A 72,089-nucleotide genomic window follows, 5' to 3' on the forward strand; every position below is an offset into this window, starting at 1 on the left:
CCCCTGCAATTCAAGCACGCTCCTCCCCACCACTCTCTATGTCTCTCGTCCCGTGACACACAACCTCTCTCTCCTCTTCTCACCAAGCACTGTCCTCCATCCACGCTTTCGCTCTCCTCCCTGCGACTATCCCATCCACTGCTATTCTCTCCATCTTTCCTTCCCTGCTACGCATACTCTTTCTCCTCCCTTGTCATTCTCTCTCTCTTGCTTTTCCTGCGACACTGTCTCTCTCCATCATCGCCAGCCAGAGCCCCTCTCTCCTCCCCTGCCACCTTTTCTCTCTCCTTCCCTGCCTCTCTGTCTGTCGTCCTCTGTGCCTTCTCTCTCCTCCACTGCCGCAAGCACTTTATCTCTCCTCCCCGTCACCTTATCTCTCTCCCTCTTGAAAGTCTCTCTGTCTCTCCTCCACTGCCATTCCCTCTGCATTCCCTGCCACGCTGTGTCATCATCTGCGAGTCTCTCCATCCGTCCTTCCCTGCTACACAAACTCTCTCCTCGACACCAAATACTACCTTCTCCTCGTCTGCCATTCTCTATCTTTTCGTCTGCTACTCTCTCTCTTCACGCCTACCACTTTCGCTCCTCCCCTTACTCCCTCTTTCTCTTTCTACCTTGCCAGCCTCTCTCTCTTTTCCCGTGCCACTCTGTCTCTCCTCCCCTACCACATACCTCGCCTCTCATTGTCTGCCACAGTCTTTCTCCTTCCATGCTATCTCAATCTCTCGTCCCCGCGACACAATCTCTCTTCTTCACTAACACTCACTCTCTCTGCTCCCCTGCTACTCTCTCTCTCTTCCCCTTGTACTCTCTCCATATCTTGTCTCGTGCCACACAGTCTCTCTCTCTCTCTCTCCTCCCTGCCACACTCTGTCCTCACCTGCCACTCATTCTCAAACCACCCGCTGCGCACTCTCTCTCTCCTGAGATGCCATTCTGTCCACCACACCTTCGCTGCAGCACACACTCTTTCTTTCCGCTGCAACTCATTATCTCTCGTTTTGCCTACCACACTGAATCTCTCTTCTCCCCATTACTGTCTCTCCTTTCCTGCCACTCTCCCTTTCCTCCCCTACCACAGGCGGTTTCCTTCACCTCCCCTGCCACCTGCTCTCTCTCCACTGCTGCTAAACACACTCTCTTACCTCCCCTACCAAACACTTCCCTCTCCTTGTCTGCCACTCTCTCTCTTCACCCCTGCCACTCTCTCTCTCCTCCTCTTACTCACTCTGCCTCTTTACTAACCTGTCAGTCCCTCTCCCACTTCCCTTGCCACATTGTCTCTTTCTTCCCCGCCAAACACACTCTCTCTCCTCTGAATTGCACATTCTCCTTCTCCTCATCTGCTACTTTTGCTCTCTCCTCCCCTGCCACTCTCTGTGTCTCTCTTCCACTGCCAATTTCTCTCATCCCCGCAATTCTCTCTGCATCTCCTTCCCTGTCACTCTCACATTCCTCCAAGCCACACTCTGTCATTCCCGCCATTTGATCTCTCCTCCATTCTATTCTCTCTCTTCCGCTGCCATACTCTCTCCTCTCCTGCCACATACTTTCTTTCCTTCCCTACTACTCTCTCTCGTCCCCACCATTCTTTCCATCTCTCGCTTCACCATACATACTAGCTCTTTCTCCTCCCTGCCACATTCTCTCACCTGACTCACTATCTCCTCCTTTGCCACTCACTCTCTCCTCACCTTCCTCTCTCTCTTTCTCCTCTTCTGCCAGTCTTTCCATTTCTCCACGCCTGCCACATGCTGTGTCTCTCTGCCCCTCGCCACACACTTTCTCTCCTCACCTGTCGAACACTCCCTGTCCACTTCTGCCACTCTCTGTCCTTCGCTGCCTCCATCTCTCCTCCCCTACCACACACACTCTCTCTCTTCCCCGCCACTCTCTCTCCTTCCCTGCAACTCTCTCGATCCCACATTGCCTCTATCTCTCCTCCCATGCAACCACCTGTCTCTCCTCCTCTGGCACTCTCCCTCTCTCTTCCCCTGCCAATTCCTTCTCTCCTTCCCTGCACCTACCACTCTCCTCTCCGCCACACACTCTCTCTCCTCGTCAGCCACATCTCTTTCTCTCCACTCCCCTTCATACAACCTCTATCTTCGCCTGTCATTCTTTCTCTTATCCCTGCCGTACTGTCCCTCTCCTCCGTGCCACACTGGCTCGCATTGTCTCCTCTCCCCTGTCAGACTCTCTCAGTCTCTCTGTCTCTCGCCCTCCCCGCCGCAGTCTCTCTCTCTCTTCTCCTCCCGCGCTCTTTCTTTCTCTTTCTCTCTTCCACGACCACTCGCTCTGTTTCCTCACCTGCCACGCTCTCTTCCTAACCCATCACACTCTCCCGTCATCAGCCACACTCTGTCTCTCGACTTCCCTACCAACCCCTCTCCATCCTCAACTGCCAATCACTGTCTCCTCCCCTGCCACAGAGATACTCTCTCTCATCCCACCTGCCACATTCCCTCTCTTTCCTGTTTGTGGCAGGCGAGGAGAGATGGAATTTGTGGAAGAGGAGTAGAGACAGTACGGCGGAGAGGAGAGAATGTGGCTGGGAAGGAGAGAGAGACAGTTTGACAGACGAGGAGGGAGGGTGAGTGGCAGAGGTGGAGAGAGCGAATATGTGTGGCAGGTGACGAGAGAGAGAATGTGTGGCAGGTGAGGAGAGAGAGTATGTACCGGGGAGGAGAGATAGAGAGAGTCGAAGGCATGGAGAGAGAGAGTGGCAGAGGAGGACATAGTGTGTTCGGAGAGGAGAGAGGAAGTTTGTGTGAGGAGTTTCAGGAAGAGCAACAGAGTTCCCATACAACATTACCTACAGATTGTTGAGGTAGCAACCATGTTAAGTAAGCCAGCATCGCTAGCTATTATAAAGTGCTAGACACACAAAAAGGCAGTTATATGGTGGTTAAGGGTAATCAGACAGGAGATGAAGCGACCAGAATGGCCTCTGTGTGCACTTGAGTTTTCATTGCGCCCCAGATGTGTTTAGATCCAGAACCAACAATACCAGACGTCATTGCGATTCAAAGTAATAGCTTAACAAATACTGTGAGACAAATGGGAGCCAGGCGAAACTCAGAAGGCCTGTGGAGCACAGAGGAAGTTTGTGGTGACACCGACCCCTGTGTTGACCATTCTCAAATCTGAGGCCCATGGGTTGTATCACCGTGCTCGAGGTGAAATACAGAGGAAGGTAAGAAAGGACGGGTTCGGGTCACCTCACTTGCAAGCCTCAGTGGATTACATATTGTCACAATGTAATGTCTGTGCTGAAAGTAATAAAAGAAAGGGGATAGATACCTCTATAGGACACATACCAAAAGCTGAGTGATCATTGAAGCATTTGATGATCGACTATGTGCACCTCCATCTAAAGATTCACGGGGATGCATGGTAGTGCAATTCTTCACAAATGAAGTTTTTCCGAGTATTAGTGTACTGTCAGAGATCAGTTCAGACAATGGGTCTGCCTTTATCCAAATAATTTTTCAGGTAGTGCTGTAGACTGTGAGGATCAGTCAGAGATTTGAATGCCTGTATCATCCCCAGTCACAAGGTACTTTGGAACTGATAAATGAAATTTCAGAGGCCAAGTTAAATAAAATGTGTGCAAGTACCAATCTTAATTGGTTCGAAACGCAGGCTCTGATTCTGATTAACTACAGTGTGCAGACTAACAGCATGGCTAACTTGCAAACACATGAAATGCTTACTGGTAGGCCCATGCCATGCCCAGGTGGAGGAGTCCACATGAACTACCTATGTGGGAACAATTGCAACTTGAAATTAAGCACTACAAGCAACATCTAACTATGATACATGAGTCTATCCACCTTCTCTCTATTCTCACCGGTCAATCTCTCACTCTTTCTCTGCTAACCTCCCTCTGCCTCTCCTTCATGCCACATTTTGTCCTCCCCTCCACAATCTCTCCTCCTCTGCCACACTCTGTCCTCCATTGCGACTCTCTCTCCTCCCTTGCCACTCTCTCTCTTCCTCTGCCACACGCTCTCTCTCCTACCTCCACTCTTTCTGTCTCTCTTCCTCTGCCACTTTCTCTGTCTCTCATCCCCTGCCACTCCATCACTCTACTCCACTGCAACTCTCTCAATCTATCCATAACTCCCACAAACACACTGCTTCCCCTCCTCAGACTCAAACACTTTTTCCTCCACTGCCACACCCTCTATCTCTTGGCTATCCAGCCACTCAAACTCTCTCCTGAACCGCCACTCTCTCAATCTCTAGTCCATTGCCACACAATCTCCGTCTCTCCTCCCCTGATACATTTTGTACTCCAATGGCACCTTCTCTCTCTCCACCCCTGCCACTCTTTCCATGCCTCCTCCTCTAGCACACTCTCCCTCCTCTCCTGCCACAAATTCTGTCTCACAACTCACCAGCCACACACTGACTCTGTCCTCCCCTGGTGATCACCCTCTCTCTTCTCGACTGCCACACTGTTTCTATGTCCTCGCCTGATATATTCGTTCTCTCTACCCCTGCCACTCTTCCTCCTGCCCTGCCACTCTTGCACTCCTCCCCTGCCACATGTGCTCTTTCTTTCTCCTTCCCGCCACATGCACTTTGCTTTATCTCCCCGTCACCTTCTCTCTCCCCTCGACTGTAACACTCTCCTGGCTGTCATCCCACCTCACTGCATCTCTCCTCCCTTGCCTCTCTCTCTGTCTTCCCCTGCAACCCCTCTCTCTCCTCCACTGCCACAAACACATTCTCTCTCCTCCCCTGCCACCACCTCTCTCTCCCTCCTGCAATTCTTTCTATCTGCCTTCCCCTGCAACTCCCTCTCCATTCCCTGCCGCACTATGTCCTCCCCTGCCAGTCCCTTCATCCCTCATTCCCTGCTACACACACTCTCTCATCCCCTACCAAACAATACACACTCCTCGTCTGCCACCCTCTCCCTCCTCCCCGCCACTCTCTCTTCACCCCTGCCACTCTCTCTTCGACCCTCTCTCCCTCTCACTTTCCTATCCTGCCAGCCTCTCTCCCTTTTTCCATGCCACTCTGTCGTTGTCCTCCCCTGCCACTCTGACTGTCTCTCATCACCTGCTACTCTCTTTCTCTTCGCCATTCTCTGAAACTCTCGTCCCCGCCACAATCACTCTCTCCTCCGTTGCCACACACTCGATCTCTCTCCTCCACTGCCACTCACCTCTCTGCACCCTACCACTCTCTCTCCCCTCCCCTCCTACTGTCCTCATCTTTCGTCCCATGCCACACAATCTCTCTCTCTGGTCCCCGCCACACTCTCTCCTCACCTGCCGCTTTTACTCTCTTCCCCACGCGCACTCTCTCTCTTCTCCGCTGCCATTCACTCCATCACTCCTTCCCTGCGACACACACTCTTTCATCTCCCGTGCCACTCACTATCTCTCGTCTTGCCTGTCACAATGACTCTCCCTCCTCGACTGCCACACTCTCTCTCTCTCCTCCCCTGCCACTGTCTTAATCCTCCCCTGCCAAACACACTCTCCGTCTCCTCCCTGTCTGCACACTCTCCATCTCCTCCCCACCACTCTGTCTCTCGTCCAATGCCACTCTCTCTCCTCCCGTGCCACTCTCTCTTCCCTCCCTGCCACACTCTGTCTCCGCCACCACTTCATCACTCCTCCATTGAACTGTCTCTCTTCCGCTGACCCTCTCTCTCCTCCCCTGCCGCACCCGTTCTTTCCTTCCTTACCACACATTCTCTTTCCATTTTTACCACACACTCTCTTACCTCCCCTTTCACTCTCTCCATCCCTTGCTTCATCATACACCATCCCTCTCTCCCCTCCCCAGCTACTCTCTCCTCACGTTCCACTCTCTATCCTCTCCTGCCACACTCACTATCTCTCCACCCCTGCCACACGCTCCCACTCCTCCCCACCACACTCTGTCTCTCCGCACTTGCCACTCACTCTCTCTCCTGTCCTGCCACTCTCTCTCATTCGCTGCCACTCTCTCCATCTCTCTCACCCCTGCCACACTCTAACTTCCCCTGCCACTGACTATCACTTCCACTGTCACTGTCTCTCCTCCCTTGCAACTCTTTGTCTCTTCTCCGCTCCTACTCTCTCTGCCTCCTTCTCGCCATTCACTCTCTCTCCTGTCCTGCCACTTCTCCTTCGCTGTCACTCTCTCCATCTCTCGTCCCCGAGCACATACACTCTCTATCTTCCCCTGCTACACTCTGACCTCCCCTGCCTCTCTCTATCTCTACCACTGCCACTCTTTCTCCTCCCCTGCAAATCTGTCTCTCCTCCCCTGCCACTCTCCCTCTCCCCTCCCCTGTCTCTACCTTTCTCCTCCACGCCACACACACTCTCTCCTCCTCAGCTACATCTCTTTCTCTCCCCTCTCCTGTCACACAACCTCTATCTTCGCCTGTCATTCTCTCTCATCCCTGCCGTACTGTCCCTCTCGTATCTGCCACACTCCCTATCCTCACCTGCCAGACTGTCTTTATCTGTCTCTCTCTCTCTGCTCTCCAGCCGCACTTTCTCTCATGGTCTTCTCCCCTGCCAGAGTCTCTCTAATTCTCCTCGCCCGCTGCCTTTCATTCTCTTTCTCTCTTCCGCAGCCACTCTCTATGCGTCCTCACCAGCCACCCTCTCCTCCTAACCCACCACACTCTCTCCTCGTCTACCACACTCTCTGACTCTCCACTCCCCTGCCAAACTCTCTCTATCCTCACCTGCCAAACACTTTCTCCTCCCTTTCACACTCTCTCACACCTCCCCTGCCACACAAACATTCTTTCCCTCACGTCACCTAAGCACTCATTCCGTCTCCTGTTTGTGGCAGGGGAGGGGAGATAGAGAGAGTGGCAGGGGAGGAGAGAGAGTGGCAGGAGAGGAGACAAGGAGTGACAGGGGAGGACAAAGTATGGCGGGCAGAAGAATGTGTGTGTAGTCGGGCGGAGACTTGTGTGGCAGGGAAGGAGTGGTGGAGATAGTGGGAGGCGAGGAGCGACAGAGTGGCAAGAGAGGAGAGAGTGCGGCGGGGAGAAGACAGATTGTGTGGCAAGTGTCGAGAGATGGAGAGTGTGGCAGGGGAGGAGAGACGGAGTGGCAGGGGAGGATAGAAAGGGAATGTGACAGGCGAGGACAGAGAGAGAAAGTGTTACAGGCGAGAAGAGAGAGGGTGAGTGGCAGGGGTGGAGAGAAAGAATGGCAGGGGAGGACAGGGTGTGGCAGGGGAGGACAGAGGAAGATTGTATGGCCGGTGTGTAGAGATGGAGAGAGTAGTGGGGAAGGAGAGGATGTGAGTGGCAGGGGATAAAAGAGATTGAGTGTGTGGCAGCTAAGGAGAGAGAGGGATTTTTGGGCAAGTGAGGAGAGATTGCGTGTGTATGCCAGGGGAGGAGAGATTGACAGTGTGGCAGGGAGGAGAGAGTGGCCGGCGAAGAGAGGGAAAAAGTGGTTGGGGTGGAGAGAGAATTGCGTGTGGTGGGGCAGAGAGAGAGAGAGAGAGAGAGAGAGCGTGTGGCAGGGAAGGAGAGTGAAAGAGCGCCTGTTGTAACGGAGGAGTGAGAGTTTCGCATGGGAGAAGAGACAGTGTCAGGGGAGGAGAAAGAGAATGTGGCAGGCAAGGACAGAGTCAGTGTGGCAGGTGAGAAGAGAGAGGGTGATTTTCAGGGGAGGAGAGATATAGCGTGCGGCAAGTGAAGAGAGAGACAGAATGTGTGGTAGGGAAGGAGAGAGGGTGTGTGTCGGGGAGGACAAATGGAGAGAGTGTCAGGGGTGGAGAGAAAGAGTGGCAGGGGAAGAGAGAGAGGTAAATTTTGTGGCGGGGATTAGAGATGGGTAGAGTGTCGGGGAAGGAGAGAGAGTGACTGCAGGGGAGCCAAGAGATAGTGTTTGACAGCGGAGGAGAAAGAGAGAGAGTTTCTGGGCGAGAAGGAGAGCGTGTGCGTGTGTTTGTGGACGGGGAGGGGAAATTGAAAGACTGGCAGTGGAGGGGAGAGAGAGAGAAAGTGGTCAGCGAGAAGAGCGAGAATGTGGCAGGGGACGAGAAAGAAATCTCATGTGGAAGGGGAGGAGTGAGGGAGAGCGCATGTGGCAGGGAGGGAGAGTGAAAGAGCGACTGTGGCAAGTGAGGAGTCAGAGATTGACATGGGAGGAGAGAGAGTGTCAGGGGAAAAGAGAGAGAGAATGTTTCAGGCAAGGACAGAGAGGCGGTGTGGCAGGCTAGAAGAGAGAGGGTGCTTGGCAGGGGAGCAGAGTGACAGTATGTGGCAGGTGAGGAGAGAGATTGTGTTTCGAGAAAGAATGATGGAGTGATCGGCATGGGTGGAGAGAGAGTGTGGCGGGGGAGGACAGAGTGTGGCAGGGGAGGAGAGAGGGAGATTGTGTGGCAGGGGAGTAGAGATGGAAATAGTGGCGAGGAAGGAGATAGAGTGAGTGGTAGGGGAGCCGAGAGATAAAATGTGTGGCGGTGGAGAAGAGAGAGAGTTTGTTGCGGGGAGGAAAGAGAGTGAGTGTTTGTGTGTGGGGGGGAGGGGCTGGCAGGAGATGAGAGACAGTGTGTGTGTTATGGGGAGGAGAGATTGAAAGCGGGGCAGGGGAGGAGAGAGAGAGTGGACGGCGAAGACAGAGAGAACGTGGCGGGGGACATGGAAATCGTGTGGCGGGGAGGAGGCAGAGAGTCTATGTGGCAGGGAAGGAGGGCGAAAGAGCAGAGGAGGATTGTAGGTTCAGCTTCGGAGGAAAGAGGGTGGCAGAGGAGGAGAGAGACAGTATGGCAGGCAAGTAGAGAGAGGGTGAGTAACAAGGGAGGAGAGAGTTTTTGTGTGGCATTGGAAGAGAGAGAATGTGTGGCAGCGAGGAGAGAGTGTGGGTGTTGGGGGGGACAGATGGATAGAGTGGCAGCGGTGGAGAGAAATAGTGACAGGAGAGGACAGAGTGTCGCTGGGGAGGAGAGAGGCAGATTGTGTGACAGGGGAGTAGGGATGGATAGTGTGGCAGGGAAGGAGAAAGTGAGTGGCATTGGAGCCGAGTGATAGAGTGTGTGGCAGCGGAGGAGAGAGAGAGTTTGCAGCAGGGGAGGAGAGACAGTGTGTGTGTGTTGGTGGCAGGGGAGGAGAGACTGAGAGTATGGCAGGGGAGGAGAGAGAGAGAGTGCATGTGGCAGGGAATGAGAGCGATAGAGCGCCTGTGACAGGACAGGAGTGAGAGTTTGGCATTGGAGGATTGAGAGTGTTAGGGCAGAAGAGAGAGACACAATGTGGCAGGCGAGGACATAGAGACAGTGTGGCAAGGGAGAAGAAAGAGATTGAGTGGCAAGGGAGTTGAGCGACAGTGAGTGGCAGTTGAGGAGAGAGAGAAAACATGTGGCTGGGAGGCTAGAGCGTGGCAAGGGAGCAAGGGAGAGGAATTGGCTAGCAAATGAGTAGAGATGGATAGAGTGGCGAGGAGGGAGAGAGTCAGCGGCAGAGGAGCCGAGAGGTACAGTGTGTGTCTAAGGAGGAGAAAAAGAGAGAGAGATTGTGCCGTGGAGGAGAGAGTGAGTGCGTGGCAGGGGAGGAGAGATTTAGAGAGTGGCAGGGGAGAAGAGAGAGCGAGAGTGGCCGTCGAGGAGAGAGAGAGGGTGGCAGGGGAGGAGAGAAAAATCACGTGTCGCAGGGGAGGAGATCGAGAGCGCATGTGGCAGGGAAAGAGAGCAAAAGTGAGCGTGTGGCAGTGGATTAGTGGACGTTTGGCATGGGAGTTGAGAGAGAGAATGTGGCAGGCCAGCACAGAGAGACAGTACAGGAGGCGATAAGAGCGAGGTTGAGCGTCAGGGGAGGAGAGAGTCAGTGTGTGGCAGGGGAGGAGTGAGAGCGTGACAGAGGAGAAGAGAAAGAATATGGCAGGTGAGGACAGAGAGACAGTGTGGCAGGCGAGAAGAAAGAGAGAATGTGTTGCAGGTGCGGAGAGGGAATGTGTGTCAGGGGAGGAGAGATAGAGCGATTGCCAGGGGTGTAGAGAGAGAGACTGGCAGGAGTGGACCGAGTGTGGCCGGGGAGGAAAGATGAAAATTGTGTGGCACGGTATTAGAGACGGAGTGGCAGGGGAGGAGACTGAGAGAGTGGCAGTGGAGGAGGGAGAGATTGGAAGGGGAGGAGTGATAAAGAGAGATTTGCAGGCAGGAGAGAGAGAGTGCATTGGAGGAGTGACAAAGAGTTTCGCAGGGGACGGGAGTGAGAGATTGGCAGGGAAGGAGAGGCAGAAAAAATGGGTTGGTAGGAAAGAGTCAGCTGACAGGCCAGGAGATCAAGAGTGTGGGAGGAGAGGAGAGCGAGAGGAAGGGGAGGAGAGAGGGAATCACAGTGAAGCAGAGAGATTGGTAGGGGAGGAGAGAGAGTGACTGGGAGGACAAAGTGTGGCCGGGGAGAAGGGAGAGTTTGTGGGGTAGGGGGCACCTATGGAGAGAGTGGCAAGGAAGGAGAGAGAGTGTATGGTAGGGTGTGGAAAGTGAGTGTCAAGCGAGATCAGACAATGCGAGTGGCATGGGAAGGGAGAGAGAGAATGTGTGTCTGGCGAGGAGGCAGGGAGAGTTTGTGGCAGGGGAGGAAAGATGTGGAGAGTAGTAGGGAAGGGGATAGTTAGAGTAGCAGGGGAGAAGAGAGAGCGGTAGGTGAGGACAGAGTATGCCATGCTAGGGGAGAGAGAGTGTCAGGGATTAGAGACAGAGAGTGGGGTTGCAGGGGAGGCGGGATAATGGCAAGGGAGGAGAGAGAGTGTCGGGGAGAACAGAGAGAGTGGCGGATATGACAAAGTGTGGCAGGTTAGGGGAACGAGAGTGGCAGGGGACGAAACACAGAGAGAGTTGCATGGAAGGAGAGACAGAGAGAGTTGCAGGAGAGGAGAGAGAGTGGCAGCGGAGGACAGATGGAGAGAGTGGCAGGGGAGGAGACACAGAAAGAGTGGCCGGAGGTTAGACGGAGAGGGAGGGGAGCAGAGAGCGTGAGAGGAGAGGAGAGAGAAAGTAGCAGACAAGGAGAGAAGGAAAATGTGGCAAAGGAGAATTGAGAGTGAGTGTGGTCGGGGAGGAGAGATGGACACAGTGGCAGGGGAGGAGATACAGAGTGACAGGGGAGGAGAGAGAGAGAATTGCACGGGAAGAGAGAGAGAGTGTGTGGCAGGAGAGGAGAGGAAGAGAGTGTGTGCCAGGAAATGAGATACGGAGAGACTGGCGGGGAAAAGAGATTTAAGTGGCAGCGGAGGAGAGAGAGTGGCAGTGGAGGAACAAGTGAGTGGCGGGGAGGCAAGACAGTGAGAGTTACAGGTGAGGAGAGGGAGAGTGTGTGGCAAGGGAGGTGACAGAGACCGTGCTTGTCACAGGAAGAGAGAGTGTACATGGCAAGAGAGGACAAAGAAATAGTCTGGCGGGGGAGACAGAGAGTGTATGTGGCAGGTGAGGAGAGAGTGTGAGAGTCTGTGGCAGTGGAGGAGAGACAGAGAGAGAATGTTTAGCGGGGAGCAGAGAGAAAGTATTGCAGGGGGAACAGAAGGAGAGTGTATGGCAGGAGAGAAGAGAGAGATAGTGTGAGAGACTGACGAGGAGGCAATACCGAGAATGAGAGTGTGAGGTATGGGAGGATACTGGCAGTGAGAAAGTGGGGCAGTTGAGGAGAGGGATAGAAATTATTTTGCAGAAGAGGAGGAGAGAGAATGTATATGGCAGGAGAAGAGAGAAAGGGCGAGAAAGAGAGAGAGAGTGGTGTGGTGGAGAGTGACTGTCAGGGGAGGGGAGTGAAGGGTATGGCATTTGATGACACAGCGAGGGGAATATGTCAGGGCCTGGTAAAGAGGGTGCGTGGAAAGGCAGTGGAGGAGAGAGAGAGGGTGGCAGTGGAGGAGAGAGAGTGTGAAAGAGTGTGCCAGGTAATGAGAGAGGGACCAGGGTGAAGGGACAGAGGAGTGTGTGTGTCAGGGGAGGAGAGAGAGGGAAAGATGATGCTTGTGGCGGCGGAGGAGGGAGAGAGAGTACGTGGCAGGTGAGGAGAGATGGAGAGAGCGGCAGGGGAGCAGAGAGTGATGGGAGATGAGAGAGACAGTGGCAGTGGTGGAGAGGGTGAAGCAGGACGGAGGTAGACAGAGTGTGTGGACATGGAGGAGAGATGGCGGTGAAGACAGAATTTTCCAGGGAAGGAGAGAAAGACAGTGGCATGGAGGAGAGGCAGGCTGATTTTCAGGGTAAGGGAGGGAGAGAGAGTGTCAGTAGAGGAAAGAGAGTGTGTGGCAGGTGGAGGAGAAAGTGATAATGAGAGAGATTGGCAGGGAAAGGGAGTGTGGGATATGGGGAAGAGAGAGGGCGTGTTATGGGAGGAGACAGATAGTGAGGCAGTGTGGTGTGGAGGAGAGAGATAGTGCGAGTATGTGTGGCAGGAGAAGGGAGAAAGCTGGATAGAGAGCGCGTATGCCAGGGAGGAGAGAGAGAGGGTGGCGGGGAGGAGATAAGGAGGGAGGGTGGCAAAGGAGGAGAGAGAGAGTAGCAGAGGAGGAGAGAGGGAGTGAACGTTTGTGCCAGGCGAGGAGAGAGTGGCTGGGATAAACAGAGATAGAGAAAGGGAGTATGGCAGTGGAGGAGAACCAGATTGAGAGGATGTGGCAGGCAAGAAAAGAGAGAGGCAATGGAGGAGAGGGAAAGAGAGAGAGAGACAAGCAGTGAACCGAGAGAGCGTGGGTGGGGATTAAAACAAGAGAGAGGCAGAGGTAGAGAGAGAGTGTGAGACACTGGCAAGGAAAGAGAGAAAAGCAGTGTGGCCAGGGAGGAGAACGAGAGCGTGAAAGAATGCGGCAGGGGAGGGGCAAGTGTATGAGTTACAAGGGAGGAGAGAGGAAGGTAATATGAGAGCGTGGCGGGGAAGGGGACAGAAAGGTCGGGACGGAAACTGAGAGAGAGTAGCAGTGGAGCAGAGAGTATGAGTAGCATGGGAGGAGAGAAGGAGTGTGGCAGGGGAGGTGAGAGAGAGAGATTGTCGCAGAGGAGGAGAGAGCATGAGGCAGGGGCTGATGGAGAGACAGAGTGTGGGGAGGGCAGAGAGAGAGTGTGGCAAGGTAGGAGGCATTTAGAGGATGTGCAATGGGAGAAGAGAGGGACAGATTGTGGGAGGGAGAGAGAGAAACTGTGTGGTGGGGAGAGAGAGAGTGGAGGGGCGGGGAGGAGAGTGACAGAGAGAAAGTGTGGCAGTGGAGTATGGAGCAAGAGAGAGCGAGTGTGGCAGGAGTGAGAGAGTGAGTGTGGCACCAGAGGGGAGTGATAGAGAGATGGAGAAAGAGAGAGGGAGTGTGGCAAGGGAGGAGAGAGAGAGTGGCAGGGGAGGAGACAGACAGTGAATATATTGCAGGGGAGGAGAGAGTGTGTGTTTATGATGGGGAGGAGTGAGAGAAAGCGAGGAACAGTGGCTGGGAGGAGAGAGGGAGTGTAGCCGGGAAGGAGAGACAAACAGACAGCGTAGCTGGGGAGGACAGCGAGAAAGAGTGGCAGTTCATAGAACGTGGAACATACAACATTACAGCGCAGTACAGGCCCTTTGGCCCTCGATGTTGCGCCGATCCAAGCCCACCTAACCTACACTAGCCCACTATCATCCATATGCCTATCCAATGCCTGTTTAAATGCCCATAAAGAAGGAGAGGCCACCACTGCTATTGGCAGGGCATTCCATAAACTCACGACTCGCTGAGTAAAGAATCTACCGCTAACATCTCTCCTAATCCTACCTCCCGTTAATTTAAAGCTATGCCCCCTCGTAATAGTTGACTCCATAAGTGGAAAAAGGGTCTCATGGTCAACCCTATGTAAACACCTAATCATCTTGTACACCTCTATCAAGTCACCCCAAACCTTCTTTTCTACAATGAAAACAGCCCCAAGTGCCTCAGCCTTTCCTCATACGATCTTCCTACCATACCAGGCAACATCCTGGTAAACCTCCTCTGCAACCGTTCCAGTGCCTTCACATCCTTCCTATAGTATGGCGACCAAAACTGCACACAATACTCCACATGCAGCCACACCAGAGTCTTATACAACTGCAACATGACCTCCAGGCTCCAGAACTCAATTCCTCTACCAATAAAAGCCAGTACGCCATATGCCTTCTTCACCGCACTATTTACCTGGGTGGCAACTTTCAGAGATCTGTGTACATGGACACCAAGATCCCTCTGCTCATCCACACTACCAAGTATCCGACCATTAGCCCAGTACCCCATCTTTTTGTAACTCTTACCAAAGTGAATCACCTCACACTTACTACATTGAACTCAATTTGCCATCTTTCTGCACAGCTCTGTAACTTATCTATATCGCTGTAATCTGACACATCCTTCCTCACAGTCAACAACTCCACCGACTTTCGTATCATCCGCAAATTTGCTCACCAAAACTTCTAGCCCCTCCTCTAGGTCATTCATAAAAATGACAAAGAGCAAGGGTCCCAAGACAGATATTGAAGGAACACCGCTCGTAACTGCACTCCAAGATGAACCTTTACCATCAACTACTACCCTCTGTCTTCTTCCAGCCAGCCAATTCCTAATCCAAACCTCCACCTCACCCTCAATGCCATAATTCAGTATTTTTTGAAGTAGCCGACCATGGGGGACCTTATCAACGGCCTTACGAAAATCCATATACACCACATCTACCGCTTTACCCTCGTCTACCTCCTTAGTCACCTTCTCAAAGAATTCAATAAGGTTTGTGAGGCACGACCAGCCCTTCACAAAGCAATGCTGACTATCCTTGATCACATTATTCCTATCCAGATGTTCATAAATCCTATCCCACACAATTCTCTCTAAGACTTTGCACATAACAGAAGTGGGACTCACCAGCCGAAAGTTACTAGGGTTATCCCTACTCCCCTTCTTGAACAAGGGAACCACATTTGCTATCCTCCAGACTTCTGGCACTATTCCTGTAGACAACGAGGACATAAAAATCAAGGCCAATGGCTCTGCAATCTCCTCCCTTGCTTCCCAGAGAATCCTAGGATAAATGCCATCAGGCCCAGGGGACTTATCTATTTTCACCCTTTCCAGAATTTCCAACACATCTTCCCTACATACCACAAAGCCGTCCATTCTAATTAATTGTGACTTAGTATTCACATCGCCAACAATGTCCTGTTCCTGAGTGAATACTGACGAAAAGTATTCATTCAGTGTCTCCCCAATCTCTTCAGCCTCCACATGCAACTTCCCACTACTATCCTTGACTGGACCTATTCCTACCATAGTCATTTTTTTATCCCTGACATACCTGTACAAATCCTTAGGGTTTTCCCTAATCCTACCAACTAAGGACGTTTCATGTCCCCTCCTTGCTGCCCTTAGCTTTCTCTTCAGATACTTCCCGGCTACCTTATAACTCTCAATCGCCCCAATTGAACCATCACGCCTCATCTTTACATAGGCCACCCTCTTCCATTTAACAAGGGATTCCAATTTCTTTTTAAACTACGGCTCCCTCACACGACCCTTTCCTCCCTACCTGACAGGTACATACTTATGAAGGACATTCAATAGTTGCTCCTTGAACAAGCTCCACATCAATTGTGCCCATGCCTTGAAGCCTACTTTTCCAAGCCACGCAATCTAAGTCGTGCCTCACTGCATCATAAATTCCCTGCCCCCAGCTATAACTCTTGCCCTGCAGTGCAAACTTATCCCTCTCCATCACTAGAGTAAAAGTCACTGAATTGTGGTCACTGTCCCCAAAGTGCTCACCTACCTCCAATTCTAACACCTGGCCTGGTTCGTTACCCAGAAACAAATCCAGTATGGCCTCACCTCTTGTTGGCCTGTCGACATATTGTGTCAGGAAACCCTCCTGCACACATTAGACAAACAACGACCCATCGAACGAACTCGAGCTATAGCTTTCCCAGTCAATACCTGGAAAGTTAAAGTCCGCCATAACAACCACCCTATTACTTTCACTCTTCTCCTGAATCATCCACGCAATCCTTTCTTCTACGTCTCTAGGATTATTAGGTGGCCTGTAGAAAACCCCTAACAGGGCGACCTCACCTTTCCTATTCCAAATCTCAGCCCAAACTACCTCAGATGGCGAGTCTTCATCCATCGTCCTTTCCACCGCTGTAATACTATCTTTGACAAGCAATGCCACACATCCCCCTCTTTTACCCCCACCTCTGACCCTCCTAAAATATTTAAGCCCTGGAACTTGCAACAGCCAATCCTGTCCCTGTTCTACCCATGTCTCCATAATAGCCACAACATCGAAATCCCAGGTACCAACCCACGCTGCAAGTTCACCTACCTTATTTCGTATACTTCTTGCATTGAAGTATACACACATCAAGACACTTTCCAGTTTACAGGCACCCTCCTTTGAGATTGATGCCATGTTCCTAACCTCCCTGCACTCCAGGTCCTGCAAATTAAAGCTACAGTCTGGGTTCCCATGCCCCTGCAGAGTTAGTTTAACCACCCCCCACCCCCCCAAAGCACGAGCAAACCTCCCGCCAAGGATACTGGTGCCCCTCAGTTTCAGGTGTAGACCATCCTTTTTATAGAGGTCTCACCTTCCCCAGAAAGAACCCCAGTTATCCATATACCAGAATCCCTCCCTCCTGCACCATTCCTGTAGCCACGCATTTAACTGTTCTCTCTCCCTATTCCTCGACTCTCTATCACGTGGCACGGGCAACAAACTAGAGACAACAACTCTGTTTGTTCTAACTCTGAGCTTCCAACCTAGCTCCCTGAAAGCCTGCCGAACATCGTCAGCCCTCCTCCTACCTATGTCGTTGGTGCAAATGTGGACCACGACTTCGGGCTGCTCCTCCTCCCCCTTAAGGACCCTGAAAACACGATCAGTGACGTCACATACCCTTGCATCTGGGAGGCAACATACCAAACGTGAGTCTCTCTCGCCCCCACAGAACCGCCGATCTGTGCCCCGAACTATCGAGTCCCCAATAACTATTGCTCTGTTATTCTCCACCCTTCCCTTCTGAGCAACGGGGACAGGCTCCGTGCCAGAGGCCTGAACCCCATTGCTTACCCCTGGTAAGTCGACCCCCCCCCGACAAATATCCAAAACGGTGTACTTGTTCTTGAGGGGAACGGCTGCAGGGGGTCCCTGAACTGACTGCTTCTTCCCAGTCCCCCTCATTGTCATCCATCTGTCTGCAATCTTTGGAGTTACTCCTTCCGTAAAGCTCCGATCTATGACCCCCTGTGCCTCCCGAATTATCCTAAGTTCATCCAACTCCAGCTCCAGTTCCCTAACACGGTCTTGGAGGAGCTGGAGATAGGTGCACTTCCTGCAAGTGTAATCAGCAGGGACGACCATGGCATCCCTCACCTCAAACATGTTGCAAGAGGAACATTGCCCTGCCTTCACTGCCATCCCTCTAAAAGTAACTTTTTAAAAAGAAACTAGGTCTAAAGAATAGAACAAGCAAAATGCAGCACTTACCTACTTACCACAACGGGTCTTATTATTAAGTTAGAGGAGGAGGGCGGGTGCGAGGCACTACCTCTGTAGTGCCTCGGGTTCCTCTTCTGCGCGCTTTTGTAGGAAAAAAACCACCCAGGTAAGCTTGCACTACACCAGCTTCCGGCTGCCCCTCTGGTCGTCGTCACTTCCCCCTGCTGCTCCCGCTCTTTCTGTGAAGAGAAAAAAAGACACCTCTGCCCGCTACCGGTAAATAATTTTAAAACAAACTGTCTCACCTTAGCTGTAGCCTTCCGGGTTCGTTTAAACTCAGCTGCTGCTCGCACTCAAAATGGTTAAACTCAGCTGCTGCTCGCACTCAAATTTCGTCCCTATGCCGATCCAATGACCATTTGAACGTACTTAATGTTGGCGAGTCTGCTATTGTGCAGGCAGTGCATTTCATGCCCTTATTATTCTGTATAAAGAAACTGTCTCTGACAATTGTCCTCTGTCTGTTAGACTTCTATTTAAAGTTATGCCCCTTCGTGCTAACCACTGCCATCCGAAAAAAGGGTCTTACTGTCCAACCTATCAAACCATTTGATTTTATTATCTCTCACAATTAAGTCGTATGTCAATCTTCTTCTTTCTAACTAAAACAGCCTCAGGTTCCTCAGTCTTACCTCGTAAGATTTTCCCACCATACCAAGCAACACCTCGTTAAATCTCTGTCAAAGCTTCCATATCCTTCAAAAGGCCACGACCGACCCTTCACAAAACTGTGTTGATAATCCCTACTCATATCTCTTATCACTCTTCCTAACACTTTATGCACAAACGAAGGATGGTTCACACGTCAACTAATTCCAGGCTTATCTCTACTACCTTTCTTGAAAAACGAAACATTTGCTATCCTGCAGTATTCTGGAACTATTCCTGTCGACATCAATGATATAAAGATCAAAGCTAAACTCTTGGCAATCTCTTCCATGGCTTCCCAGAGAATCCTAGGATAAGTCCCATCCGGTTCACTGGACGTATCTATTTTAACACTTTCCACAACTGCAAACAACTCCTCCTTATGCACGCTAATCCCATAAAGTTTTATAGCCTGTATCTCAGTATTCTCCTCGACAACATTGTCTTTTTGTAATGTTAATTCTGATGAAAAGTTTTCATTCGCACTTTCTCTATCTTCTCTGACTCCACGCACGACTTCCCACTAATATGCTTGATTGGCCCTAATCTTACACTCGTCATTCCTTTATTGTTATTATACCTTCAGAAAGGCTTTGGACTTTCCTTGATCCTATTCGCCAATGACTTCTCATGACCACTCCTGGCTCTTCTTAGCTCACTTTTTAGATCTTTCCTGGCTATCTTGCATCTCGCAAGCCACCCAAATGAGGCATCACGCCTCATTTTAACACAAGCCTTCTTTTGCCTCTTGAAAAGAGATTCAACGTCCTTAGTAAACCACGGCTCAAGAGCTCAACAACTGCCTCCCTGCCTGACAGATACATACTTATCAAGGACATGCAGTAGCTTGTCCTGGAATAAGCTGCACATTTCAACAATGCCAATTCCCGACAGTTTCCTTTTGCATCCTAAATCTTGCCTACTCGCATCGTAATTGCCTTAAGCCTACATATAACTTTTGCCCTCCAGTATATACATAGCTCTTTACATCATGAAATAAACATAACCGCATTTTTGTGGTCACCATCACAAAAGTGCTCACCTGGCTCCAAATCTTAAAACAGGCGGGTTCATTCCCCAGTACCAAGTTTAATGTGGCCTCGCCCCTTGCTGGCCTGTCTGCACACTTTGGACAAAAACCGATTCATGTAAAGTACTTGAACTATTGTATTCCCAGTCACTATTTAGAAAAGACCCCATAACAACTGGACTGTCACTCTCGATCCTATTTAGGATCATCTTTGCTATTATATCCTCTACATCTCTGGAACTATTTAGATGCCTACAGAAAAATCCCAACACGGTAACCTCTTCTTTCCAGTTTCCAATCTCAGCCCATGCTAACTCAATAAACGAGTCCTCAAACGTCCTTTCTGCAACCGTGATATGGTTCATGACTAACAGTGCTTCACCACCCCCTGTTTTACCATTCTCTCTGTGCTTACTGAAACAGCTAAATCGCAGAACAGACAACAACCAATTCTGGCGCTGCTCTACCCACGTCTCTGAAATGGTCACAACAACGAAATCGCAGGTGCCATAAGACCATCAGACCATAAGACATAGGAGCGGAAGTAAGGCCATTCGGCCCATAGAGTCCACTCCGCCATTCAATCATGCCTGATTAGCATTTCAACTCCACTTACCCGCATTCTCCCCGTAGCCCTTAATTTTTTGTGACATTAAGAATTTATCAATTTCTGCCTTGAAGACATTTAGCGTCCCAGCCTCCACTGCACTCTGTGGCAATGAATTCCATAGGCCCACCACTCTCTGGCTGAAGAAATGTCTCCGCATTTCTGTTGTGAATTTACCCCCTCTAATTCTCAGGCTGTATCGACGGGTCCTAGTCTCCTCGCCTAACGGAAACAATTTCTTAGCGTCCACTCTGTCCAGGCAAGGTATTATTTTGTAAGTTTCTATTAGATCTCCCCTTAATCTTCTAAACTCCAATGAATACAATCCCAGGATCCTCAGCCATTCCTCATATGTTAGACCTACCATTCCAGGGATCATCCGTGTGAATCTCCGCTAGACACGCTCCAGTGCCAGTACGTGCTTCCTGAGGTGTGGGGGCCAAAACTGGACACAGTAGTCCAAATGGGGCCTAACCAGAGCTTTATAAAGTCTCAGTAGCACAACAGTGCTATTATATTCCAACCCTCTTGAGATAATTGACAACATTGCATTCGCTTTCTCAATCACGGACTCAATCTGCATGTTTACCTTAAGAGAATCCTCAACTAGCACTCCCAGATCTCCCTGTACTTTGGCTTTACGAATTTTCTCACCATTTAGAAAGTAATCCATGCTTCTATTCTTTTTCCCAAAGTGCAAGACATCGCATTTGCTCACATTGAATTCCATCAACCATTTCCTGGACCACTCCTCCAAACTGTCTAGAACCTTCTGCAGCCTCCCCACTTCCTCGGTACGACCTGCCTGTACACCTAACTTTGTATCATCGGCAAACTTCGCTAGAATGCCCCCAGTCCCTTCATCCAGATCATTAATATATAATGTGAACCGCTGCGGCCCCAACACTGAACCCTGTGGGACACCGCTTGTCACCAACTGCCATTCCGAAAACGAACCATTTATCCCAACACTCTGCCTCCTGTCAGACAGCCAATCCTGAATCCATACCAGTAGCTCACTTCGAACACCATGGGCCCTCACCTTGCTCAGCAGCCTCCCGTGTGGCACCTTATCAAAGGCCTTTTGGAAGTCTCGGTAGACCACCTCCACTGGGTTTCCCCGGTCTAACCTACTTCTCACCTCTTCAACGAACTCCAACAGCTTTGTCAGGCACGACCTCCATTTACTAAATCCATGTTGACTTGTTCTAATCCAACCCTGCTCTTCCAAGAATTTAGAAACCTCATACTCTTCATGATTTTGTAAACCTCCATCAGGTCCCTCCTCAATCTCTATTTTTCTAGTGAAAATAAATCTAACCTACTCAAGCTCTCTTCACAGCGAGCATAATGCATACCAGGCAACCTTCTCGGAAACCTTATCTGCTCGCTCTCCAAAGCGTCCACATCCTTTTGGTAATGTGGCGACCAGAACCTGACGCAGTATTCTAAATGCGGCCGAACTGCTATTATGTACAATTTTAACATGACTTGCCAGCTCTTATGCTCAATACCCCGTCCAATGAAGGCAAGCATACTATACGTCTTCTTCACCACTCTATCCACCTGTGCAGCAACCTTCAGTGTACAATGGACCTGCACTCCCAGATCTCTCTGCACATCAACATTTCCCAAGGCTTTTCCGATCATTGCATAATTCGCTCTCGAATTAGATTTGTCTAAATGCATCACCTCACATTTGTCTGGATTGAAAGCCTCTGCCACTTTTCCCCCCAACTCTCCAGTCGATCTATATCCTCCTGTATTCTCTGACAGTCCCTTATGCTTTCTGCCACTCCTCCAATCGTTGCGTAATATGTAAAATTGCTGATCATACCAACAGTGCCCTCTTCTAGATCATTTATGACAATTACAAAAAAAACTGACCTCAATACTGACGCCTGTGCAACACCACTGGTTACCTTTCTTCTTTTCGAGAAACTCCCTTCAACTACTAATCTTTGTCTCCTGTTGCACAACCAGTTCTTTATCCACATAGCTAGAACGCCCTGCACGCCATGTGACTTCACTTTCTCCATTAGTCTACAATGGGGAACCTTATCAAATGCTTTACTAAAGTCCATGTATATTACATCAACAACCCTTCCTTCATCTACCAACTTGCTCACCTCCTCGAAGAACTCTATTAAGTTGGTAAGGCACGATTTCCCCCGCGCAAAACCATGTTGTCGATGACTGATAAACTCATTCTTTTCTAAATATAAATAGATCATATCTCTCAGTACCCTCTCCAACAACTTCCCGACCACTGATGCCAGGCTCACTGGTCTGTAGTTATACGGAATATCCCTACTACTCAAAGTTTATGAGAAGATTTGTAGCTCGGGTGCTCGACAAGGGAATGAGGACATGCCACAACCCAAAGGACTAGCCACGTTACCAAACATCAAGAACATTTCTGAACTGACAGTCAGACTACTACGACCACTAGGACTCATAACAGCACACACACACACACACACCAACAGCCACTCTCAGACAACAATTCACCAGGACAAAGGACCCGATACCCAGAATGAGCAAAATCAACGCAGTGTACAAAATCTCATGCAAGGACTGCACAAAACACTGCATAGGACAAAAAGGAAGAGAGCTAACCATCCGTATCCATAAACACCAACTAGCCACGAAACGACGAGACCAGCTATCCTTAGTAGCCACACATGCGGAAGACAAGCAGCATGAGTTCGACTGTGACAACACTACTATTATAGGACAAGCCAAACAGAGAACAGCCAGGGATTTCCGAGAGGCATGGCATTCATCCACAGATTCTATCAACAAGCACATCGACCTGGACCCAATATACCGGCCACTGCAGCAGACAGCTGGAACTGACAACCGGAAGCGGCTATCAATGCCAGAGGAAACATCACAGAAGTGCTTCACAGGAGGCTCCCAAGCACTGAGGATGTCACCTAGACAGGGGACGAAACGTCTGCAACACAAATTCCCAGCTCGTCGAACAGAACTGCAACATATCCCTACTACCCTTCTTGCACAGGGGGCCAATATGAGCAAACATCCGGTCCTCCGGCACCTCACCTGTATTTAAGGATGCCAAAAAGATGTCTGTCAGGGCCAAAGTTATTTCCTCTCTTGCCTCCCTCAGCAGTCTGGGATAGATCCCATTCGGTCCTGGCGATTTGTCCAATTTAATAACCTGTAGCACACCCAGCACATCTTCCCTTCTTATACCAACGTGATCCAGAAGAATCTAACTTCTATCTCCAATCTCAAGTTTCATCATGTTCCTCTCCTCAGTGAACAATGATGCAAAGTCATCATTCAGAATCTCACTCATTCTCTCAGGTTCCACACATCCTTGCTTCATTATCTTTCAAAGGATCAATCCTTGGTCTAGTTACCCGTTTGCTTCATATGTAAGAATAAAATGATTTGGGATTTTCCTTAATTCTGTTTGCTAAAGCGATTTGATGACCCCTTTAGCCCGCTTGATTCTTTGTTTAAGAATTGTCCTACTCTTCCGATTTTCCTCCAGAGCCCGTTCTGATCTTAACTGCCTGGACCTTATGTATGCTTTCCTTTTCCTCTTGGCTAGTCATGCAATTTGTCCAGTCATTCACGGTTCACAATCTTCCTAACGTTTGCCTTCAACAGGTTATGCCTCTCCTGCACTACCATTTACCTATCTTTGAATGTCTCTCACATCTCAAAGGTAAACCTCCCTTCAACTAGCTGAGACCAATCCACATTTTCCAGCTCCTGTCTAATTTTGATGAAATTGGCCTTGGCCCAGTTTAGTAGTCTTCCTTTAGGACCACTCTCTTCTTTATCTATGATTATTCTAAAACTTACAGAATTGTGGTCTCTGTTCCCAATGAAATTCCCCAACCCAAACTTCTATCACTTGTCCTGACTCGTTCCCCATTACCAGAACCAATATGTCCCCTTCCATCGGCTGACTATTGGCGTACTGCTCTAGAAAACTCGCCTGGACGCTTCGTACAAATTCAACTCCATCGAGACCACTGACGCAAAGTGTATCCCAGTGAATGTTGGGAAAATTAAAATCTCCCATCACCACTACCTTATTGACTCTACATGTATTCATAATCCGTTTACATATTTGTTATTTTACCTCACGCTCACTGTTGGGATGTCTATAATACAGCCACAACAATGCAACTGCCTCTTTCTTATTTCTCAGCTCCACCCATAATGCCTCACTACACAAGACCGCCATAGTGTCCTCCTTTTGCACAGCCGTGATATCATCCATGACCACCAATGCAACTCCAGCCCCTATTTTACTTCCCTCCCTGTCCTGTCTGAGGCGTCTATATCCTTTACTATTTAGTTGCCAATCATCATGCTCTACCTTCAACCAAGTCACTGTGATAGCAATAATGTCGTACTCCCAGGTACCGATCCAAGCCCTAAGTTCTTCTGCCTTACAAACTATACTCCTGGCATTAAAGTGGATGCATTTCAGGTCACCAGTTCTTTTGTGCTCAACTGCTGTCTGCCTACTCTTCACTTTATTAATTTTATCTTCCTAATTCTTGCAATCTCTTATCTCCACCTCGCTGGTTACTTGTTTTCTCTTCTGGTTCCCAGTCTCCTGCCACATTAGTTTAAAACCGCCCCAACAGCAGAAGCAAAAAAAAAAACCCCAACGACATTGGTTTCGGTCTGATACGGATGTTGTCCATCTGTTTTGTAATAGTCCCACCTTCCCCAGAACAGGTTCCAATGTACAACAAATCTGAAACCCTCCCTCTTGTACCATCTCTCAAGCCACGTGCTCGTCCTGCCTTTTTTTTAATTTATCCGCTGGCTAGCACGTGGCCCTGGCGGTAATCCCGTGATCACTACTTTTGAGGCCCTTCCCTTTAACTTATCTCCTGGCTCCCTGAATTATTCTTTCAAGACCTCATCTCGCTTTACACTTATATCGTTGGTGCCTATATGCGCCAAGACAACTGGCTGTTCACCATCCCATTTTAGAATGCTCTGCAGCCGATCAGTGACATCCCTGACCCGAGCACCTGGGTGGCAACGTACCATCAAGGAGACCCGTTTGGCCACAGAACCGCCTGTCTCCGCCACTCACAATAGAATCCCCAATGACTATGACCCTACGAGTCTTTTTTCTTGCCCTTCGGAACAGCAGTGCCCACCACGGTGCCATGATCTTGACAACTGCTGGTGAGCCATCTCCCCCAACATTATCCAAAACGGTATACCTATTTTGGAGGGAGATGACGGCAGGGGATACCTGCATGGTCTTCCTACACTTTTTCTGTATTTTGGTCACCATTCACTCTCTCCCTCAGCTACTGCCCAAATATAAGTTAAGCCCTTACTTTCCTGGCAGACCTCGCTTCACTCCTCTTTCTCTCCTCGATGCTCTGGCAAAATGGAGGCCAGACTTCCGAGGTAAGAAACTTTTTATGCGGGAAAACGTACCCTTTCTAGCAGTCCGTGCTTCACTCCACTTTCTCTCCTAGCATCTCCGGCAACATGGAGGCCCGACTCCCGAGGTTAGTCCCTTTTTATGCGGGAAAGCCTTCGCTTCACTCCTCCTTCTCTCCTCGCCGTTCTGGCAAAATGGAGGCCAAATCTCAGTTACATCTCGATTCGGTTTCGATGTTACAACTTTTCTCTTTGGATTTGTAAAGTACAATTCCCTGCATTTCCCTGTCACAAAAATACCGATACATTTAGCCTGGAGACTGTTCCAAACTAGGTTTCATTTGGGCCGAGAGCAAAGGATTTTTAAACTTCACGAAGCAGATGATTCTGGCTGGCCAGTATTTCTTTCCAACCTCTTGGACTCAGTCGCTTGCTGGACTATTTCACTGGGCAGTTGAAAGGCTGCTGTCGGTGTTGAGTCATACAATGACGTTCAACCCATGTGAGGATGGCAGTTGTACTGAAATAAATACATGAATGCCTCGGATGGATTTTTTCTTAACATCAGCAATAATTCAATCTTCATTTATTGGTTGTGAATTGCAAATTGTTTCTGAAGTATTGAATTCAAATGCAGTCATTTGCCTCTGGTAGAATTAAACTTGTGGCCCCCGGTGTTTTCTGCAGCCTCTGGTCCATTTGTTGTTCATGTTACAGACCCCGATGTTGTAAATACAGTCCCCATGCTCCATCCAGAGTTGGTCACCAAATCCTCAGGATTCCCTGAATGTCTGAGGCAGCTCACAGCACAACCTCCAACAAACCATCCCCAGCATCACCATTAACTTTTCAATAACAGGAGTCAGTCACAAACCCCTCAGCTTCAAGTTAGATGCCTGGTTCTTTACAATTATACTCAAGGGTCTTCCTCGTGTTACTGACCGCGCAATCAACTGAGAGAGACAAACAGAGGCAGGCGCATACCAAGTTTCAAACACGTGAGTTAAAGCTCCTGGAACACCTGTCCATGGAGCACCACATGGGACATATCGAGAAGTGAACAACAGCCTGACACACACCATTTCATTGTTTCTGAGGTTTACCATGCCAGCACTCGATACGCGAGGGAGTCAAAAGCCAAAGCCAGGGAAAGATACAGAAAAAAAGACAAATAACTAATTAACTGATAACTTGGTGAAAATGTGGATAAGGAGATGGGGGGATTGGAATAACTGTATAAGTGAGACAACAGTGGGCCCAATCACAAGAATGCACACATTGAAAGACATTGCCAGATCAGCTGGAATGGTCCATTGCCTCAAATTTTGAAACTGCATCACAGAACCAACCCAGACACCATAAACTGGGGTAAGGTAGCGGCTAAGATGGAGAGCTATGCACACTGTGCTGGTGGACTACTCCATAAATTGGACTATCTGCACAGCATGGAGAAAGTGAGGCCTGCAGATGCATAAGCCCTTCTTATTCCTGAAGAAGGGCTTATGCCCGCAACGTCGGTTCTCCTGTTCCCTGGATGCTGCCTGACCTGCTGCGCTTTTCCAGCAACACATTATCTGCACAGCATGGGGAGCATTGCAAACCTTTGCCAGGATATTGCAACCCTCTACCACCACCCTCTGTCTCCGACCTTTGATCCAATTTTGTATCCAAATGGCTCGTTCTCCTGGTATTTCATATGGACCAGAGCTGAAAATGTGTTGCTGGAAAAGCACAGCATGTCAGGCAGCATCCCAGGAGCAGGAGAATCGACGTTTCGGGCATAAGCCCTTCTTCAGGAATGTTATGCCCGAAACATCGATTCTCCTGCTCCTGGGATGCTGCCTGACTTGCTGTGCTTTCCGGCAACACATTTTCAGCTCTGATCTCCAGCATCTGCAGTCCTCACTTTCTCCTTTCATTGAAACCAACCTTGTTAAACAGATGACCTTGCACAATATTGTTCAACGCCTTACTGATGCCCATATCGACAATGTACACCTCTTTACCTGAATTAATCTTCTTAGTCGCTTCTTCAAAAATAAATCTCAGTCAAGTCAGTGAGATACAATCTTGTTTGCACAAAGCCATGTTGACGATCTCCAATCAGTCATTACATTTCAAAATACGTGAAAATCCAATGCCTTGTAATCCCCTCCAACAACTTACCCACCACTGAGGTCAGGCTCACTGGCTTTTCCTTATTACCCTTCTTAAATCCTTAAAGCAGTGGCACCACGTTAGCCAACCTCCAGTCTTCTGGCACTTTACCTGTGGCTATTGATGATAGCAAGGGACCCAGCAATGACTTCCTTGGCTTCCCACAGAGTATAGCGTACATCTAATAAAAGCCAAGACATGCTCCTTCCTTTGTATGTTTTAACACCTCCAGCAGCTCCTCTGTAACACAGACATTTTCCAACATGTCACTACCTATTTCCCAAGTTCTCGAGCTTCCATATCCTCCTGCACTGATACTGATACAAAATATTCGTTCAGTACCTCCCCCATTTCCTGTGTACAGCTGATCTTTAAGATATCTTATTCTCTCCACAGTTACTCTTCCTCCTTGACGTACTTGTAGAATTCCTTTGGCTTCTCCTCAACTCTATTTGCCAAAGCTATCACATGCCCTCCTTTTATGCTCCCAATTTCCCTCTTAAGTATTTTCTTGCTGCCTTCAGAATCTTCTAGTGATTCACTTTAAATCAGGAATTAAGAGCCTAATGATGACCATTCCGATTGTCAGAAACATGCGTCTGGTTCACTGACACCCTTTAAGGAAACCAACTGCCATCCTTGTCTGGTCTCGCCTACATGAGACTCCAGACCCACAGCAATGTGGTTGACTGTCAACTGCCCTCTGGGCAATTAGGGATGAGTAACTGATGCTTGCCGAGCCAGCGACACCCTCATACCGTGATGGAATGAAGAAACAAAATCTCAATTCCTGCTGTCAATACCTGACATATCCTTCCCTCTTATCCGTGACCAGAACCTCAATTTCTACAATCCTTCAGCATTCCTTCCATGTATCAGCCTTACCCTTCACCATAACAGGGACATAATGTCTCTGTCCTCCAGACATCTCGTTTTCGAAGGCTTCCCACTTCTCAACTGAACCGCTTCTCGGCGAATATCTACCCCAATCGACTTTAGAAAAGCCTATATTAATATCATCAAAACTGGCTTTTCAACAATTTAGAACTTTAAGTTTTAGATAGACCTGTTTCATCCTTTTCCATCTCTATTTAGAAACTGATAGAATTATGATGACTTGTCATAATGTGCACCCCACAGATACCTCAACCACCCCATCCACAGTGCCTTTTTCCCAAGTGTAAGGTGCCGTTTAGCATTGAGTGTTTTCATTGAGTGTTCCAGAGTGATCGTCTGCACGAGGTTGAGCTAGTTTCCTGATGCTATCTTATCGAACTCAAATCATTAACTACCCTCCCCAACCCATGGCTGTCGTTGAATAACAGCCCGATTCTCCCACCCATCATGGCTGGAGGGACTCGTCATTGCCCGAATGCCCCAGGATATTCCGTGATCCCTGACAGGGGTGCCATCTCAAAAAGGCCAATGGGCACCCGGTTGAGCTTTCTCAGCTTGGAGCTGCCCTGCACAGTTTGCCCTCAGCATGGCAGATAAGGAGAAATTACACCACGGTTTGTCGACAGGGGCACGGAGGTCCTGGTGGATTGACTTGTACAGCAGAGGATTATTCTCTTCTCAGAGGGGGCCATACCACCAGACCCACCGAGCATGGTCTGAGCGCACCGTCCAGTTCAGTGCAGTATCTGGGGTTTTAAGAAATGTCCTGCAATACAGAACAAGCATCAAGAACCTTCCCCGCTCCGTCAGGATAAGTGTTATCGTGTTATCCCTGTTCCCTCACCCTTACTGTATATCTGATATACCACCTTCCCCTGAACAAGGCTCATGCTCCACCACTCTCACTGCCGCAAGCCGCACCTTACTTCTCTCTCTCTTTCCCCTCCACTATATCTCTGTCACTAATAACATTGTTTGGATACAACACTATGGACTGACTCCCTCTGGACACATCACCATCTCCACCAGCCCACACACACCAGCACGAATAGGAGGGATTCCCACTTCCATATTCACTCCCTCCCTCCATTTCTCGCATTCCAAGAGAAACAGCCTGGAGTAGGACGGAAAGGGACAAGCCGGGTGGTTGAGTGCCCGATATCCATCTCTCCACCACCACCCTTACCTGTGTGTCTGTATGTGACTCTGTGAGTACCGATATGTATGTGCAGGTCTGACCGTCTCTCTAGTGCTGAAAATTAAACAATCTCTCCCTCAGCTGGCCTCCCCACCCTACTGCAGTGACAACGGCAGAGAGTGACATCACTTGAGGATTCAGACTGAGAGGGAGAGAGAGTGAGAGAGCTTATTGCACGATCCAAACTGACAGTACCATGAATACACACACACACGCACAGGCTCATACACACAATGCTGGTAGATGGAGGGTTGAAAATATACTTGGACCTGTCAGAGTGGAAATGCTCACCTCCGAGTGAACCATTTTGTTAGGAGGTGACATGAATTGATTTCTCATTCAGTGACTTGCAATGCTTAAAACTTATTTGAGAAAGTGTTGAAAGTCCTGAAAAAGGTCCAGTAGGTTAGGGGCATTAGTCATGAGTAAACGTAGTATAGTATTTGAACAGGTCTGGGTGGGTTACTCTTCGAAGGGTCAGTGTGGATGTGTTGGGTCGAAGGTCCTGTTTCCACACTGTAGGAATTCTGTGAACTCTGCGAACAACAGGGACAGACAGAAACAGAGGAGGAGGGAGGCATTGATTCCAATTTCAATCTATTTACTTCAAAAGCAACTTTGCACAGAGATGCAGACAGAGGTACACACAAACTGAGATACTGACACTAACACACATAACACATGCACACAGAGATACGCACACAGATATGGGCGTTTAACCACAAACACACGAATATAACCCCACATACAGGCGCACACTGTCTTTATATACGTTTTTATTAATAAGTTATCAATGGTCAGTTGGAGAAGGCAGGGGAATGGTGTTGAGAAATATTTTAGCCGCGATCAAATGTCATTGCAGACAAGATGGGCTGAATGGTCTAATTCTGCTCCAGGGTTCATTACTCGCATGATCTTGTGGTGCCTCGAATTGTCTTTCCACAACGTCAGTGGAGGCTGAATTTGGTAAGTATTTGATTGAGGAAAGTTAATGGGAATGTGGACAGGCTTTAGGTGTTGAGTGGGCGATATCTGTTTCTAATTGTCTACTCCCCATATGTCAAAAGAGTGGGGATTGGTTTGAGGGGAACACATTTTGAAAATAAGGGCCTTCCCATTTCTGACTGAGACAGGGATGTTCCTTTCTCTTTCGGGTTGTATGATCTGTAATGTTCTCATGCCGAAGTAGAAAGATTCTGTTTCATAGATCATTGATGAACAAGAGAATCCATATTTATTAGGAACTGAGAGGAAGCGGATGTTTAGTCACAATCACATTCTGAATGGTGCAGCAAGTGCGAGGGGCTGAATGGCCAACTGTTGCGCCTATAACCCATATAATGTTCTCTTAACCACTCAATAAAGTTTTAGAGGTAAAGAATAATCCCATTCAGACAGTCAACATCGTTGTAATGAGACAGGCGGAGACCATTCTGCCCTATATGGATTTACACAGAAATAGATTGAAGTTATTCAGTCCGCTAAGTACATTACACAGTGTAGGATGAGGCCATCTTACCTTTCTAGCTTGCTACCCAGCAACAGGGGAAACCAGGTAAACTATCAGGGAATAAACATTCAGGATAAATGTTTATATTCAGGTTGTAAAGTTGTAACTTGGTGGAATGCCTCAGGGATCAGTGTGACATTAGCAACAATTTACAATCTATACCAATGACTTTGATGAGGTGACTGATTGGATTGTAGCTCAATTACTTCATTTACCAAGATAGTTATTTAACAGCATATGGAGACTCTGCAATGCATAACGACAGGGGAAGTTAGTGAGTAAAGCTTTGGCAGAAAACAGTATAACAAGGGCTAAGGGAAGTCAGTGCTCAGAACAGATAAAATAACAATAGCCTACTTAAATAGAGAGAACATCGCAGAACGCATTGGTACAGAGGGATGTGTGTGTCTCGGTACATGAGCCATATAAACCCAGTCAGCAGATTCAGCAAGTGATTCGGGAAGTGTATTGAATGGTGCTGTTTCATGCAAAAGCTATCGGGTATAATCATCGGGATGTTTTGCTGCATCTGTACATGACAATGCTGAGACTACATCGAATGTATTGTATGCAGTAATGAACCCTGAAATTGAAAGAAAAAATATGCAATTGTTTTAGAAGCTTTTCACAGATGCTTCACTTTACTCCTTGCTAGAGTGAATGCCTGATAGAAACATAGTGTCATACAGCACGGAAACAATTTCTTCAGTCCAGCTCATTTGCACCGACCAGATATTCCAATCTGATGTGAAACCACTTGCCAACAATAGACCCATTAATCTCTAAACCTTTCTTATTCATATACCCATCCATTGCCTCTTAAATTTTAAAAATCACCTGATGAAGGAGCGTCGCTCCGAAAGCTACTGTGCTTCCAATTAAACCTGTTGGACAATAACCTGGTGTTGTGTGATTTTTAACTTTGTACACCCCAGTCCAACACCGGCATCTCCGAATCATGACTCTTAAATGTTGTAATTGTACCAGCCTCCACCACTTTCGCTGCCAGCTCGCTCCATACACACACTACCCACTGTGTGAAGATGTTACCACTGAGGCATCTTTTTAATTTTGCCCTCTCACTATAAATCTTTGCACTCTGGTTTGGACTCCTCCAGCCTTGGAAAATAACCTCCATGGCCTTTTCAAGCTCAGAGTACCTCAGGCCTGAGAATGAGAGCTGATCATTTTGAACCATATAAGAGCCTGAGGAGAGTTATTGGGGCGGAGGTGAGGATAAGAGAATAAAACTAAGGATTTAATTTTAGAAAACAATATACTCATTTTAACACAGGTACTATGAAGACATGAATTTATTGTACAAAAGTTATGCAGGCACATATAAATATAACTTCAAATTGTGAATTACAAAACATTTATAAATGGAGCAGCTAATAGGGATGGAGCCATTCAATCAGGAGAATGTTCAACCAGACCTTGCCTCATCCAGGTTGGTGTTCGGGTCACATTATTGCATGTTTCAGATCAGAAAGGGAGCAAATGCCAACTGTCGTAGAAGCAACGGCCATTTCTCCGTCTCGACTAGTACTTCTCTACAGCAACATATGCGAGCTGAAAACCAACCAGCCTACTTTAGCACTCTTTGAGGGTTCCTTTTGAGGATTCATTGGGTTCTCTCCACTGCCTGCAGCAAAGGGAATTCAGCCAAATCCAACTGTTCCGGGAAGAAACCGCAGTGCTAGCAGCTTCTGTGAGGCAGAATAACTTCAGAGGCAGAATAACAATTGAAAGTATCTCAATTTTGGTATTGACAAGAAATTAACTGTTATTTGGACAAAGCTCTTTCGAATTAATATTCTGCAGAGTTTCATTTTTTTTCTCTTTGCCTGCAGACGTGTGTGTGCGTGCGTGTGTGTATCTTTGTGTGCATATTTCTGTGTCTCAGATTTATAGGAAAATAAATGTTGATGCACATATTGTCAATGTTCAAACTCTATATCATTTATATATTTCGAGTAACTTTGCTTTGGTTTTCGATTTTTTACAAATTTAAGAAATCTGTCTGACTTGTTCCTCACACTGAACCTGACCCAGTCTGAGACGGATATCATTTACCATATCACACAATTAGTTCCACTGATAATTTGTCGTGACGTCTGGAGGAGTAGGACTAGAAAAAGAGGCAATGACTCTCTAACCTCGGTCGGAACAGGGATAAGGAGAAATTCTCAAAAGACCATTTGAGTGGGAATTTCTTCTCCCCACGGGTTTGTGGTAGCTGTGTGTTTGCATTTATTCAAAGGTGTGTTAGTTAAATATTTGACGGGAAAGTGACTCAAGGAAAATGAATTGCAGATTGGAACGTGGGGCTGAGACCACACTCTGATCAGCCACAACGTGAGTGCCTGGTGGGGCAGGGACCCACTCCTGTTCCTCAGTCCGACTTCGCCCCATCTATTCAGCCCCTCAATCTGCTACTCAGAAGTAGTTGGAGACGACTTAATCCTACTACCTGGTGCACAGAAACCGAGGTGATCATTTAGCCCCTGAATACAGTCAAACATGATTTGGTGTGGATTGGAAAACGTTCTTGGGAAAAAAAAGAGTTGTGGTTACTGTGGAACAGTCCCCTCCTCTCTCTTTACAGAAGTTCCCCTGTCTCCATTTATTTGTCATGTTGTTGGCCCAGAGTCGTAGTGAAGAATGACCCCATAATGTACCCAGATATTGCTCACAAAATACTCTGGTCTCTTTGACTATCACATTCCTTCACAGGACAGCCAGGAAAATAACAACGATGAACCTTCCAATAACAGAATTCAAGAACATGAGAACTGAAGTAGGTCATTCAGCCCCTACTGCCTGCCTTTCCCTTCAATAAGATCATCGCTGATCTGCTCTATGCCCCAACTCCTGGAGTGCCTGCCGTGTCAAACATCCATCCATCCCTGGCATCCCACTATCTCAATGATCTATCTACACAACCTCTCTGGGATAGAGAAGTCCCGATGGTCACACCCGATGTGAGAAGGAAACACGCCGCAGACATCCACCGTTACCTATTGACATGAACAAAATATATAAAAACCAGGTAAGAGTGACTGGCCCTGACAGCAAGGCAGTGTTTGACTGAGGATGGTGTCAAGGAACCTGAAGAAAATGGCACTTAATGGAAATCAAGGGTAAACTCCCCACCAGTTGGAGTGATTCAGCACAAAGAAGATGTATGTAATTCTTCGACATGTACCACCTCAGTCTCGGGATTTCTCTGCGGGAGATCCACAGCACAAGCATCCTCATTTGCACCTCGGTGTCTTTCCCCCCCCCATCAGCATCTCAGAAGTGGAGATGGTGACTGAAAAGCATGTAATGTTTAGAACAATGTGCTCCCCTCAGCTCCTGAAGCAGTCTGTGGCCATGTGCAGGAAGACCCGGACAGCATTCAGGCTTATGCTGGTAGAGTGTCGGTAACATTCATGTAACAATCCTGGTGGATACTGTGCGTTACCAGAGTAAAGGGAGGTGCTCCTTCAGCACCTCAAGCTCACTTCACAGGAATATGAGGAGGTCATTACGCCCATTAATTCGATTGGATAAGAATGGGGATAGCCCATTCTTTCTCTCCTGACTGTTACACAGGAAAATAAGGAGCCCAGTCAAACATATTGAGCTGCTAAAGAGGAACCACGGGTTGGTTGCCCAGTCAGGTTCTTGAGAGTCTCCCATGACATCAGGAGGTGGCCATTCAGCCGCTCAAGTCCGTTGTACAGATATCCGAGAATGTTATCTCCGACCAAACATGACAAACCAATGAAACAGAGACTGCATGGATAGACTGCTCCATGCCGTTCCTCCTGTCTCCATTGCTAATGGTACACAATTGATACATTAATATGGTTTGTTGACGGTGAAGAGGGAGGATATCTCCGAGAAGGCGGACCGATATTCCCTATGGAGGTCAGAAGCTATTGGGAACGGCTAACATTTTCAGGAGTAAGGCATTGCAGCCGCTGACAGATTCGTGAACAATGTGACTTTCAGTGCAGGGTCACACACCAACTGCACATTGAGGCAATGAGAGTTCATTTAGAGCCTGAAGCTCTCTCCCAACCAACATAGGACCTTCACAGAGGTGCATCAATTGCCAAGAAGCACGTATCTTGGGGAAAATGTATTCCTTATGCCATCAATGACTATCTCTCAACATAATCTGTGTTCGTCTATAATCTTCAAGTTTCAATGCAGTCAACTCTTATTCACTCACCGTGCTACAAATTAAACATTCATTTCCTTCACACTCTCTTCATTTTACCATCATCCCAGAGATTATTTTGATAAAACAGCTTTTCACTGCCTCTGTGAAAAGGAGTTCATTGATTTATAAAGGTCAGAAAATCTGTCCACAATAGCCCAAATATTGCCTCAACAACACTCCACAACTCCTACACATGATTCATTTTATAATGAAGGCTGACATTTCATTTCCTGTCCTGGTAAATGGATGCCCGAAATGAATTCTGTTCGTGATGTGTGACCAAGGACATTCGGGGCACTTCCCAACCTCTCACCTAATAAATACAACATGAAAAGGAATGTATAAGTTAACAAAAAAGAACAAAGGAAATTTACAGCCCAGGAACAGGCCCTTCAGCCTCCAAGTCTGAGCCGATGCAAATGTACTGTCCAAACCTATCGGTCAATTCCTCAGCATCTGTATCCCTCTGCTCTCCATCTACTGCATCTGTCCATGCGCATCTTAAATGAATCTACCGTGCCAGCATCTACCACCTCTGCTGGCAACGCATTTCAAACGCCCACCACCCTCTGTGTGAACTACTTGCCGCATGTATCCCCCTTAAACTTTCCACCTCTCACCTTGAAAGCGTGACCTCTCGGTATTGAATCCTGCACCCTGGGAAAAAGCTTATCTCTATCCACTCCTGTCTAAATCCTTCGCGACTTTGTAAACCTCAATCAGGCCCCACCTCAATCTCCTTTTTATTCATGAAACTAAACCGAACCAACTCAACCTTTCTTCATATCTAGCACCTTCCATCCTCGTAAACCTTCTTTACACCCTCCAAAAGGCGTCCATATCCTTTTGATAATGTGGCGACCAGAACTGTACACAGTATTCTAAATGCGGCTGAACCAATGTCTTGTACAATTTTAACATGACTTGCTAGCTCGTATACTCAATACGCCGTCCAATGAAGGCAAGCAAACCATATGCCTTCTTGACTTCTCTATCCACCTGTGCATCAACCTTCAGATTACCATGAACCTGCACTCCCAGATCTCCCTGCCCAGTAACTTTTCTCAAGGCTCTTCCGTTCATTGTATAATTCGCTCTAGAATTAGTCTTGCCGACATGCATCACCTCACATTTGTCTGGATTGAAAACCATCTGCCACTTTCCGCCCAAATTTCCAGGCCCTCTATATCCTACTGCATTCTCTGACAGTTCCTTATGCTTTCTGCTACTCCAACAATCTTCGAGTCATCTGCAAACTTGCTGATCATACCAACAGTGTCATCTAACACGATATAGGGCAAACAGGAAGACAGCGAACGATCCGCATCCATGAACATGAACTAGCCACGAAACGACACGTCCAGCTATCCTTAGTAGCCACACACGCAGACGACAAGCAACATGAATTTGACTGGGACAACACTACCATTATAGGGCAAGCCAAACAAAGAACAGCCAGGGAATTCCTAGAAGCATGGCACTCATCCACAAACTCGATCAACAAACACATCCACCTGGACCCAATATACCGGCCACTCAAGCGGACAGCTGAAACTGACAACCGGAAGCGGCAGGGACAGGCCACTCTCAATGCCGGAGGAAACACCACAGAAGCGCTTCACAGGAGGCTCCCAAGCACTGAGGATGTCACCGAGACAGGGGACGAAACGTTTGCAACAAAAACTTCCAGCTCGGCGAACAGAACCACAGCAACGAGCACCCGAGCTACAAATCTTCTCACAAACTTTGAATCAATACAAATCTCATCTAAGCTTCATCAGTTAAATCTGCGAAAATGCATTTGCAATTGCATTCTTACGATACACAAAATGTACGATTTCTAAATTAAAATTCGGTAACTTAAGGCTCCAACGAAATAGTCCTATATTCCCATTTGCTTACTTTACCATACGTTTTCCCATAGTGCCTTTCTTTAACGACCAGCACTGTGACTTTACGAGCCCCAAATTATGGCAGCGAAATCTGCTTTTCTCAGTGCCCTTGTGAAACCACCAGCACTGTAATGTTTTGTATCTGTCTCCATGTCAATGGAAATAGCTGAGACCTTTCATCTCCTTTGCAACCTGTTGGGCATCCTTTTTTTAAATCCTGTGGTTAAATCTAACCCGTTCTTTCCACTCTTGGTTTAGTAGTGTAGGATATCCCTTCTCCAAAATTCTATCTCTCACAGGAGGAAATTCTGGCTGGAAGTACTGTTTTACGCACCAACAAGTATTCATCTGCCTTTCTCACTTGCCGAGCTTTCAGTTCCTCCACGTGAATTCTTGCCATCTCTGGAAATGTAATTTTTAAACTCCTCCATCAGGTTACTCTCTCTTAGAATCTCAAAGATCTTATCTCTGTTCAAAGGACGCACCCATCCATCAAAATGGCTATGTTCCATTCTTTTGAAATCAACATAAGTCCGACCTGTTCATTCTTTGTATTTCTGAACCGATGTCTCTATGCTTCCGGCACCCACTTAGTAGCACTTAAAGTAGCCTGCGTAACCTCTTCATAATCTCTTTACCCCTCATCTGACAGTTTAGCAAATACCTCACTAGCACTGCTGACCAGTGTATTTTGAACTGCCATTACATGTAAGTCCTCCGACCAATCCATCTGCCTGGCCAATCTTTTGAATGAAATAAACAAGGCTCCAATATCTTTCTCATCAAAATGTGGAAGAGTTTTGATATATATATGCACAACTCCTTTCTCTTTTCATCTCCATTCTAATAAATTGACTTTGCTGAAAAGGCACATTGTCTCAAGGTTAAATTCTCTCTCTTTCTGCTTATCTAAAACTTTCTTTCTCTTTCTTTTCGTCTCTCTTTCTCTCTCCCTTCTTCTCTCTCTCTCTTTGCTCTGCGAATATCATCCTCTCTCTTTCTCTCTCTCCCTTCTCTCTCTCTCTCTCTCTTTCCCTTTCTCTATACCTTTGTTTATCTTCTAACTCCAGTTTCCCCAATTGCAGTGTAACTTTTTCAGCCTCTATTGCACTTGTGTGTTTCTCTGACACATCCTAGTTTTTGAGGAATTTTTTTACTATTTCAGCTTTACGGTTTTCCTTCCTACCACCCAAATCTAACTTCTTTGCTAATTATAGAAGTATGATCTTTTTTCTTTCCTTGTCAACTTCCTTGGCAATTTTGAGAATCATCTTCAAAGCCGAGAACCTCTTCAGCAATTATAAAAGGTATTTAATTCACTTTTAATTTAATCAGCTAACAGTGACTGAATTTAAACAAATTGAATCAGCGACGTATTATTTGAAGAATAATTGACGAACAAGTATTTATAACTCCATCCACTATCCTATCTTTTACCTTTCCCTTCTGCAATACTAGTCCGATAAACTGTCCGATTAAGACATAACATCATTCAAGTTTTCGAAAACCAGCCAGACTTTGAATTATCTTTTCTGCTTCTTCGGGATTTTGCTTCACAGTTTACGGATCGATAAAGGCTTTGAAGAAAACTATTTTCTGGCAGGCTGCATGTGCCACTGGCTTGGCAGTTCTCCCCCCAAATGTTCAATCTTCCCAGGTCTTACACCTGCAAGGCATCGGGCTGTGGGTATTTGGCGTTTCAGATTGTTAATGTACTAAACTGAAACTTGATTGGAGTTTGGTATTTTCAGAGTGTAACTTCAACTGATTAGCCTAATTCGAATATGTTTCAGCGTTTCAGGCAAACAATCTAATCTCACTTTCGACCAAGTGCTACATTGTTACCTTTTGCAGAACACTTGGTGAAGTCAGATAGTTCTACTTGCTTTTAACTAACTTAATGGTGTAGTACAGCTCATAACAATATTGAAGACAATATAACACATAGTCGCACTCTCTTACACAGAGATACCCGGCCTCTTTCATATAAACACACGCACGTACAATCTCTCACACAAAACTTCCAGCCACTCAAAAACATTAAATCTCACATGTCCTCTGACATAGAAACACTCGCTTACCCACAAACACACGCAATCATGCACACATATTCTCACACAAACATATTTATATTCAAACATGTACACACTTACACACAATTATTTTTACGTGACTCCACAGTAGAGAAGAATCTGTCCCTGTGCTTAGTCAGACACACAGACACAATGCCATAATCACACACACATTTACTCTCACACACACAGATACTCAAATCTGAAGGGTGAATCATTTAATTCGTGATGTTTATTTTATTGCCAATGTCGTTTGTTTTTTTAAATACACTGCCACACAACTTGAAGCCACAGAAGGACATTGTGGAATTTTCTATCATCTGTTTTCCGGATGACTCCAGAACAAAACTCCAAGACAGACTTTGATCAAGATCTTCCAAGTTGAATTCAGTATCTGACTGATATTTCACCTTTTGTATGTTCCCATCTCTCTGTCTTATTGAAGTTCAAAAAGCTGGACAGACCGTGCTGGAAACAGTAAATTGTGTTTGTGAAGTAGCGTCAAGAGATCCTGAAATTTGCATGTTAATCACTTGAAATTTGAATGTCCTTTGTGACTGAGCTCTCGATATCCTGTTTCTGCAAAGCAAACTTTAGATTTCCGTAATGCAACAAAATATGAAAGAAAAAGCTTTTGACACAATTTCCACTCTCCTGTGCTGACTGAATTCCAGAATAAAACTGAAGACTTCTCTGTTCCTGCGCACAGTTTAGCGTTGTACCATTTAGTTTGTAATGTCCCTCCTCCATCTAACATTTAAAAAGTTTCAGTCAACATCTTGTTGTATTTATTACTGTTGGAATAAAGTGAGAGGAAGACTTCTTGCTGCTTTTGGATCGAGGACTAGGATTATTGTTTGAAAGTCTGAATATTGCGCAATTATTTAAGAGTTTTGATTTATACTTGTTACATGTACACGCAAAACCACACAATGTATCAGACATATTTATACAGTGACATTCATTATGTTACACATATAATCATGTATGGAATTATGGCATTTCTGGTTGGGCCGGCATTTGCTGCCCTTCCACAATTGATGAGGAAAAGTGAGCTGCATTCCTGAGCTGTGCAAGATAAAGCCAGAATGATTTCAGGGGAGGCATTCCAGGACTTTCAACCAAGGGCGCCTGTGAAAAAAAATGTTCTTCCAGAAAGGGTGGTGAGTTGCTTGAAGTGAAATTGTCAACTTGTGGTGTTCCCGTGTATCTCATGTGCTTGGTGTTTTTGGGTATAGTGCGGTGTGTCAGGAAACTGGTCACGAAGGAACCTTGGTGAAATTCTGCAGTACATCTTTCTGTAGTACACACTGCTGTTAATTAGTGTCGGTGATGGAGAAGAGGGTTTTGTTGCTGTGGTGCTGATAAAGCTGCACTGCAATTTTATGCTATCTAAATATGGAAACACAAATACTCTAGATGTGGTCTCATATTGCTTCTTGGTAAATTCATATTTAATAAGACTGTTTACTTCCTGCAGTCTGTTCTTCGAAAATCAAAATTCAACAAACTGTATACGCTCTGTGTTGCGGAGAGAATCGATTAAGACAAACAGGAGGAATGATTCCTTGCCCATTAGAAAATGAGTTTTATCATGTCTTCCTCCTTTCAATACATGTCTCGTTCCAGTATCTGTTGCAGCTAAAGCTCACGCTCAATTACTTGTATTCATTTATCAGTTGATTTATTTTACTAACTGGATATTTCACTACACATTTTAACTGGTGTCTGAAGTTTTTCTGTGTCACCACATAAATAAATGCATTTGTACAGCAACTTAAGTCCCTCAGCATATAGACAACTTGTTCAAAGACATAGAAAGCAGACCAATTTAAGCAATAACCAACATTAAAACAATATAAAACATAGCCCATCCAGAGAAGTATGAAGCTGGCTGATATGGTAAAGAGTAAAGTCACAGATTTCTTCCTGCTCTCTGTTTCTGGGTCATTCTCTGTTTTTCCCAGACGCCTTAGTTCCTTACACATCTGAATGGCCTCAGAAATATGTCTGACAGTTAGGACGTTGATAAAGAGAATAAAAGTGAAAGGCAACAGTGGTGTTAAAAAATGTGCAAAATATTTAAAACCTGCCCACCGAAGGTCGGTAAAATAACTGGACCTGGTATAACAATACCATTGAGCGTTGTTGACGATTTGTCCAGGTTTAAATCGAAAGTAATAAGGGATGTTCTTTAAGGAAAAGAAAATGCAGATTGTTGCCAGAACCTTCATTGCAGTGTTCTGTGTGCAATACGTAGTTTTTATCTGATGAAAAGAAATGGCAACAAATCGATCAAAAGAAAAAGCAATGGTGAACCAGACAGAACAATCAATGGCCCAACACAGCATCACAGAGATAACGTGACAAACAGAAGTGATGTCCAGAAAACATAGTGGATAATAATAATATCGAAATCGGCGAAGTATAATTTCCAAAACAATGAACAGTAAATCAGATGCTGCCATGGCCACTAGATAGCGAGTGCTGCATTTGGAAAGACCACTCTTCCCCTGAGCCGAGAATATAATCGCCACGAGACAAACTGGAAAAGAGAGAGAAAGGAAACAAAATAGAGAGAGACTTGAAGTTACTGATGAAAACATTATTGTGTCTGAGCCCAGATAGTGAATAATGGATATTATTGCAATGATAAAGATTACCACATGTCACATGAAGATTAATGAGTCTGATCTCTTGAAATTGAACATTTGCACATTTAAAACACACAGGGAAATACAGAATCAGTGGATTAAGTCCAGAAAAATAATTGTTATTTAATCAATGCTTTATTTGGTCGATCATGGTTGACATCTTCTACTTCACAGTTTACACTGTTTGCCTGGAGTTGTCTATAAGACCATAATATCCGCACAAAGACAACAAAAAACAATGAAAGAAGACAGGGAGACACCAAACACAGGCATGTTTTGCAAAATTTCCGCATTCGGTTTTGGTGCTTCCACAGTTGAGATTGCTTCAAGAATTGGATATCCACATGAGAATAAATACAGTACAAGACAGTGAGTCATTCCACTGTTCCTAAGAATGGATGGCCTCCACAATATGTACGAACAAAGGATCAGACATTTAGTCTCTAACTCTGAACATCCTGAAAACTTGAACTTTGAAGGCATTCAGTAGTGAATCCAACCACCATATCACAGACTGGATGCCATCATTATTTGGCATGGACTCTCCCCAACATGTCCAATACTGTACACTACTGCCCCACCCAAATAAAATCTGTATCCATGCAACATTGGTCATTGGAAGTTTCCATTTTGGAAATCATGCACCTAATAAGGGATTAAGCAAAGCTTCCGAACTTATATTCAAACTCACACTCCAAGCTCCATTCCAATGCCCTCTCGTTGCGAATTGAATTTACTCTCTCTGCTTTGGAGCACACCCTGGTGCCAAGAATCCCCATTCGTAAACAAGCACTCTCCAATAAAATCATTCAATTATATGACAGATTATTCTCAGGACGTAAACAGTGTACCATTGATTGGTATCGCAGGCTGCTTCTTTGGATTCAGGCGAAAGATTATGGGTGCCAATGGCCTAATGACCTTATCACTAGAATGCTAATTCAGAGACCAAGGTACTGTTCTGGGGAGCTGGGGTTGATGTCTGCCAAGGCCGATTTTTGAATTTGATTCAATAAGAATCTGGATTTTCGAGTTCCATACTGATGATGCAATTGTCATCAATAGTTTGGGAAAATAAGTCTCGTTCAATTATGTTCCTTAGGGACGGTCACCCTTATTTCGTCTGGTTGACATGTGACTCCAGATCGCCAACAACAGTTTTGACTTTTACCTCCGCTCTAGTGAGTTAAGGAAGGGTGGAAAATGTTAGCCTAGTCAGTGATACCAATATACCTTCAAAAAATAAAAGGAATAGAGATCCTTAATGCACAACCATCTCCCCCATGCAGATGACTGCTTTCTTTATTAGACAACTCCCTATGATTGGATATCACCACGTCAAATCAATCCCCAGATTTAACGGACTCTCAATATGTACCTACTTTTGAAGATAAGATATACTCCTTTCAATTCAGTATAGTTTACTGGAGTAGGGACATCACCATGGTCAATAACCACCTCTCGAGTTCAGAGAGAAACTCTAGCAGAAGTGGGCATAGGATCATTTTTTTAAAAACTCATGGATTGTGAACTGCAATGGCTCGGCCAGTATTCATTATTTCCGTCTAATCACCGTTCTGATGGCATTGGAGTACTGCCTTATTGAACATTTGCATTCCCTGGGATTCCAGAAAATACTCAGTGCTATTCGACATGAGTTACATAATTTTTACACAGCAATGCTATATCTGGAATTCAGCACGGAACATGGCTTGAAAGGGAATATGCATCTCACCCCGTTTCTGAGCACGTGCTGCCCTTGTTCATTCAGGCTTTGGAAGTCATGAGTTTTCGAAAGTACTGAAAAAGTGATTTAGAGTTATCATTGTGAAATTATTGCCTTCAGAACTTTAATAACTGCTCGTGGAATCCTTGGATCAGCAGAGGATAAACGTTTACACACAGAACGAAGCAGCAAAAACTCTGTCGGGACACAACGTTTTTAAAAACAAGAAAAAACTTATACACGAATTGAATTAATTAGCTGAGTTTGGCAAAAAAAAAGAGGGAGTGAACAAAACTCTTCAGACAGCTGCTTAATAAATTGGATGCTTTATTGACAGGAATAATAAGGGGTGCCTTGCAGAAGATTCCAGGGAGTTAATCACAGGATTTCAATCACAGAAAAAGTGTGTCTTCGAACAGAAAGTTGAGGACAAATGAAACAAGGAACAAAGAAGCTAATTCTGATAACAAGGCAAGCTGCAGGCGTGCAGGAATTTACATGAAAGAAACCTAAATAAATCATCAATATACCACCTCGTAGACTGAAAAAAGAACATTTATCTAAATCGAGTACAGCAGAGAAGACCCTCAAGCAAAACATTCAAGTCCAAACTGGCATAAGGATCAAACCTTAGACACTGACATATACAGGCATCAGTTGTTGGAATCCTAGCTAGATTAGACCAATAATCACGTAATAGCCAAGTGGTATTGTGAGGCTCAACATGATTACTTATAACAGCACACAAACCAACAGGCACACTCAGACAACAACTCACCAGAACGAAGGATCCGATACCCAGCATGAGCAAAACTAATGTAGTGTACAAAATCCCATGCAAGGACTGCACAAAACACTATATAGGACAAACAGGAAGACAGCTAACGATCCGCATCCACGAACATCAACTAGCCACGAAACGAAACGACCAGCTATCCCGAGTAGCCACACACGCAGACGACAAGCAACATGAATTCTACTGGGATAACACTACCATTATAGGGCAAGCCAAACAAAAAACAGCCAGGGAATTCCTAGAAGCAAGGCACTCATCCACAAACTCCATCAACAAACACATCGACCTGGACCCAATATACCGGCCACTACAGCGGACAGCTGAAACTGACAAGGGGAAGCGGCAGGGACAGGCCACTATAAATGCCGGAGGAAACACCACAGAAGCGCTTCACAGGAGGCTCCCAATCACAGAGGATGTTACCTAAACGGGGACGAAACGTTTGCAACAAAAACTTCCAGCTCGGCGAACAGAACCACAGCAGCATATTCACCCGTAGTCTGGCTTAAACTGAAGAGAGCTGTAATCTTCGTTACTACCCTTTTTCGAGGGCTCATTATGGTGAATATGCGCTCATAAATTATATTTTTGAGACCTGATTTTTTTCAGAAAAAAAATTTAACGGTGAAAAGATGGGTAACTGGTTGAGGAAAGGATAATCTATAATTCTGCAAATGCAATCAATGAATCCAGGGTTTGGCGCATTGCAGATACAATGTGTTATAATGTTGGAAGGTCTGAGGCTTTGGTACGAAAAGCGAACAATGATAGACAGAGTTTGGACTCCCGGCTGATGCAGAATGCTTGTCATTATCACACTGAAGAAATACTCACATTTCGAGAAATTGGATTTGTGAGCTCTTTGAGTATAATATAGAATGCAGATGTATAGACAGCATAAAGGACTTTGTGATCCACATTTGGAAATAACATTTGCAGTAATGAGAGATACCGCAACTCGAGTGGATTCGTATCGAAAACTTATTCAGGAAAGGAAAAAAAAAACACTTGGTAACAGAAAAGCTTTGCATGGTATATCCACTGACCATGTTAAATGTATACTACACTGATAATTTTACGTAATCCTTTCCGATTAAATTATGCACTGTATTAGTAACAGTGCAGAAGTAAAGTTAGATATGTGATGAAACTGACATTTTTATTCGTATTACTATTATTTTACTGATGCACGCTTCTCATGAAAACCTCTTCCTCCCAATGAGAACACAAATCACAGAGTGAGGAGCAATGATCTCTGGATAATTAATTGTACAAGTATTATTAATTACCATTTCACAAACTGCTAATCAAAATCTTATCAGGTAGGGATGTGAAATCGCGTCAACATTTCCGACTCGAAATTCATGCTAATTAATGTACAGTCAATAAATTAGTGCAGCCATGTACCTTTGGCATAAAATTGCTGGAAAATTAATCAGTTCTGAAGAGAGTATTTTCTTGATTTAGCGTTGTTGCTCTGTCATTTTTTTTCTTCCGGCGAAATATTAGATCTGTTTATCTCCAGTGGGGCATTTCAATTTCAAAACTTTTCACCAAACGAAAACACACAGCTACGAATATTTTCCCAGTTGCAATCCATTGTATATTTCCAATCGCATTGGCAGCCCCCTCAGTGTAGAGGCAGAAATGAGGAATGAGATTGAATGGAAGTCCCGCATTATTCATACTGTTACAGTCCTATTTACCACAGCGGTCAGATCTTCAATTTTACTCAGTTCCCACAAAGAGTTAAATGGTATACTCAGAGATACTCTGCCTTGTGCAAGACCACTGGGACAAGTTGTTTCCCTCCAGTTAGTAACCCACACTTTCTGTAGTTTTACTTTGAGATATGTTACCAGTAACACTGGGACACTGCTATCAGTTGTTCCCCTTTCGAAAAAAAAACATACTTGGTAAAACTCAAACTGAAAAAAATAATGCGCACTGAATCACATTGCGACTGGGATCAGGTATTTTCTTGAGATTGTTGTCCCACATGCAATCCAGTTCGACAGTGAAAGATGTTTCCAATAAAACTTGAAACAAGAATCACAGGCACTTGACTGTGAGTACTCCACACTTATTACAATTGAAAAGCAAGCACACTGCGTCAGACGTTCTTATTCGAGCAGATACACACACTTAATACGATGCAACAATTATTTATGCTGCCAGCAACATGAGACCACTGCTCATGCCGCAGGACACTGAGTCATATGCATTGTACTAACCTATGGCAAAAAGGGAGTAACACATGCTCTCTCAATATCACAAAGTCTTATCGTATGCCAAATTAAGTTTGTTCGATATCTTGCCACACAACACTCCATCTACTGCATTCATCTCCAAGTGAATGATGTTCGAATTGGACAAAGAAGATGTTTTTGCATGAAATAATTTTATCCACTGTATTTCCTCCTGATTTAAAATACACTGCACCAGATCTGGCGAAAGTGAGGACTGCAGACGCTGGAGATCAGAATCAAGAATAGAGTGGAGCTAGAAAAGCACAGCAGGTCAGGCAGCATACAAGGAGCAGGAAAATCGATGTCCCGGGCTGGAAACCTTAATCAGGAATGAGGCGGGACTCTCCGGGGAAGAGAGATAAATGGGACGGAGTTGCGGCTGTGTAAAAAGTAGGAAAGAGTGCAATAGGTGGATGGAGGTGGGGATGAAGGTGATAGGTCGGAGAGGAGGGTAAAGCAGATAGGTGGGAAAGAAGATCAGCCGGTAGGACAGGTCATGCAGCCGGTGCTGAGCTGGCAGGTTGGAGCTGGGGTAAGGTGGGGAGGGAGAATGAGAAAACTGGTGAAGTCCACATTGATGCCCTGGGGTTCAAGTCTTTCGAGGCAAATTTTGAGGTATTCTTCCTCCAGGCGTCGGCGGTGAGGGAGTGGCGATGGAGGACCCCCAGTACCTGCATGCCCTCGGCAGATTTGGAGTTGAAATGTTAAGGACCAGGAGTACCTGGTCAGGTCCACGCCCCCAAATAACCCACACTCCCCACGTGACACCTTCCCCTGACACGTAGGAATTACAAACCCTGCGCCCACACCTCCCACCTCACCTCCATCCAATGTCACAATGGAGCAATGCACATCCATCAAAGTTTTATTTGCATTTCCACAAGTGTCAATTATTGCGTCCTTTGCTCCCGATCGGACCTACTTTACATTGGATAAACTGGATGCCTTCTCAGAGCATTTTAGGGGACATCTCCAGGACATCCGCAGCAATAAACCCCATCGTCCTGTGGCCGAACATTCCAACTCTCACCCAACACTCTGCAGAGGATATGCAGGTTCTGGGCCTCCTCCACCGGCACTCCCTCTCCGCCCGATTCCTACAGGGAAAACGCCTCAACTCCTTAGCCTCGGAAACACTTAAACCCCAGGACATCAATGCGAACTTCAACAGTTTCCTCATTTCCCCTCCATCCACCTTACCGCAGTTCCAACTTGCCAGCTCAACACATCTTCATGACCTGTCCTAACTGTTAATATTTCTTCCCACCTATTCGCTCCACATTCCTCTCCGACCTGTGAACTTCATCCCCACCTCCATTTACCTACTGCACTCTTGGCTACCTTTTACCCAGCCCCACACCCTCCCCTTTATCGCTCCACCCCGGAAGCTCCCATCCTCATTCCAGAGGAAGGGCTTCTGATCGAAATGGTGATTTTCCTGCTCATCGGATGCTGCTCGACCTGCTGTGCTTTGCCAGCACCACACTAATCCTGCGCCAGCTATGTCCCCGCCTACAATTTTGATGCAGTACCCCTAACACTTACACCATAATTTGGGAAAGTTCTGCTCAGATTTAACTTTATGAGAGACATTTTTAAATTTCCAAGTTCGAACAAGCAAAAGCAAATCGCTTCGAATCTGTCACATTCCAACCCGAAACATATTTTCCAACCCTCAATAGGCCCTAAACAGCGGACAGATTACTCACTACCTTCGTGTGACCTTGAAAAAGTTACCTTGCCTTAAGACAGCGATATTATAAGCATGAAAACAATCATTCACGCATAAGGAGCTGAACACACTGAACTGCCGTATGTGAGGTCCATTCCCTGAATGGTCGTCGTCATCCATTAAAGGTACAATCACGAGCTGCATCCCACAAAGTGAACACAGGCGAACCCTCATTCTCAACAACCTCCACTTTCCAATCACCCAGAGTGGAAGCAAGATGTGACAACATTTCTAAGAAACAGATTGTTTCAAACTGACTACCTAGATGAATGCATCATAACTGTTGAAATTCGTGCATGTATGTAAATTTGCGCGTGTGATGTAAAACCCAATCATTTTATATTACCCTGATTATGAATCAACCGGTGACCATGATATAATATCCACTCAGCAAGTCCCTCAGTGCTGAACATCAGATCAAAATGGAGGACACAGCAAACGGGGTGAGGTCATTACTTTGAGTTGGATATTTTTAAACTTGATTGGAGCCTCCAAGCAACACAAAGTATGAAATATTCTAAATCGCATATCAATCACGGCAAAATCAAAATCCATGTCCTCGTGAAAAATCCTGTTGTACGCCGCAATGTCCAATGTTCTGAGCCCTCTGAATCAGCTCAAATAACAGACATTTCATAGAGTTAATGGCGTCCTGCAAGCCATGCTGTTTCACTGCGGCCTCAAAGTGAGTGGGTCTAAACATACATCCACGGTATTCATCGACACAATGACAACAATAATAATGATCATAAATCCTTAAAAACTGTTAAGCAAAGACTGCGAAATAATCTCAAATCAATAGCCACGGGAGGAAATTCATGAAGACGATTATCAATTGAGGAACATCAAAAGGTAGCAGCAATAAAGAGTCAGGTGGGAAACAATCTGTCTAACAAAGTGTTTTGATCCTTTGTGCGCGAGGTGCTGCCACAACACTCTAGATTTTCATGTTTGTCTTATTATACTCTGAACAACCGCATTATAAATCCTGTTTACAAATGTCATACCTCTCACGCCTTTTTGACAATCAAATATTTCAACAATAATTTTATAATTAGAACACTATGCTCAACACCTCCCCAGGAATCTGTCCTCAAAATACGATGCCTCAACACATCGACTGACTGCGGAAAACACACAAGGTGGTCAAAGTTATCCATGCTGACCCTCACTCATCACTGCGCAATAATCTTTGCAATTCAGCCATTGACCACCTGTTGTATCTGGGATCACATTTGGAGCTCTGTGCCTGAGCTAGTTCCACCAACAAAACGTTTTTACATCAAGGAATTGGAAACACCAGGTGTCACTAAGAGGTGGATTGCAACAAAACACAACTAACTGGCAGCAGTCTTTGAACTATCACAGACAGTAGCCTTGGTAAACATTTTCTCGAGCAGCCAGGTCCAGTGCTCAGCCAGAACCAATCAATGCAGCCTCAGTGCAAACGCACTCTGCACAGTATGCAGGTCCAGACAATCCCGCACATTACTGAGGAATCTCCTAATTGGTAAATTATTCGATTTTAACTCAACAAATAAGGACATGTCATTTGACATCAGGATTTGTCTTACTAAGGAAGTGAAATAATTATCAGTCATTGAATGGAAATAAATTTGATTTAAAGCAGAGCTTTGTGTAAATTAAGTTGTTTCAAGACTTACCAGGAATACCAACAATGACAAGAATGGTGTAGTATACTTTTGCAACCATTTGCATTAGAAGATTCATTTTGTTGTTTGTGAAACAACTTCTACCTTTCTTCCGCTGGTAATCTGTCAAAATGAAAAGATCTCCCGGAATTGTAGCTCACAATTCCATCGAGGCTTTCTTATATTGAGTGATATCTCCCCTGGGGAACTTTGAATACACCTTTTTTTTTCAAATGACTTTGAACAAACAGATTACAACAGCAGGTTTATTTTAACAATATGATATCATTCAGACTTACATCAGTAACTGAACACCCAAAGACTGAATTAACCTGATCCTGTTCGTTTTCGATGGTAATTGTGACTTCTCTTCAGACAGTAAGACTTGCATTATTTCACACTTTTTCAGTTCCATCACAACCTTTGGATAATCTTCTCAGTTACCCGTGTTTGCTGAGGCTATTCAGCCATTCAGTCCCTCATGTTGTCGCACTCGTTGAGAGCTGTTCTACTGCACACTGTTACACCACTGTTTTCCTTGGTAATTTAGTTTTACAAATCTTGCGAAATTCTCTTTGTGAATGAGTGTACTAATACAGAACCTGAAGCTGATAATGACTGCAACACCAGCTCGAATGTAAGCGAAGCAATATTTTCTCAAAGCACACAGAAAGAAAAAAGTGGTTATGAACCTTAAATTCAGAATTCTCGAAAGAAAAACGTATAAACACAAGTGGCCCTTTTGTCCATTATGTTTGTCTCACCAAAATGACACTAAACCTACATACATCCCACTTTCCATCATTTGGATCAAGGCCTTGAATGTCATAACATTTCAAATACTTATCCAAGTAAAGTTTGAAAGGTTTTGAAGGTTTCCAGATGCCACTACCCTCCGAGGCAGTGTATTGCAGACCCCTACCATCCTCGTGGCAAGAAGACTTATCCTCATGTCCCCTCTAAACCACCAAACTTTCATCTTAAAATTATGACAAATTATTATTGGCCCTTCGATTAAAGGAAGCAACTGCTTTCTACTCAACGTTTCCATGCTCCCACTCGTCTTATCTTTCCGATCTCTGCAGCATGACCTTATCCAGCCTCCCTCTTCACAGCCATATTGCTCCTGCCCAAGCAACATGCTGTTGAATCTCCTGTGCACTCCCTCCGTTTCAATCACACCCTTCCTACAGTGCAGTGACCAGAAATGTATGAAATGCTCAAATTGTGGACTAAACAAAGTCCTGCCTAGCTCCAACAGGACCTCCTGCTCCTGTAATCAATGCCTCAACTTGGAAAGCCCCATGTGCTCTCTATGTCTTTTGAACTATTCAATTGACCTGTGGTGCTGTCTTCAGGGATGTGTCAGCAAGCACCTCAAGATTTTTCTGTTCTTTCCTTTCTTCGTGCCCTGCGTTTCATTGTTTACTGCTTTGTATTGTGACTTTTCTGTCAATGTGCATCACCTCCTATTTATCTGCCTCTTATCTGTCCATTTTACCAATCTGGGAGAAAGAGAGGACTGTCTATGAAGACTACATTCCTGATGAATAGCTCACGCTCGAATGTCTACTCTCCTGCTCCTCGGATGCTGCCTGACTGGCTGTGCGTTTCTCGCATTACACTTTTTGACCTCTAACAAATCTGCCTATTTCTATCTGTAACTTCAGTCTATGTTCCTCACTGCCAACAACCTGCTCATTGACAAACTTCCATATCACCCCAAGCTCAACTGGTGCACACCCGCCACCCCCTCGTAACCCGCCCCTCACACCCACATTCTCATCGATATTGCGGAATATCAGAAACAATAAGGACCTCATCCCTGATCACTGTGGTATATCACTGGACGTCAGCATCCAATTCCAGAAGCAGACTTCTATCAACACCCTCTGCGACCTCTGACTGAGCTAATTTTGGAGCCAACTCGCAAAGTTACCCTGGATGCCACGTGTTTTTACTTTCGGCATCAGTCTCCTATGTGGTAACTTTGTCAAAGGCTTTCCTGAAATCCATGCAATCAACATCAATTGCCTTACCCTCATGTGCAGAATCGGTCACTTCCTCAAAAACCTCCATCATATTTGTGAGGCATGACCCACTCGGACAAAACCATGCTGACTATCCATGATCACACCTTTTCTCTGTGAATGGAGATTAATTCTCTAATTCTGCATTGTCTTCATATTTTTTCTCCACTGTTGAGGTGACACTCCCTGGTTTGTAATTCCTCGACTATATCTCACGCTCTTCTTCAATACTGGAAAATGCTCAGCTGTCCTTCTGTTCGCTGGTATCTCCTCTGTGAACGGAGAGAAATTAAAGATTTGGTTCACATTCCCTGAATTTTCTCTCTCACGAACTTGATTAAGATTCCTCTGGATCTCGGGTTTTGTACACGGTGTTAGCTCCGCATCTTGTAACACCTGTTTGCATCATATATAAATCTGCTCAGGAAAGACAGAGAGCAAAGTTCTTGCTTTGGGATTTTTCATCGTTCCTTTCTAATGTTGTTCTAATCCCGAGTGGGGTGGGGACAAATGTGTTCCCTGAAACCGGGTTTCTGAATTTCAAATTCTCAAATAGGGCCGCAGGGGTCATCCAAAATAATGAACGCATGACGTATATCATAATAAACTGAGGAAGGTGTTTAAAAAATGGAGAATGACAATAGCATGCTGGGAAATAAAACTCAGCCTTAACCAACGTGACTGTGCTGATGCACAGACTGCAGAATCCAGACTGCAGCTGCCCACTTACAGTTTGCAAGCATTCCTGATGAAAGGCTGTTGCCCGAAACGTCGATTTTCCTGCTCCTCTCATCCTGCACGACCTGCTGTGCTTTTCCAGGACCACTCTGATCTAAACTCTGGTTTCCAGCATCTGAAGACCTCACTTTTGCCTTGCAAACAAACCAGACAGCTGCAGACCTTGCAAAATATACAAGAAGTTGGACTTGATTGGGCTTGGGTTGGGGTTAGGGTTAGGGTTGGGCTTAGGGTTAGGGTTAAGGTTAGGGTTAGGGATGCCCACCTGCGATAGGGTTAGGGTTAGATTTAGGGATAGGGGAAGGTTTGGGTTTGGGTTAGGGTTAGGATTAGGGACAGGGTTAGAGTTAGGGTTAGGGTTAGTGTTAGAGTTATGTTAGAGTGAGGGTGAGGGTTAGGGTTAGGGTTCCCCTAACGCTAAATCAAACCCTAACGCAATCGCAGGTGGGCTTCCCTAACCCTAACCCTAACCCTAACCCTAACCCTAACCCTAACCCTAACCCTAACCGTAACCCTAACCCTAACCTTAACCCTAACCCTAACCCAAACCCTAAACCCTAACCCTAACCCTAACCCTAACCGTAACCCTAACCCTAACCCTAACCCAAACCCTAAACCCTAACCCTAACCCTAACCCTAACGCTATCCCTAACCCTAACCCTAACCCTAACCCTAAACCCTAACCCAAACCGTAACCGTAACCGTAACCCTAAACCAAACCCTAACCCAAACCCTAACCCTTACCCTAACCCTAACCCTAACCCTTCCCGGAGCTCAGCCTAGTCTATCCCTTGTACACCTCGTTCCTCTCTAAACTTCCATATGTGCAAAATATTCTATTTCTGATGGAAAGCTATGCTTTTAATTTGTCAACTTCCTGCAGGCACTTGGTCTGGTCTGCTTCTACTCGCTTCTCCACAGGGAGAACCCTGTGTGTCTGGTGTCATACATTCACTGCGCCTTGTAAATCAACATATTTGCTCTTCCATTGGCTCACTTCTTTTTTTCGCTGCCTCTTTCTCTAACTCTGCACGCTGATTATCCTGATATGTTCGCTTACATTTGGAATGATCTCATGCAGAGCAGATTTGCCTGATTCCTCTGATCCTGAGCTGCATTTTCAACTGTAATTCTGTGATCTCGCTTCCTCTCGTTCCTTCCGGACGGCTTTTAACCCTGTTTTGCTTCCAGTACCTATCCTAAACAGCACAGTGTCGCAATAAACTTCTCAAACGTGGAAGCCATCTTCCCTTGAGTTTTCCAAAGATCATCCCAATGCTTATGCCCGAGGTATCCTGTTGCCGTTTTATTTTTTCGACAAAATTATGCCCATATGGGCCACTTCCTATTGATTTAATGTCTCGGTTCTGTTTCACATACGGGACAATCTTCTACTCGGATAATTTTTTCTGCCATTTCAATTAACCTAAAATGGTATGGCAGTGGACTGGACTGAGAACATTGCTTTTGTTATTTTCCTGGTTCGAGTTGCAACATTTTCTGTACCGACCTTTCAGTGTTTTACCTGAGCTATCCAAGAAAACAATTGTTTGTGGACTAGAAATACACATCTGCTGCCTTTGTATTTTAAAGAACAACAGTTTAGTTTTGACTTTTCTATTCCGATTTATTTACTTGAACTTCCGGCATTCGCGTGGGATAACTGTTCTCTGAACAATCTACCCAGGAAAATATCATGGAATATCAGGTTCAATGGGATTCAATCTCGGAGCAACGAAGTCACGAATTATCAAGGTCACATCTGGGGCGCCAGCTTGTCCTCCCTACCACACAAAGTATTTCAATTCCTATATTCAGTGGAGGAACTCTGAGTGGCCTCTTAGAAATAATAATATTCATTTATTGAATACTCAGTATCAGAAAAAATAAAGTAAATGTTGAAGAAAATCTCTGGAGGCAGACCTAAAGCAGTTTATTGCACAATGCATTATGGGGAGAAGGCTATCCAAGATATGGCTGGGCAGAACTTTACACGATTGAAAGAAAACAAGACGGGGCTGAAACACAGGCTAATGGTTAATCACAAAGTGTCAGGATGTTCTGAGGAGGTACCTAATTGAGGTCAGGTCTCGGGGTCATTCCGAATTGATGCTGCACATTCCGCAAGTGAACAGAAGTGAAAGAAATTACCTAATATTTGTTGCAGGGATCCGCTAAAAATGTAGGACAATTATAATAAATTGGATGTATAACGTTACATTTGCAAAATATCATTAACTAATTGACAGGTTTAAGCATGTTTGAGCAAGTAAGCTATATGCTCTTGCAATGCATCACAGTGGGGAAACATTGAGCAGGCAACCTGTGGTGTGTTGATCAGAGAAGCTACCCTTTAGCTTGACATCATAATGAGAGCAAAACGAAGGAACTGTGAGACAGCCACAGCTAACATGCCAGGAAAATTGCTCTGTTGTGCTGAGGGACATTTCCACAATATGGTTCCTTAACTGGAAGGGAAGCCATAGCTGGGGGAATGGATTCCACAGAAAACTATCAACTAGCGAGAAATACTACAAACTTTCGTATGCTTTAAATTAACCTTTTTGAATTGGATACCTCCACACTCGAATTTGTCGAGACTCCGCGCGATGTATTTTTCTTGCTCCGAAGCTTTTTTCTGTGATTATTCTGTGATTATTCTTTCTGTGATAATTCATAGAACATAGAACATAGAAGAATACAGCGCAGCACAGGCCCTTTGGCCCACGATGTTGCGCCGATCCAAGCCCACCTAACCTATACTAACCCACTATCCTCCATATACCTATCCAATGCCCGCTTAAATGCCCATAAAGAGGGAGAGTCCACCACTGATACTGGCAGGGCATTCCATGAACTTACGACTCGCTGAGTGAAGAACCTACCCCTAACTTCAGTCCTATATCTACCCCCCCTTAACTTAAAGCTATGCCCCCTTGTAATACCCGACTCCATACGCGGGAAAAGGTTTACACTGTCAACCCTATCTAACCCCCTCATCATCTTGTACACCTCAATCAAGTCACCCCTAAACCTTCTTTTCTCTAATGAAAACAGCCCCAAGTGTCTCAGTCTTTCCTCATACGATCTTCCTTCCATACCAGGCAACATCCTGGTAAACCTCCTCTGCACCCGTTCCAGTGCCTCCACATCCTTCCTATAGTATGGCGACCAAAACTGCACACAATATTCCAGATGCGGCCGCACCAGAGTCTTATACAACTGCATCATGACCTCAGAACTCCGGAACTCAATTCCTCTACCAATAAAAGCCAGTACGCCATATGCCTTCCTCACCGCACTATTTACCTGGGTGGCAACTTTCAGAGATCTGTGTACATGGACACCAAGATCCCTCTGCTCATCCACACTACCAAGTATCCGACCATTAGCCCAGTACCCCATCTTTTTGTTATTCTTCCCAAAGTGAATCACCTCACACTTAGCTACATTGAATTCCATTTGCCACCTTTCTGCCCAGCTCTGCAGCTTCTCTATATCCTGCTGTAACCTGCCACATCCTTCCTCACTGTCAACAACTCCTCCGACTTTCGTATCATCCGCAAACTTGCTCACCCAACCTTCTAACCCCGCTTCCAGGTCATTTATAAAAATGACAAACAGCAATGGTCCCAAAACAGATCCTTGCAGAACACCGCTAGTGACGGCACTCCATGAAGAAACTTTGCCATCAACTACTACCCTCTGTCTTCTTCCATCCAGCCAATTTCTAATCCAAACCTCCAACTCACCCTCAATGCCATATCTCCGTATTTTCTGCAGTAGCCTACCATGGGGAACCTTATCAAACGCCTTACTAAAATCCATATATACCACATCTACCGCTTTCCCCTCATCAACCTCCTTCGTCACCTTTTCAAAGAATTCAATAAGGTTTGTGAGGCACGACCTGCCCTTCACAAAACCATGCTGACTATCCTTGATCACATTATTCCTATCCAGATGTGCATAAATCCTATCCCTTACAATTCTCTCTAAGACTTTGCCCACAACAGAAGTGAGACTCACCGGCCTATAGTTACTAGGGTTATCCCTACTCCCCTTTTTGAACAAGGGAACCACATTTGCTATCCTCCAGTCTTCTGGCACTATTCCTGTAGACAAAGAGGACATAAAAATCAAGGCCAATGGCTCTGCAATCTCCTCCCTTGCTTCCCAGAGAATCCTAGGATAAATGCCATCAGGCCCAGGGGACTTATCTATTTTCACCTTTTCCAGGATTTCCAACACCTCTTCTCTACATACCTCAAAGCCATCCATTCTACTTATTTGTGACTCAGTATTCACATCGACGACAATGCCCTGTTCCTGAGTAAATACTGAAGAAAAGTATTCATTCAGTGTCTCCCCAATCTCTTCCGCCTCCACACGCAACTTCCCACTACTATCCTTGACTGGACCTATTCCTACCCTAGTCATTCTTTTATTCCTAACATACCTATAGAAAGCCTTAGGGTTTTCCCTAATCCTACCGACTAAGGACCTTTCATGTCCCCTCCTTGCTGCTCTTAGCTCTGAGCACGTTAACGCACTGAGCGGGGTTTTGTGGAATTTATTATACTTTCAAGTCTTCGTGCCCTTTAGTGACATTATTGAACATCTGCCAATGAGTTAATAAGTTTCGATTTTCCTGATCAATCTGACCCAACCAGGTGCTGGCACACTGATCGCAGCGTGGCTTTTTTCTGGATGCCATTTTGGTCGGTACTTGGTGCACTTAGCCTCTTCCAAATTTTGGTGCAACGCGCTTTGGTGTCTAGTGAATGGCTCACTGCCCCCCATTTACTCTGGGGCGACACTTAAATTGGCCCAATCAAGTCCACCTTCTTGTATATTTTGCAAGGTCTGCAGCTGTCAGGTTTGTTTGCAAGGCAAAAGTGAGGTCTGCAGATGCTGGAAACCAGAGTTTAGATCAGAGTGGTCCTGGAAAAGCACAGCAGGTCGTGCAGCATCTGAGGAGCAGGAAAATCGACGTTTCGGGCAACAGCCTTTCATCAGGAATCCTTGCAAACTGTAAGTGGGCAGCTGCAGCCTGGATTCTGCAGTATGTGTATCAGCACAGTCACATTGGTTAAGGCTGAGTTTTATTTCCCAGCATGCTATTGTCATTCTCCATTTTTTAAACGCCTTCCTCAGTTTATCATGACATACATCATGCGTTCATTATTTTGGATGACCCCTGCGGCCCTATTTGAGAATTTGAAATTCAGAAACCCGGTTTCAGGGAACACATTTGTCCCCACCTCACTCGGGATTAGAACAATATTAGAAAGGAAAGATGCAAAACCCCAAAGCAAGAACTTTGCTCTCTGTATTTCCTGAGCAGATTTATATATGATGCAAACAGGTGTTACAAGATGCGGAGCTAACACCGTGTACAAAAACCGAGGTCCAGAGGAATCTTAATCAAGTTCGTGAGAGAGAAAATTCAGGGAATGTGAACCAAATCTTTAATTTCTCTCCGTTCACAGAGGAGATACCAGCGAACAGAAGGACAGCTGAGCATTTTCCAGTATTGAAGAAGAGCGTGAGAGATAGTCGAGGAATTACAAACCAGGGAGTGTCACATCAACAGTGGAGAATAAATATGAAGACAGTGCAGAATGAGAGAATTAATCTCCATTCACAGAGAAAATCTGTGATCATGGATAGTCAGCATGGTTTTGTCCGAGTGGGTCATGCCTCACAAATATGATGGAGGCTTTTGAGGAAGTGACCGATTCTGCAGATGAGGGTAAGGCAATTGATGTTGATTGCATGGATTTCAGGAAAGCCTTTGACAAAGTTACCACATAGGAGACTGATGCCGAAAGTAAAAACACGTGGCATCCAGGGTAACTTTGCGAGTTGGCTCCAAAGTTAGCTCAGTCAGAGGTCGCAAAGGGTGTTGATAGAAGTCTTCTTCTGGAATTGGATGCTGATGTCCAGTGATAAAACACAGTGATCAGGAATGAGGTCCTTATTGTTTCTGATATTCCGCAATATCGATGAGAATGTGGGTGTGAGGGGCGGGTTACGAGGGGGTGGCGGGTGTGCACCAGTTAAGCTTGGGGTGATATGGAAGTTTGTCAATGACCAGGTTGTTCGCAGTGAGGAACATGGACCGAAGTTACAGATAGAAAAAGGCAGATTTTTTAGAGGTCAAAAAGTGTAATGCGAGAAACGCACAGCCAGTCAGGCAGCATCCGAGGAGCAGGAGAGAAGACATTCGAGCATGAGCTATTCATCAGGAATGTAGTCTTCATCGACAGTCCTATCTTTTTCCCAGATTGGTCAAATGGGCAGATAAGAGGCAGATAAATAGGAGGTGATGCACATTGACAGAAAAGTCACAATACAAAGCAGTAAACAATGAAACGCAGGGCACTAAGAAACGAAAGAACAGAAATATCTTGAGGTGCTTGCTGACACATCCCTGAAGACGGCACCACAGGTTAATTGAATAGTTCAAAAGACATAGAGAGCACATGATTTCCAAGTTGAGGCATTGATTATAGGAGCAGGAGGTCCTGTTGGAGCTAGGCAGGACTTTGTTTAGTCCACAATTTGAGCATTCCATACATTTCTGGTCACTGCACCGTAGGAAGGGTGTGATTGAAAAGGAGGGATTGCACAGGAGATTCAACAGCATGTTGCTTGGGCAGGAGCAATGTTGCTTCGAGGAGGGAGGCTGGATAAGGTCATGCTGCAGAGATCGGAAAGATAAGACGAGTGGGAGCATGGAAACGTTGAGTAGAAAACTGTTGCTTCCTTTAATCGAAGGGCCAATAAAAAAATGTCATAATTTTAAGATGAAGGTATTGTGGTTTAGAGGGGACATGAGGATAAGTCTTCATGCCGCGAGGAAGGTAGGAGTCTGCAATACACTGCCTCGGAGGGTAGTTGCACCTAGAAACCTTCAAAACCTTTCAAACTTTACTTGGATGAGTATTTGAAATGTTATGACATTCAAGGCCTTGATCCAAATGCTGGAAAGTGGGATGTGTGTAGGTTTAGTGTCATTTTGGTGAGACAAACATAATGGACCACAGGGCCACTTGTGTTTATACGTTTTTCTTTCGAGAATTCTGAATTTAAGGTTCATAACCACTTTTGTTTCTTTCTATGTACTTTGAGAAAATATTGCTTCGTTTACATTCTAGCTGGTGTTGCAGTCATTATCATCTTCAGGTTCTGTATTAGTACACTCATTCACAAAGAGAATTTCGCAAGATTTGTAAAACTAAATTACCAAGGAACAGTGGTGTAACAGTGTGCAGTAGAATAGCTCTCAACGAGTGCGACAACATGAGGGACTGAATGGCTGAATAGCCTCAGCAAACATGGGTAACTGAGAAGATTATCCAAAGGTCGTGATGGAACTGAAAAAGTGTGAAATAATGCAAGTCTTACTGTCTGAAGAGAAGTCACAATTACCATCGAAAACGAACAGGATCAGGTTAATTCAGTCTTTGGGTGTTCAGTTACTGATGTAAGTCTGAATGATATCATATTGTTAAAATAAACCTGCTGTTGTAATCTGTTTGTTCAATGTCATTTGAAAAAAAAAGGTGTATTCAAAGTTCCCCAGTGGAGATATCACTCAATATATGAAAGCCTCGATGGAATTGTGAGCTACAATTCCGGGAGATCTTTTCATTTTGACAGATTACCAGCGGAAGAAAGGTAGAAGTTGTTTCACAAACAACAAAATGAATCTTCTAATGCAAATGGTTGCAAAAGTATACTACACCATTCTTGTCATTGTTGGTATTCCTGATAAGTCTTGAAACAACTTAATTTACACAAAGCTCTGCTTTACATCAAATTTATTTCCATTCAATGACTGATAATTATTTCACTTCCTTAGTAAGACAAATCCTGATGTCAAATGACATGCCCTTATTTGTTGAGTTGAAATCGAATAATTTACCAATTAGGAGATTCCTCAGTAATGTGCGGGATTGTCTGGTTCTGCATACTGTCCAGAGTGCGTTTGCACTGAGACTGCAATGATTGTTTCTGGCTGAGCACTGGACCTGGCTGCTCGAGAAAATGTTTACCAAGGCTACTGTCTGTGATAGTTCAAAGACTGCTGCCAGTTAGATGTGTTTTGTTGCAATCCACCTCCTTCCTGATTAAGGTTTCCAGCCCGGGACATCGATTTTCCTGCTCCTTGTATGCTGCCTGACCTGCTGTGCTTTTCCAGCTCCACTCTATTCTTGATTCTGATCTCCAGCGTCTGCAGTCCTCACTTTCGCCAGATCTGGTGCAGTGTGTTTTAAATCAGGAGGAAATACAGTGGTAAAAATTATTTGATGCAAAAACATCTTGTTTGTCCAATTCGAACAACATTCACTTGAAGATGAATGCAGTAGATGGAGTGTTGTGTGGCAAGATATCGAACAAACTTAATTTGGCATACGATAAGACTTTGTGATATTGAGAGAGCATGTGTTACTCCCTTTTTGCCATAGGTTAGTACATTGCATATGACTCAGTGTCCTGCGGCATGAGCAGTGGTCTCATGTTGCTGGCAGCATAAATAATTGTTGCATCGTATTAAGTGTGTGTATCTGCTCGAATAAGAACGTCTGACGCAGTGTGCTTGCTTTTCTTTCCTGAATAAGTTTTCGATGCAAATCCACTCGAGTTGCGGTATCTCCCATTACTGCAAATGTTATTTCCAAATGTGGATCACAAAGTCCTTTATACGCTTTATACATCTGCATTCTATATGATACTCAAAGAGCTTAGAAATCCAATTTCTAGAAATGTGAGTATTTCTTCAGTGTGATAATGACAAGCATTCTGCATCAGCCGGGATTCCAAACTCTGTCTATCATTGTTCGCATTTCATACCAAAGCCTCAGACCTTCCAACATTATACCACATTGCATCTGCAATGCGCCAAGCCCTGGATTCATTGATTGCATTGGCAGAATTATAGATTATCCTTTCCTCAACCAGTTACCCATCTTTTTACCGTTAAATGTATTTCCTGAAAAAAATCAGGTCTCAAAAATATAATTTATGAACGCATATTCACCATAATGAGCCCTCGAAAGAGGCTAGTAACGAAGATTACAGCTCTCTTAGGTTTAAGCCGGACTACGGGTGAATATGCTGCTGTGGTTCTGTTCGCCGAGCTGGAAATGTTTGTTGCAAACGTTTCGTCCCCTGTCTAGGTGACATTCTCAGTGCTTGGGAGACTCCTGTGAAGCGCTTCTGTGGTGTTTCCTCCGGCATTTATAGTGGCCTGTCCCTGCCACTTCAGGTTGTCAGTTTCAGCTGTCCGCTGTAGTGGCCGGTATATTGGGTCTAGGTCCATGTGTTTGTTGATGGAGTTTGTGGATGAGTGCCATGCTTCTAGGAATTCCCTGGCTGTTCTTTGTTTGGCTTGCCCTATAATGGTAGTGTTGTCCCAGTCGAATTCATGTTGCTTGTCGTCTGCGTGTGTGGCTACGAGGGATAGCTGGTCGTGTCGTTTCGTGGCTAGTTGATGTTCGTGGATGCGGATCGTTAGCTGTCTTCCTGTTTGTCCTATATAGTGTTTTGTGCAGTCCTTGCATGGGATTTTGTACACTACATTAGTTTTGCTCATGCTGGGTATCGGGTCCTTCGTTTTGGTGACTTGTTGTCTGAGTGTGGCTGTTGGTTTGTGTACTGTTATAAGTCCAAGTGGTCGCAGTCGCCTGGCTGTCATTTCAGAGATGTTCTTGATATATGGTAGTGTGGCGAGTCCTTTGGGTTGCGGCATGTCCTCGTTCCGTTGTCTTTCCCTTAGGCATTTGTTGAGGAAATTCCGAGGATATCCGTTTTTGGCGAATACCTTGTATAGGTGTTCCTCTTCCTCTTTTTGCAGTTCTGATGTGCTGCAGTGTGTTGTGGCCCTTTTGAATAGTGTCTTGATGCCACTTAGTTTGTGTGTATTGGGGTGACTGCTTCCATAGTTCAGGACTTGGTCTGTGTGTGCGGCTTTCCTGTGTACCTTTGTGGTGAATTCTCCGTTTGGTGTTCTGTGTACCATCACGTCTAGGAATGGGGGTTGGTTGTCCTTTTCTTCCTCTCTCGTGAATCGGATTCCTGTGAGTGTGGAGTTGATGGTCCGGTGTATTTTCTCTTTTTCCATGTTTTTAATATTTACAAAGGTGTCATCAACGTATCTGACCCAGAGTTTGAGTTGAATTTGTGGTAAGACTATTTGTTCTAACCTTTGCATGACTGCTTCTGCTATGAGTCCCGAGATCGGTGAGCCCATGGATGTTCCATTGATTTGTTGTTCAATGTGAAGTGTGTTGTGCGGCACAAGTCCAGTAATTTCAGAATGTCGTCTTTGTTGATGGGTTCAACGTCCTGTTGTCTGTTAGGACTGTTCAGCAGGTTGGCTATTGTTTCTCTGGCTACGGCTTTGTCAATAGAGGTGAACAGTGCCGTTACGTCGAATGAGACCATGGTTTCTTCCTTGTCTATGTGTATATTTCTGATGATGTCCAAGAATTCCTGTGTTGATTGTATAGAGTTTCTGGATCCGCTGATCAGGTGTTTCAGTTTCTGTTGTAGTTCTTTAGCCAGTTTGTGTGATGGTGTCCCTGGTAGTGACACTATGGGTCTGAGTGGACCAGAACGAAGGATCCGATACCCAGCATGAGCAAAACTTATATAGTGTACAAAATCACATGCAAGGACTGCAAAAAACACTATATAGGACAAACAGGAAGACAGCTAACGATCCGCATCCACGAACATCAACTAGCCACGAAACGACACGACCAGCTATCCCTAGTAGCTGCACACGCAGACGACAAGCAACATGAATTCGACTGGGGCAACACTACCATTATAGGGCAAGCAAAGAACAGCCAGGGAATTCCTAGAAGCATGGCACTCATCCACAAACTCCATCAACAAACACATTGACCTGGACCCAATATACCGGCCACGACAGCGGACAGCTGAAACTGACAACCGGAAGCGGCAGGGACAGGCAACTATAAATGCCGGAGGAAACACCACAGAAGTGCTTCACAGGAGTCTCCCAAGCACTGAGGATGTCACTTAGACAGGGGACGAAACGTTTGCAACAAACGCTTCCAGCTCAGCGAACAGTACCACAGCAACGAGCACCTGAGCTACAAATCTTCTGACAAACTTTGGGTGAATATGCTAATGGCTGTTGGAAGCCAATCACTTCACCCGTTCTACGTCTCGACAGAAGTCCTGCAGAGTCATATCCTAAGACTCTAAAGTCTGCAGTTGTTCCAACAATTTCCTTCCCTCTAAATTACACGTGCTTTCTCGCGTTTGCACAATGTTCAGCACCATTTCCGTCTCCTCAGATAAAGAAGACGCCTGTGTTCAAATACCGTGAGATAACATGGTGCTGGAGCTGATAATTAACAAGTAACATTCAGATGTCAAAAGCTGCAGGCAATGACCATCTCAAACAAATCAGAATCCATCAATCTCTTATTTGCTTACAATTACATAGCTGTGCATTCAGTGATGGTAATCAACAGCATATGCCAACCATTCACAAAAAGTTGACCTGCTGTAGCCATGGGAACATGTTGGACATTCTGATTATGGTGGCAAAAGGTTCCCTCCCTATCTCACGAATACATGCCGGCTACCCAGAAAGCCTGGCTCAGGAGAAGGAAAAAATCCTGTCCACATCTCTGGCTGAAATCCGCTCAATTGCATCTCGGAGTGCAGCACGCGCAAAGCTCCATATTGTGCGGGACAAACAGCCAATTAATTGGCGCGACAATCACCACATTCAGTACTCACTCTATTCACCAACGATACACATGACAAGCAATGTATATGGAGTGGTGGGTAATTCACCGCAAGTTACCTTTAACATTGCTACTTATTCAGAAATGTCACAGACGATTTAGTGGAGAAACATTGACTTGAACTTATTGCATGTCGAAGGCGCCAAAGTAATCATGTTGAGCCTCATAATACCACTTGGCTATTACGTGATTATTGGTCTAATCTCGCTACGATTCCAACAACTGAGGTCTGTATATGTCAGTGTCTAAGGTTTGATCCTTTTGCCAGTTTGGACTTGAATGTTCTGCTTGAGGGTCTTCTCTGCTGTACTCGATTTAGACAAATGTTCTTTTTTCAGTCTACGAGGTGGTATATTGATGATTTATTTAGGTTTCTTTCATGTAAATTCCTGCACGCCTGCAGCTTGCCTTGTTATCAGAATTAGCTTCTTTGTTCCTTGTTTCATTTGTCTTTAACTTTCTGTTCGTAGACACACTTTTTCTGTGATTGAAATCCTGTGATTAACTCCCTGGAATCTTCTGCAAGGCACCCCTTATCATTCCTGTCAATAAAGCATCCAATTTATGAAGCAGCTGTCTGAAGAGTTTTGTTCACTCCCTCTTTTTTTTGCCAAACTCAGCTAATTAATTCAATTCGTGTATAAGTTTGTTCTTGTTTTTAAAAAACGTTATGTCCCGGCAGAATTTTTGCTGCTTCTTTCTGTGTGTAAACGTTTATCCTCTGCTGATCCAAGTATTCCACGAGCAGTTATTAAAGTTCTGAAGGTAATAATTTCACAATGATAACTCTAAATCACTTTTTCAGTACTTTCGAAAACTCATGACTTCCAAAGCCTGGATGAACAAGGGCAGCACGTGCTCAGAAACGGGGTGACATGCATATTCCCTTTCAAGCCATGTTCCGTGCTGAATTCCAGATATAGCATTGCTGAGTAAAAATTATTTAACTCCCGTCGAATAGCACTGAGTATTTTCTGGATTCACAGGGAATGCAAATGTTCAATAAGGCAGTACTCCAATGCCATCAGAACGGTGATTAGAGCTAAATAATGAATACTGGCCGAGCCATTGCAGTTCACATGCCAAGACTTTTTTTAAAAAATGATCCTATGCCCACTTCTGCAAGAGTTTCTCTCTGAACTCGAGGGGTGGTTATTGACCATGGTGATGTGCTGTGTGGCAGAGAACAGGAAAAGTGTTTAAGGTGAAAAGCTGAAGACTTGCTGCTGAGATTCTGCCGAATTCAGCGAATCATTTATTCCAGTGAATAATCCATGTCATAAATTATTGTGCCCAGTCTAATGAACCTTCCTGATCTGAAATATGAGAGACAGATCCTGGTCCCAAGGTTTTCTGGTGAGTCCTGGTCTTTAAATTCCCTACTCCAGTAAACTACACTGAATTGAAAGGAGTATATCTTATCTTCAAAAGTAGGTACATGTTGAGAGTCCATTAATTCTGAGGATTGATTTGACGTGGTGATATCCAATCCAAGGGAGTTGTCTAATAAAGAAAGCAGTCATCTGCACGGGGGAGACGGTTGTGCATTAAGGATCTCTATTCCTTTTTTTTGACGGTATGTTGGTATCACTGACTAGGCTAACATTTTCCACCCTTCCTTAACTCACTAGAGCGGAGGTAAGAGTCAAAACTGTTGTTGGCGATCTGGAGTCACATGTCAACCAGACGAAATAAGGGTGACTGTCCCGAAGGGACATAATTGAACGAGACTTATTTTCCCAAACCATTGATGACAATTGCATCATCAGTATGGAACTCTAAAATCCAGATTCTTATTGAATCAAATTCAAAAATCGGCCTTGGCAGACATCAACCCCAGCTCCCCAGAACAGTACCTTGGTCTCTGAATTAGCATTCTAGTGATAAGGTCATTCGGCCATTGTCACCCATAATTTTTCGCAATGGCCTGAATCCAAAGAAGCAGCCTGCGATACCAATCAATGGTACACTGTTTACGTCCTGAGAATAATCTGTCATATAATTGAATGATTTCATTGCAGAGTGCTTGTTTTCGAATGGGGATTCCTGGCACTCAACAGGCACATGTGATTCGAAATTGGTTGAAGTCTGGAAAAATTGGAAATCACAACATGGGAACCAGTACACCAAGGTAAAAGGAGAGTCTGTAATGTTAAGCTCACTCAGAATAGGAATGGTCTGCACACAATTGGCAGAGATTGAGAATATGTAGCTGCAGTCAATGAGAGGTATCTGTTGAGTGAACTGACATTGAGAAAATATTGATCTTGAAATTCAGTTGGTATTCGCCAAGTTTCTAACTTCATTAGAGAACTGACCAAACACAAAGTGAATCAGTAGCGACTTTGTGTATCTTAATTTACTAGGATCCCGCTGCAGTCCTGTTGGATTTACTACAAAGACCAAAAACCTGCCTCTAGAAGATTAAGATCCATTCATGGTGTTGAAGAGGCAATTGTAAGTGGGCAACTTGGAGACAGAGGGATGGGGAAGCCGTCTGATCATCACAAGCGGCCCATTCAATGAAGCGGTCTCTTTTCCGACACTGATTTTACTATGCTGGCAGCTTAAGGCAGGTCTCTCACACAACAGGTTAAGAAGGTATATACATGCACAGTAATTGCCCATGTATTGGCCTCGGTTTTTTCGCAAGGACGTGGCTTATTGAATTTCCTGCCTGCCACTGGCTTAATCTTACTTCAGACTGGGACAGGTGGTAGTCGAGAGAACGTATCTATTGTCAACGTCATTCATGACGGTCGATTAAACCATCCTCTTGTTCAGCTATTTTATTCTTAATTCACTTTCAGCATGAATCTCTCAGACTGGCAGCTCGACAGGTTTTGCTACGGGTGAGGGGAACCTGATTAATAATTTTCAGATCTGGGTGGGAGGATGGACCCTGACAGCAAAATGTTATTTCAGGTTTCACAAGCGGATTTTTAATGCTTCTGTATAATTTTATAAATGAAAGATGCTGCAGCCTGATTATATTAATCTCTTTATTCAGGATGAGGAGAGCTACAGGAGAATGATATGGGAGGACAATATGAGATACATTGAACAACACAACATCGAACACTCATTGGGAAAACGCACATCTAAAATGGGAATGAACAAATTTGCAGCTCTGGTGTGTACAGGATGTATCGTCTGGGATCTATTTGATGCTGGTCATTGTGAAATTGTGAAGCCATATAATTGTTAAGTTATATTCAGCTACAGGAGCAGCACTTGGACATTTGGTCCTCCAAGCTGACTCACTCATTCAGTACACTCAAAGACTGATCTCACTTTCCTCCAAATTGTTGATTCCTTCCTTCTCATTCTAGGTTTCCATCCCCATGGTAGGCTACTGCAGAAAATACGGAGATATGGCATTGAGGGTGAGTTGGAGGTTTGGATTAGGAATTGGCTGGATGGAAGAAGACAGAGGGTAGTAGTTGATGGCAAAGTTTCTTCATGGAGTGCCGTCACTAGCGGTGTCCCGCAAGGATCTGTTTTGGGACCATTGCTGTTTGTCATTTTTATAAATGACCTGGAAGCGGGGTTAGAAGGTTGGGTGAGCAAGTTTGCGGATGATACGAAAGTCGGAGGAGTTGTTGACAGTGAGGAAGCATGTGGCAGGTTACAGCAGGATATAGAGAAGCTGCAGAGCTGGGCAGAAAGGTGGCAGATGGAATTCAATGTAGCTAAGTGCGAGGTGATTCACTTTGGGAAGAATAACAAAAAGATGGGGTACTGGGCTAATGGTCGGATACTTGGTAGTGTGGATGAGCAGAGGGATCTTGGTGTCCATGTACACAGATCTCTGAAAGTTGCCACCCAGGTAAATAGTGCGGTGAGGAAGGCATATAGCGTACTGGCTTTTATTGGTAGAGGAATTGAGTTCCGGAGTCCTGAGGTCATGATGCAGTTGTATAAGACTCTGGTACGGCCGCATCTGGAATATTGTGTGCAGTTTTGGTCGCCATACTATAGGAAGGATGTGGAGGCATTGGAACGGGTGCAGAGGAGGTTTACCAGGATGTTGCCTGGTATGGAAGGAAAATCCTATGAGGAAAGACTGAGGCACTTGGGGCTGTTTTCACTAGAGAAAAGAAGGTTTAGGGGTGACTTGATTGAGGTGTACAAGATGATTAGGGGGTTAGATAGGGTCGACAGTATGAACCTTTTCCCGCGTATTGAGTCGGGTATTACAAGGGGGCATAGCTTTAAATTAAGGGGGGGTAGATATAGGACTGATGTTGGGGGTAGGTTCTTCACTCAGCGAGTCGTTAGTTCATGGAATGCCCTGCCAGTAACAGTGGTGGACTCTCCCTCTTTATGGGCATTTAAGAGGGCATTGGATAGGTATATGGAGGATAGTGGGTTAGTGTAGTTTAGGTGGGCTTGGATCGGCGCAACATCGAGGGCCCAAGGGCCTGTACTGCGCTGTATTCTTCTATGTTCTATGTTCTATGTAACTCCTCTGGAAATCATAAACATCTCTCTCAAATTTGTATATATTCAATGACTCAAGTCTCCATTTCTCTCTGCGGAAGAGAACTCTAATGACTAACAATCCCCTGATTCGATAATTTCTGCTCACTTGCACGATCAGATTCTGTACAACTAAATTGCATTAAACAACACTGGCTGGCTTGAGCTCCCTCTATGGACGGCAGTCACACTATGGATACACCTCCATGTTGTTGAGTCTTCACAGACGGTGTCCATTATGACGTCCGGAAGCAGGAGTTGCATTCTGTACTGTGGAAGCTGCTCCCTTCGGCAACAATATTCTTTTTGAGTCTGCTGTATCTCTGGCTCCGCCCTATCTGTCGCTGACTGAACTTTATCACACAGCAGTTAAACTAACCTGCATTCCAAACAAATTGAAGTACATGATCCTGCTCTCTATTATTGCTCCTCAGGACAGTTGGTCATTTCCCCTATTCTTGGCATCTCAAAAAATGTGACTAATGACATCAACATTACACCAGCATTCCATGAATTGAAAATAAATTAATTGAATTGAATTGGATTGAATTGAACTGAGCTGAACTGAACTGAACTGAACTGAACTGAATTGAATTGAAGCGAATTGAAATTAATGTGACGTGTACTGAGGCACAGTGAAAAGCTTTGTCTTGCGAACAATACAGGCAGATCACAGAGTTAAGTCGCATAGATAAGTAAATAATAGCGACAATAACTACGTCAGGCCTTGGTTCTGTACTCACCTTTCCCATCAAGAAAATCATCCTCTCATCATTAGCCCTGTCAATCTTCCTCGAGTCTTATTTGTTTCAGTATGATCAGCACTCATTCTCGTCAACTTTATTGTGGAGTGGGTCCAGCCTGTCAAAATGTTTCTCTTTGATAACCCTCTTCTTCGTAGGAATAGTTTTAATTAACTTGCTTCAAATTTCCTTCCAAATATTCCTCCGGAACGAGTGAAATCAATGCTCATCACAGTGCCTTCTGTGTTTGTCCAATCGCAACAAGACTTCCCCACTTTGATACTGTCTTTGCTCTGCATTAAAGACAAATATTTGTTTTGCCTCTTCAATATCTTGCTGGATCTATGTGCACACAAATGTTAATAAGTGAACAAAGAGACAAAACGTTTTATTTTTACCACAGGAAAGCCGATATATTGCGTACACTTGGAATTTTTAAAGACATGTCATGCAGTGCCACATCAGCTGTTGCTAAACAAAATAACAGCTTATGGTTTAGTGCGTAACATATTGGCATTGGTAGAGGATTTGTTCGCAAAAAAAGAAACAGAGAATGGGATGGTAGAAAGTGAAGACAGAAATAATCCTATTTTTCTTCTGGGATGGAGGGGAACAACTGCACCAAAGATTCTCTAGCGAGTAAAGACTAATCAGGTTGGGACTTTACTGAATGGGGTTTATAAGAATGACAGGTGATCCCTTTGAAATTTATATGTTCTTACTGGGTTTGACAGGGTGAGTGCACAGATAATGTTGACGCGAATGAGAGAGGCTCGGAAGTGACATAATCGAATCACAATAACAGCGTTTTGATATCGAGATGTGGAGGAAATCTTTCTGTCTGAGGCCTGAATGTCTTTGCAGGAAGATAGGATAGTGAAGAAAGCGTTTGTTATGCCCCCCCTCTCTTTGTCATGTTATTGAATGCACGTGTTGGGATGTCATGTTGCTGTTGTGAGGACATTGGTTAGGCCACTGTTGGTATATTGCGTGCAAGTCTGGTCTCAATCCACTCGGAAAGATGTTGTGAAACTTGAAAGGGTTCAGAAAAGATTTATCAGTATTTTGGCAGGACTAAGGATTTGAGCGACAGGGAGAGGCTGAACAAGTTGAGGTTTTGTTCTCTGCAGCGTAAGAGGGTAAGGAGTGACCTTATGCAGGTTTACAAAATGATGAGGTGCATGCATAGGATAATTAGACAAAGTATTTCTTTCCCTTGGGATCGGGAATCCAGAACGAGAGGGCATAGGTTGAGGGTGAGAGGGAAATGATATAAAAGAGACCTAAGGGGCAACTTTTTCACACAGTGGGTGGTAAATGGATGGATCAAGCTTCCAGACCATGTGGTGGAGGCTGGCACAATTCCAACATTTGAAGGGCATTTGCAATGGGTATATGAATAGGAAGGGTTTGGAGTGATACGGGTTGGGTGTTGGCAGGTGTGACGAGATTGGGTTGGGATATCTGGTCAGCATGGACAGGTTGGACCGAAGGGTTTGTTTCCATACTGTACATCTCTATGACACTCGGCCTCTCTGTATGCCCAATCTGAGAGAGATTCTTAAGCGGTAGGGGAATCAAGTGTTGCAATGAAAATGAAGGAACGGGAAAATGGGCAATTTTGGGTCAATCATAATGGAATGATGGAGCAAGGTGGAGGAGCCACTAGTCTACTCATGTTGCTATTTCCTATGTTCTTATGGGTGAGGAAACAATTGCGCAAACTGAGTAAGACAGCCTGTCAACGGCATTGAGAGGAGTCCTTAGGTAAGGATAAACACTCCAGTGGGTGGTGACACCAATGAACATGCAGTACAGGTGGAAAGCCTGGAAAATGGAATGGAATCTTTGCAGATAGCAGGGTGTGAGGAGACGTAGTTCAACGTAACTGTGGGAGACAGTAGATGGTCTAACCCTTAAATGGAAACATTAAAATCAAGAAAGGAAAGGAAGATTTTCAGAGATTCCAGGTGAAGTTGGGACAAGGGTGGAAATTCGAAGTAAAATTGATTACTATTTCTAATTCTGGGTGAGAGTAGGAAGCAACAATCAATGGATCAGAGACAGAACTTTAACAGGGGTCAGAGTGGGACTGGAATAAGGCGTGCTCCATAAAGCCTGCAAAAAGGCAGCCGCAACTCGGACTTTTGCATGTACCAAGGGCCCCGCTTATTACTCAGAGGACGGGACATATTCAATACCCTTTCAAACTGACATGTAACCCTCCCTACCCATCAAAAAGAGAGATCAGATGATTCAATACCAGTCTGCAATCTCAGTTTGATATGCAGACATCCACATTTCCGGATGATATGTTATGTGATGATGGATAGCATCAAATCTGGTCCTTTTCTAACCATTCCAATCCAGTATCTTCATGAAAAATGATCAATCTGAGT

This window comes from Chiloscyllium plagiosum, unplaced genomic scaffold (genome assembly GCF_037043375.1).
Source record: "Chiloscyllium plagiosum isolate Xiang-an unplaced genomic scaffold, Cpla_swu_hap1 HiC_scaffold_52, whole genome shotgun sequence".
Classification (NCBI taxonomy): Eukaryota; Metazoa; Chordata; class Chondrichthyes; order Orectolobiformes; family Hemiscylliidae; genus Chiloscyllium; species Chiloscyllium plagiosum.